Source organism: Xyrauchen texanus, chromosome 21 (genome assembly GCF_025860055.1).
Source record: "Xyrauchen texanus isolate HMW12.3.18 chromosome 21, RBS_HiC_50CHRs, whole genome shotgun sequence".
Classification (NCBI taxonomy): Eukaryota; Metazoa; Chordata; class Actinopteri; order Cypriniformes; family Catostomidae; genus Xyrauchen; species Xyrauchen texanus.
The window spans coordinates 3,691,010-3,743,064 of NC_068296.1; the positions used below are offsets into that span (position 1 = coordinate 3,691,010).

General features: G+C 37.5%; 2 protein-coding genes and 4 long non-coding RNA genes across 6 annotated transcripts in view; all 6 read right to left on the reverse strand.

Annotated features, from left to right (window-relative positions):
* The window catches only part of zgc:77752 (uncharacterized protein LOC393862 homolog), a 14,870-nt gene extending 8,136 nt beyond the window's left edge, over nucleotides 1–6,734 (reverse strand). Inside the window, 5 exon segments of the mRNA XM_052151871.1 lie at nucleotides 624–1,189; nucleotides 4,449–4,586; nucleotides 4,674–4,792; nucleotides 5,704–5,784; nucleotides 6,445–6,734. Coding sequence (XP_052007831.1) covers nucleotides 624–1,189; nucleotides 4,449–4,586; nucleotides 4,674–4,792; nucleotides 5,704–5,784; nucleotides 6,445–6,623 — 1,083 coding nt within the window. The 5' untranslated portion in view covers nucleotides 6,624–6,734.
* Nucleotides 6,735–8,159: 1,425 nt separating this feature from the next.
* LOC127661251 (uncharacterized) lies at nucleotides 8,160–12,862 on the reverse strand. Its single transcript, XR_007972749.1, has 3 exons — nucleotides 12,807–12,862; nucleotides 10,496–10,572; nucleotides 8,160–9,762 (listed from the first exon to the last, which is right to left on the reverse strand). It is a non-coding gene; the product is annotated as an uncharacterized LOC127661251 (long non-coding RNA).
* Nucleotides 12,863–17,599: 4,737 nt separating this feature from the next.
* Nucleotides 17,600–21,902, reverse strand: LOC127661250 (uncharacterized). Its single transcript, XR_007972748.1, has 2 exons — nucleotides 21,619–21,902; nucleotides 17,600–19,316 (listed from the first exon to the last, which is right to left on the reverse strand). It is a non-coding gene; the product is annotated as an uncharacterized LOC127661250 (long non-coding RNA).
* Nucleotides 21,903–22,635: 733 nt separating this feature from the next.
* On the reverse strand, nucleotides 22,636–23,802 carry LOC127661249 (uncharacterized). The gene is made up of 3 exons (XR_007972747.1): nucleotides 23,656–23,802; nucleotides 23,176–23,263; nucleotides 22,636–23,083 (listed from the first exon to the last, which is right to left on the reverse strand). It is a non-coding gene; the product is annotated as an uncharacterized LOC127661249 (long non-coding RNA).
* A 4,608-nt stretch (nucleotides 23,803–28,410) lies between these two features.
* LOC127661252 (uncharacterized) lies at nucleotides 28,411–29,560 on the reverse strand. Its single transcript, XR_007972750.1, has 3 exons — nucleotides 29,392–29,560; nucleotides 29,152–29,217; nucleotides 28,411–28,940 (listed from the first exon to the last, which is right to left on the reverse strand). It is a non-coding gene; the product is annotated as an uncharacterized LOC127661252 (long non-coding RNA).
* Nucleotides 29,561–35,008: 5,448 nt separating this feature from the next.
* Nucleotides 35,009–50,798, reverse strand: LOC127661244 (ADP-ribosylation factor 4-like). Its single transcript, XM_052151869.1, has 6 exons — nucleotides 50,614–50,798; nucleotides 43,157–43,237; nucleotides 42,760–42,869; nucleotides 38,783–38,854; nucleotides 38,506–38,631; nucleotides 35,009–36,274 (listed from the first exon to the last, which is right to left on the reverse strand). The coding sequence occupies exons 1-6, from the start codon at nucleotides 50,678–50,680 to the stop codon at nucleotides 36,188–36,190; spliced, it is 543 nt and encodes a 180-aa protein (XP_052007829.1). The 5' UTR covers nucleotides 50,681–50,798; the 3' UTR covers nucleotides 35,009–36,187.
* Nucleotides 50,799–52,055: the final 1,257 nt, after the last annotated feature.

The following is a 52,055-nucleotide window of genomic DNA, read 5'->3' on the forward strand; positions in this document are numbered from 1 at the left end:
ATTTTGGTCTAGTTTTCCAGTAAAAATATCTAAATATGAAAAAGGAAAAAAATCTGCCAATGTGGTAAGAAAAATTAACTTGTTTCCACTTTTTTAAATTAAGTAGATTTTTCTTTCCCCTTTTTACATTTTTTTTAAATTATTTTTATTAATATTTTTACTTTTAAGCATAAACATCACTATATATTTTTTATATCTATCTGTAAACAAGACAAAATATCTTGTGAAATTATGCATGTCAATTACATTTACCTTGTTTTAAGAATATTAAGATCAAAAAAGAGAAAATCAAATTAAGAAATCAAGACAAAAATCATTTTTTGCAGTGCATATACAGTATACTGTATTTATATGTAATCATTTTCTTAATGAGTATTTTTGTCTTGTTGTCAAGTATAAATATCTGAATATAAAAAAAAAATAGATCATAACTGACAAGCAAAATGGCATAAGATATTTAGTATATAAGATGCTTAAAAATAAAAACAAACACCCATAAACAAGTGACTAAGGGGGTCCGCATGTTCTCAATCTATATTTTATATAGTGAGACTGGTCTTTTGTCTCTAGACTTTATAGCAATCAAATATAAAGTATTGCTGTTAAAACTGATTGTCTCTCACCTCAGTGACGATAACTTTGCTGAGATCTGATTCGCTGTAGCTACGTTTATTTAGAAGGATTTCCCTTTTCCTTTCCAAGAACCCAAATGGCTCGTCCCAGGACTCGCAGGAGAACGTTCTGCAGGAGACTCTCCTCTCCCTCAATACTGGCAGGTTCCTCTTTGAAAGTGTGTCCCTCACGGTCTTCCTTACAGCCAAAATGGTCGCCCTCTTCTCCATTTCTCTCTGGACCTCTGGAGGACACGATGCCCCTTGAGTTAAAGCTATCAGCATTCTGCAGAGGACGTGTAGGATCTTGGGCGTGTGTGCGAGGGTGCGGGCCTCTTCCCCATGTAGCAGAAGAGCCTGGCGCTGGAGGTACTGCCCCAGACTGAAGGTGGAACCGTGTCGCAAGTTCAGGCATGGGAACTGGGCCAACTGGGAGCCCATAAGTCGGGCAAAATCAAACACCAGATTGATCTGTGACTGAGTCTGGATTGAGCGAGGTCGTTTGATCCGAACATAGTGGACTGCTTCACTGGCACTGATTCGACTCGTGTACACCAGAAAGCAGGCAATGAGAACACCTGTTCAGGAGGGCAAATATTAGGGAGTTCTAGAATCTAGAATGTGTTGTTCACATAGAACCTCAAACTGAATCTAGAATGTGTTGTTCACAAAGAACCTCAAACTGAATCTAGAATGTGTTGTTCACATAGAACCTCAAACTGAATCTAGAATGTGTTGTTCACAAAGAACCTCAAACTGAATCTAGAATGTGTTGTTCACATAGAACCTCAAACTGAATCTAGAATGTGTTGTTCACATAGAACCTCAAACTGAATCTAGAATGTGTTGTTCACATAGAACCTCAAACTGAATCTAGAATGTGTTGTTCACATAGAACCTCAAACTGAATCTAGAATGTGTTGTTCACATAGAACCTCAAACTGAATCTAGAATGTGTTGTTCACATAGAACCTCAAACTGAATCTAGAATGTGTTGTTCACATAGAACCTCAAACTGAATCTAGAATGTGTTGTTCACATAGAACCTCAAACTGAATCTAGAATGTGTTGTTCACATAGAACCTCAAACTGAATCTAGAATGTGTTGTTCACATAGAACCTCAACTGAATCTAGAATGTGTTGTTCACATAGAACCTCAAACTGAACCTAGAATGTGTTGTTCACATAGAACCTCAAACTGAACCTAGAATAAGTTGTTCACATAGAACCTCAAACTGAATCTAGAATGTGTTGTTCACATAGAACCTCAACTGAATCTAGAATGAAAGTGATGATGTATGTTAAAGGGATAATTCACCCAAAAATGACAATTCTGCTATTATTCACAACAGTTCATAGTGACCACATCATTCAAGCTTCAAAAGGACCATTAAAAAAACAAGTTAACCAAGTAGCATGAAATATGATTAATTTGCCATGTCATTTGAAGCCGTAAAATCGCTTTGTGTGAAATCTCATTCTCCAATATGTTTATTATAACTGTCACTTTGCGATCGGTCATGTGACATGCAAGAACCGATGGCTTTTAATATACATTTAATCAAACCTGGCGCAACATGCCATTGGCATATTGGCACGAATTTTCCTCTTTGGTGGAGGGGAGATTATCATTGAATAACTACTAAAACATCGGTCCTGTATGACTTAATATTTTTTAATAATTTATAATTTTCACACAGCTTTTTATTTTAGTCATAATTTCTGTCTTTTACGGAAAAGAAAATCCTTTACATTTCCGGTTGTCAATATTTCATCATGGCATATTTATTCATTTTAGTCCATTTTACTAAATTTGACCAAAGCGGCATGACATTTTCGTAAACAAAAATAACATTTTAGTTGATGATAATGTGCACAAAAAAAACACGTATTAACCCCTCTAACTTTGGTGCATTTGTGTTCAATTTTTCACACTCAAATTTAAAAACTCACTATTTACACAGACTGTGAACTAATACAATTTTTTAAAAAATTAAAAATTTGATCAGAAATCTCTCTAAATCGTATATATGTTTATAATCTTATGATACACAGAAATGTTTTGTTGTTGTTGTCCTAACTTTGTAAACATGTAATTCTGGTCCTGTTCACTCAACCTCACTTTGAAAACACTTATTTTATTACACTAGATGGCAGTAAGCTTTCACCTTACATCACAATATAGAGATCTGAAATGTAGGTGGCGCTCTAATGCATTTTATCCCTCACAGATGTACTCGTCCATAGACATTCAGTCTAATGTTCAGTTCATGCACCGCCATCATTGTTTCATCGAATATCTCAGCCTCTGAGTGGACTAGAAGCTCAATTTAAGTGTTATTAGAAAGCTGAGATCCTTCCCTTTATGATGTTTGTATCATCAATAGTCAATAACATATATGTCCGATGATTTGTTTAGTATTCATTTTCAGCGTGAATGTTTTGAGGCCTTGTTTTGTTATTTTAAGTAACATAACTTGGTTAACTTAAGATGGATATCTTCTAAGCTTTCAAATGATACCTCACATGCCTGACTTATATATACAGAAACGTTAAGATTTTTCGCGATATAACGCCCCCTTTTGGACCTGCAGGTCCAACAGAACCAAATATTCAAATACTTTGAAAAAATATATAAGCTATTTACAATTATGTAAACATGTATCAAACATATTATGTTTATTATGTAAAACTAAGCAACATGAGAAAACAGTCCTAAAAAACTTCTTTATAGATATTTCTTTAGTTAAAAAACATTTAAAAAATGTTCATGCATTGGTAATTTTTTGCTCTATCTTTTTTTTATTGGCATATTATCGTCAACGAAATAATAGCTGAAATAAAACTGAAATAAATTAATAAAACTGAAATAATAGCATATAATGAGTATACTTAAGTATTAGCTACTTTTTAGAAGTTACTCTGTTGTGAATTCTTGTAGCGTGTTTTTAAGGAATTGGACGGATGTTACACATTCTGACTAGCTCGTAACTTTGTTCAAGTTCACTTGTTCATTGGCTTCATTGTTTGTGCAGATGTAAGTTATAATATTACATTTATGTTGTGAATAAAGCTGATTAATGTCACTTATATAGGATGTTTGAGTGAGGTAATTAACCAGTTGGTAAACTTCATTGTACAGGTGTTCAGCTCTTTCAGAGAATCCCCAACATACTAAGACTGGATGATTTCTATAAATTCTTTATAGATATTTCTTTCGTAATAAATAAATAAATAAATAAATAAAAAAAAAACAATTTTCATGCATTGGTAATTTTTTGCTCTATTTTTTTTTTATTATTGGCATATTATCGTCAACAGTGTGTTTTAATTACAACCGTTTAATTATCGGCATTATAAGTCTTTTTCGTCTCGTCTTCGTTATTGTTGAGTAGAACAAAAAAACCTTTGTCAACAAACACTTTAATCAGTTATTTCATTTATGAGATTAACTCGCATTTCAATTTCATAACAAATTTCCATCAAATTGAAATGAGTAATCTTTAACAAAATTAAATAAATAAAAATATTTAAAATTGTATTCATTTAATTTTTTTTATGATTGCACAATTCAATTTATTGGAATTTTTTTTATAAAATTGCAAAGCGTAAATCTTAAAAAATTATATATATATATTATTATTATTATTATTATTATTATTATTAATGAGCTTAAAAGACACTTCAATAGAATAAAGAGCTGTGAAGATTCTTCAATTTTTCTCCTACTGGGTTCCACAGAAAACATAAAAGTATACGGGTTTGGAACGACATGAGGGTGAGTAAATAATAATAGACTTTCCATTTTTGGGTGAACTATTTCTTTAATTTGCAACCTGTCCTGCCGAGGCCTGCATGGCAATGTACAGCCACCTTCCCCTCCTGAACCGAGAACGCCAACACCTTCACAGCATCCAACATCCCCTCCAGAGTCGACACCCCATGATCAGTCATCCCAAAATTATAGAAGTAAACTACCAGAAGAATATAAGTCAAAAGCAATAGCTGTCATTCATATATTCATATAAGGTGATTGATGAATGTGTTTATCTGTGACTCACTTTGGCTGTCCATAAAGACTTGCGGTGAATATGTGAAGCCGCTGTCAGGCTCCAGTGCAGGGCCGCAGTGAGCATGCTCCCCGGGAAGCTGCATGTTAATGATGGATTTAATGTTCAACCTGTAAGAATGTACACAGACAGACTTAAAGACTTGTAAAAATGATATCCATTGAAAAAGACTCCACATCCCATCTTAAGAAGCATTTGGAAGTTCTGTTTTTTCTCTATATATAAAGTATTTAATGACAAACATTTCAGAGTGCATTCACATGCAACTTTGTTCTTTTGCAACATGTGAATGCACTTCTGAACCTTTTCATGAAGTACAAACCATGCATCTCTACATGATCTCAAGAGACATTCTCTCATCATTGCTTTCAAAGCTGGATGATAAAAAGTCCAATACCTATTCTTAATTTCCTAAAGAACCACTATTCTTTTAACAATCCTTGATAACATTATTTTTGTGATCCATCTCAATGACTGACTCATATCAGCTATCTGTTTGATTTTATGTTTACTAATGTTTAAAAGGAGTGTTGATTGGTTCTTAATACATTTAAAATTCATGTTAAGATTGTAACCAACATATGCAACGGGTAATCCAAAAGTAATCAGATTTATTACCCAAAAAGTATAATCTAAAAGATTAACAGATTACTATTTAAATTGGGTAATTTGTGCATGTTAAAAATGCCAAAAGGTGTTAATTAATATGTACAAAAAAATCAATAAAAATTGATGTCCATACAGCACCTAAAATATACATACACTTTCCCTATAAAAAATTTAAAAATACCAAAAAAAGTTCCAGTATCACCCATCAAAATAAAAGTCCTTTGCCAATTCAAAATACCATGTAATCCGCTACAAAATAAATCAATAAGGCCTATTTATTTAACATAAATTCATAAATATTTACTCAGCATGCCAACATAAAAATATCTGAATAAATTTGACTCTAACCCTAGTAAACCATAAAACCGGCTATATTTCACACTTTATTTAGATTCTGTTAAAAAGTGCTCACCTTTTGAACTGCTCTATGATGCTGTATCTTTCAATAAGATGTGTAGAAGGTCGTGCCATTGCAATAATATCATCAGTCACCCTGAATACAGTGATAAATAATATGCAGTAAAATTATGCATGGTTGTATTACGATATACTTGTGAGTCAAAGAAAGCTGGGATTATTTCACTATACGTCACAATACCATAAATGGATAGTTCACCCAAAACTCTCCCTCATGTTGCTCCAAAAACCATATGACTTTCTTTGAGATGGTATTGTGAGGCAGTAGTTAGCCTCAGTCACCATTCACTTTCACTGCACCTTTTTTTCCAAACATTGAAAGTGAATAGTGACTGAGACCTAACATCTCCTTTTGTGTTCCATGAAAGAAAACAAGTCAGAACAACAGGTTTGGAACAACATGAGGTTTAACGGAATAGTTCACCCAAAAAAACAATATTTGTGTTCAACTCAAATAAGGTAATTTTAGATGCATCACGCAATTTTGAGAAACATCTTACATTCAAAAATGCATTTCAGTGTTCAAATTCACACTTGAGTATTTGCATAATTGAAAGAGTGCCTTTTTGTTTTTCTTTATGATTTTTTCACTTTCCCAGTTTCTGTTCTGTTCTCTCGTTCTAAATGCTGACATCTTGTCAGTGTGCAAAAGATGTGCACCAATCCGAATGGCAAATTACGTAAACGTCAAAGAATGTGAGTAATATTTTTAAAATAGAAATGCTTTACGACTCACCAGCTTGAGAACACGCCCTTAATGGCCTGCTGGCTCGTACTCCAGCACGCCGGACCCTCATAGCGGCAGTCCCTCCCTCCACAAGCCAGGAGACAGATGATTTTTGGAGGGATTGCTTTCACCAGACTCTCCCTGGCCTGAGAGTATGAGGGCCTGGGGACTGGAACCTGTGGTGTCATGGAGGAGAGGAGAGGAGGAGAGGAGAGGAGAGGAGAGGAGAGGAGAAGAGGAGAATAGAGGAGAGGAGGAGGAGAGGAGAGGGGAGAGGAGAGGAGAGGAGATGGGAGGAGAGGAGAGGAGAGAGGAGGAGAAGAGAGGGGAGGAAATGAGAGAGGAGGAGAGGAGAGAGGAGGAGAGGAGGAGAGAGAGGAGGAGAGAGGAGGAGAGGAGATGGGAGGAGAGGAGAATAGAGGAGAGGAGAGAGGAGGAGAGAGAGGAGAGGAGATGAGGAGGAGGAGAGGAGAAGAGGAGAGGAGAGGAGAGGAGGAGGAGAGGAGAGGAGAGAGGAGGAGAAGAGAGGAGAGGAGAGAGGAGGAGAGGAGAAGAGGAGAGGAGAGGAGAGGAGGAGGAGAGTAGAGGAGAGGAGAGAGGAGGAGAGAGGAGGAGAGGAGGAGAGGAGGAGAGGAGAGGAGAGAGGAGAGGAGAGAGAGGAGAGAGAGGAGAGGAGAGAGGAGGAGAGGAGAGGAGAGGAGAGGAGGAGAGGAGAGGGAGAGGAGAGGAGAGGAGAAGAGGAGAATAGAGGAGAGGAGAGAGGAGGAGAGAGGAGGAGAGGAGAAGAGGAGAGGAGAGGAGAGGAGAGGAGAAGAGGAGAATAGAGGAGAGGAGGAGAGAGGAGAGAGGAGGAGAGGAGAGGAGAGGAGAGGAACTAAAAGCAAATGACTGTGTATATTTTAACTTATGGCTTATCCTTAGCAGGCTGCAGTTTAAATTGTGATATACTTTCAAAAATAAGCACAGGAAATCTACAGACCGGAAATAAGAGACAGTAAACATGCAAACAGTCAAAGACAGGATTGTGCTACATTATAAAAATATATATACCTTAGGTCATTTTTCTCATTGCACAATAAAATAAAACCTTAAGAAATTGTTTAGAAAATAGTATTTCAGAGCACTCAAGCTATACGTACAACAATTCATCACTGTGCCGCCACCACATTTGCTGACCTACATTTGAAGCTTTAGGCCTGATCTGCAGTTCTGTACTGTTCTCAGTCTATATTGATCATTCTAGTATACCAGCCAAAATACTGACTTACCCATTTGGATCCATCGCTAAAAAGATCATGTGTTTTAGTTATATGGATTATGTGTAGACAGCATAACATACATGTAGAGAGTACCCAACATGACTGCTGCATTCAGGCACATGTGCGCATCTTAAAGCTGACTCAGCTATTAGTTTCCAATCCGTATTAAGTGTCATAAATACTTAGTGGAATGACATTCATGGTTCATAGTAAGCCTAATTATATAACATGATCTGTCAAGGTGTAAAAGAACTACCTAACAATTACACACTTATTTAGACTGATTGATAAACAAGAGAGATGTTTAAAGGAATGTGCTGGATGAATGTTTACTTTGTGCCAGTCTTGGCTGATTCTGATGCTAAACGATGGCCTCATTCATCATGTTAGAAATGCATTACCAAAGTAGTTGTATTGGCATTTCGTTCAATGAAATTAGCAATTGGAGACACATTTTGATTTTGATTGATTTTATTTTTAAGCAGGGGTGTTACCTGTGTGGCCTGTTAGAAGATTGTAGAGATATTAATTATATCTACAACAACATTAACTAACAACACCCTTCCCACACTAACCTCATTTTCCGCTAGACAATTAAATTCAGTTAATGAATGACAATTAAATGTCATTCAGTAACAATATTTCTATACAATTCATTAAATGAATCAACACAAAAATTCATGACATTTATCGATACAAAATTCAGTAAATGAATTTATACCAAAATAATGCTGAAAAGATACCAGGCCCATTCTCAGGAAACAGAGTCCTTTGACATACTGCATATGATTTATTACTGACAATATTATTTTATTCAGTTATCATTCATTTATTCACATTAATTGAAAGCTTTGAATGTTTGAATTTGAATGAAGAAATGTCCAAATTAAACATCTCTTTTTTTTTATGTTAGTTTTATCTGAATACCAATTCGTTTATCCTATTTACTAATGCAACATTTTATAAAAACATGTCTTTTTATTGAAATTCAAATATAAATTCACTTCTTCTAAAAATACTGAATTTGGCATCTTATTTGAGGAAGTGAAATAATCAATGTCTTGTTGATCACATGGTTCAAACAGAAGTTACTTTATCTTACAGTATCTGAATTTCATTTCTTTCATATCCTTAAAAAAATTATCTCTGTTATGGGGAAAACCAAACATGGATTTTTCCAAAAACGAATTGTTCCCTGACATTTTCGGGCACAAATGGAATCGCTTCCTGAGAATGGGCCACCACATTCTATTAGAAATGAATGGATATCTATAGCATTGTAATGACTCTGCTATTTACAATCTTATGATTGTAAATAAATCATAATAAACATTTTTTTAGACCAGAGCTTGGACAAACACGCCGGGGCAGCTGTGGCTCAGTTGGTAGAGCGGGTCGGCCACTAATCGCAGGGTTGGTGGTTTGAATCCTGGCCCACACGACTCCACATGCCGAAGTGTCCTTGGGCAAGACACTGAACCCCAAGTTGCTCCCAATGGCAGGCTAGCATCTTGCATGCAGCTCTGCCATCATTTGTGTATGGGTGAATGAGTCACAGTGTAAAGCGCTTTGAATACCATTAAGGTTAAAAAGGCGCTATATAAGTACAGACCATTTACCATGATGCTATAGTTTCACAACAAAAACTACATAGGTAAGGGTAAATCCACTCCTAAAATGACTAACGTGCATCCAGTCATACAGCTGGTGTCCAAGATATTGAACCACGAGGCTGCACCGGATCTCCGTATGCTCCTTCTTGGTTTCTTCTGATCAGACAGACTTCAAAGCAGACTGCAACAATCCTGCTGCAGTAAACAGCAGAAGTAGTTCAAGTATCTCTGTGGATAATCCTCAGTGTGTGAAGCTTAAACACAGAAACAGTGTTTTTATAAACTCTTCATTTCCATAAAGGAAAAGAAAGTTCATGAATATTATCCAGCAGCTTTGCACTCTTCTCATCAATCAATGATGTAGACTAGTGGTCCACCCGAGGTGGCAGACATCCATTTATATGTGGACCAAAGTCATTCTTGTCTTCATCTTCACCCTCCATGTAGATCTGGATCTGTTTGTGGAGGACAACATTATTATATTACATTATTTATTTAAATATTGGACAATTGTTTTCTTCTACACAAAACAATGATTCATTTCCATTTATCAAAACTACGCATATAAATAATATTATACAGTCAATGAGCACTTTACAATTGTACAGAGCGGTTATCTGAGTTACTGTAGACTTTCTCAGTTTGAACTCAACAAGACATTTCCATCCACAGAACTGCCGCTCATTGGATATTTTTTGTTTTTGGCATCATTCGGAGTAAATTCTAGAGACTGTCCCAGTAATCATCTTACTTTCATTGTCATAAACTATCATTTTTATGATTTTCTATTATTTCTGTTTGTTAATATAGTAAATAAACTATATAGCTCACTGCTACATAGGACAGACTAACTAACAGTTGCTTGTTTCCATTAGGGAAAACACAAGGGTTGCACAAACAGACACAAAAGAAGAAAACCGATGTTACTGCCACTGTACAGCAGAGAAGTTGCGAGATCCATCGTTTCCATGGAGGAATGTTCCATTAAGGTCTACAGTCAGGTTTCGTCATTGATACGTATGGCGCGGGAGGTGTTTATGGATCGTGGCGGCATTGCCTTAGTCCCGACAGGAACTGTGTGTTTGGCTTCTGGTTTGTATCAACAAATAAACACAGTTCATGGATCCAGCGTGTCTATCTAGCCCTTTCTCAACACTGGCTGCATCTGGGTGTGGAGTGTTTGTATACCTTTGGCAGCAGACGCCTACTCCAGCACCTCCATCATCGTCATCGTTGTCGTCCTCTTCACTCCCCTCCAGTAAGATCTGTTGATGGAGGGCAAACATTGTGACTCAGTTAAATATTGAGCAGTTTATCACCAGATTGTACACTGGATATCAAGTGGGAGCCCAGCACAGTATTAGATTTGCTAATCATACAAAAGTAAACAAAGATGTTCTTAAATTCCAACCACGAACAGCATATGCATGGTTGGGACTAGTGATCATAAATGCAAAGAATGGATATGTCATAACCATATAATCTAGCACCAAAAACATCCCCAATATATTAGTTTAATCAAATCACATGTTTGTTATTACATCATATATCACCACTAATCATTATAACATGTAAAGGGAGACCGATATATCAGTTTTAACAATTAATCATTGATGGTTTTTGGAACTATCGATTATCTGCAAAAATTAATCTGCAATTCATTTCTGAATTTCAAAATAAAAGTCCCCGGTGTTTTTCTGACTTCTTTATACTTAAAAGTCCCGTGTCATGCACCAAATCTTTATTTTTTCTGGTTATTATTGGGATGTCACGTTTGCATGCAATCAGCATGCGCTACACGGACTGATTTAACCGTTGCGCACCTTCTCTGTGTTTACATCAGTGTCTCACGATGAACGAGTTTTCATGCGCGACTTCCCGAGAACGTCGATGGGGGAGAATATGGTGGAGGATGCAGCGACTGAACCAAATGAAAACAATAAAAGTTCTAGAAGACTCCACCTAAGACCTGAGATAGGAAAACCCCTGGCACGCTCTCAACTCTTTACAATGAGATGCAGGGTGAAAAAGAAATTATGTTCTGCACTTTGACGTGCATATTCACAAACAAAAGATTAATATTTCAAATAATGCATGCTTAATATGTGTGTGTGTGTGTGTGTGTGTGTGTGTGTGTGTGTGTGTGAGCGTGTATTTATCACTTTGTGGGGACCAAATGTCCCCATAAGGATAGTAAAACCCGAAATTTTTGACCTTGTGGGGACATTTTGTCGGTCCCCATGAGGAAAACAGCTTATAAATCATACTAAATTATGTTTTTTGAAAATGTACAAATGCAGAAAGTTTTCTGTGAGGGTTAGGTTTAGGGGTAGGGTTAGGTTTAGGGGATAGAATATAAAGTTTGTACAGTATAAAAACCATTATGTCTATGGAAAGTCCCCATAAAACATGGAAACACAACATGTGTGTGTGTGTGTGTGTGTGTGTGTGTGTGTGTGTGTGTGTGTGTGTGTGTGTGTGTGTGTGTGTGTGAGCGTGCATTTATCACTTTGTGGGGACCAAATGTCCCCATAAGGATAGTAAAACCCGAAATTTTTGACCTTGTGGGGACATTTTGTCGGTCCCCATGAGGAAAACAGCTTATAAATCATACTAAATTATGTTTTTGAAAATGTAAAAATGCAGAAAGTTTTCTGTGAGGGTTAGGTTTAGGGGTAGGGTTAGGTTTAGGGGATAGAATATAACGTTTGTACAGTATAAAAACCATTATGTCTATGGAAAGTCCCCATAAAACATGGAAACACAACTGTGTGTGTGTGTGTGTGTGTGTGTGTGTGTGTGTGTGTGTGTGTGTGTAGCGTGCATTTATCACTTTGTGGGGACCAAATGTCCCCATAAGGATAGTAAAACCCGAAATTTTTGACCTTGTGGGGACATTTTGTCGGTCCCCATGAGGAAAACAGCTTATAAATCATACTAAATTATGTTTTTTGAAAATGTAAAAATGCAGAAAGTTTTCTGTGAGGGTTAGGTTTAGGGGTAGGGTTAGGTTTAGGGGATAGAATATAACGTTTGTACAGTATAAAAACCATTATGTCTATGGAAAGTCCCCATAAAACATGGAAACACAACATGTGTGTGAGTGTGTGTGTGTGTGTGTGTGTGTGATTTTAACAATTATAACAGATTCTCTCATTAAGTTTTAATTTCATGCAATGTCATTAATATGTAATTGAAACTCATTTTAATACTTACAAAAAAAAGATCAAATACACAGTATAAGATTTTTAACAACAGAAGGAGAGGATGCATGAAAATTACTCAAAAGTGTTTACATTAGTTAGGCTATAAGAACTGATAGTTTTGGCATTTGTTGTTGTAACTGTTTGAAAATATAATAAGCAAGTTAACTGCTATACCTGCACTTTTTGTACTTATTTCAAAAAACATGTTTTGATTATGCTTTTAAGTAAAAACAAACGTAATATTATACGTAATAAACGCTTATATTTTCCTAATAAGAAGATAATTATCTTACCATGGTGATGATTTCTTTAAGGTTAAGAGCAGAATGGTTTTATGCAGTTTATAAATAATGCAGATATGCTGTGTCCTTTACTTATACTTTTCCTCTGCAGTTCACGCCCCTTTACAGTACAGTACAACATGAGGTGATCTGCACCGCCGGCCAATCCTGTAAAGTCACGTTAGATTCAGAGTTTGTTTAGTTTTTGGTTGGGGGATTTTCTTCACACAGAAATGAAAGTGAGAGAGAATTGTTGAGAGATATTTCAAAGCTCTGAATGATGTGAACTCTATCATAGCAAAACAACAAAACACACTGTTTAGCTTCTCAGTAACAATGCTATTTTATTGAATGAATACTAATGTTATGTTTCCATGACAACATTAAGTCAAAATAAGCTCAAACGTTGAACATAAGTTGTGAGTCTTATATATTTTGTCGGATGTTAAGAATCACAGCTGGTGACGTCCGATTCATGAATTAATTCCTCATTTGAGTCGGTTCTTTTCAATAAACCGTTCATAAGCCTTAGCACGATCTGAATCGGTTCCCAAATCGCGATTCAATCGGAATCATTCGGACTCGTTTGAAGGGGTTTTCCACTCAGTACAACAGTAACATGATACTTTCGGAGCATATTAAAAGGAATACTGGATGAAGTGGAATATTTACATGGAATCAATTGAAAGCAAACCTGCAAATGGATCCAACCATTCCCTAGTGATGAAGAAGCTCTTTGAGTACAATGGTACTCTTTGAAGCACCTTATCTCAAAGTGAAGGCCTCAATGTACAGGTGAAACTCGAAAAATTAGAATATCATGCAAAAGTTCATTAATTTCAGTAATTCAACTTAAAAGGTGAAACTAATATATTATATAGACTCATTACAAGCAAAGTAAGATATTTCAAGCCTTTATTTGATATAATTTTGATGATTATGACTTACAGCTTATGAAAACCCCAAATTCAGAATCTCAGAAAATTTGAATATTACATGAAATCAATAAAAAAAAAGGATTTTAAATACAGAAATGTCGGCCCTCTGAAAAGTATAATCATGCATATGTACTCAGTACTTGGTTTGGGCCCCTTTTGCATTAATTACTGCCTCAATGCGGCGTGGCATGGATGCTATCAGCCTGTGGCACTGCTGAGGTGTTATGGAAGACCAAGATGCTTCAATAGCTGCCTTCAGCTCTTCTGCATTGTTTGGTCTCATGCCTCTCATCTTTCTCTTGGCAATGCCCCATAGATTCTCTATGGGGTTCAGGTCAGGAGAGTTTGCTGGCCAATCAAGCACAGTAATACCATGGTCATTGAACCAGGTTTTGGTACTTTTGGCAGTGTGGGCAGGTGCCAAGTCCTGCTGGAAAATGAAGTCAGCATCTCCATAAAGCTTGTCTGCTGAAGGAAGCATGAAGTGCTCTAAAATGTCCCGGTAGACGGCTGCGTTGACTCTGGACTTAATAAAGCACAGTGGACCAACACCAGCCGATGACATGGCTCCCCAAACCAACACAGACTGTGGAAACTTCACACTGGACTTCAAGCATCTTGGATTGTGTGCCTCTCCATTCTTCCTCCAGACTCTGGGACCTTGGTTTCCAAATGAGATGCAAAATTTGCTCTCATCAGAAAAGAGGACTTTGGACCACTGAGCAACAGACCAGTTCTTTTTTTCTTTAGCCCAGGTAAGACGTTTGACATTTGAAGCCCATGTCCAGGACCCATCTGTGTGTGGTGGCTCTTGATGCAGTAACTCCAGCCTCAGTCCACTCCTTGTGAAGCTCCCCCACACATTTGAATGGCCTTTTCCTGACAATCCTCTCCAGGCTACGGTCATCCCTGCTGCTTGTGCACCTTTTTCTTCCACACTTTTCCCTTCCACTTAACTTTCTATTAATGTGCTTTGATACAGCACTTTGAGAACATCCAACTTCTTTTGCAATTACCTTTTGAGGCTTTCCCTCCTTGTGGAGGGTGTCAATGATGGTTTTCTGCACAACTGTCAGGTCAGCAGTCTTCCCCATGATTGTGAATTCAACTGAACCAGACTGAGAGACCATTTAAAGGCTCAGGAACCCTTTGCAGGTGTTTAGCTGATTAGAGTGTGACACTTTGAGCCTACAATACTGAACCTTTTCACAATATTCTAATTTTCTGAGATTCTGAATTTGGGGTTTTCATAAGCTGTAAGCCATAATCATCAAAATTATATCAAATAAAGGCTTGAAATATCTTACTTTGCTTTTAATGAGTCTATATAATATATTAGTTTCACCTTTTAAGTTGAATTACTGAAATTAATGAACTTTTGCACGATATTCTAATTTTTCGAGTTTCACCTGTATGTTTTTCTGTTGTAATACATCTTGGCATCTAGGCATACAAACCTCTGAGCAACAGACTGTCTCCCTAACATTGTGTTTAAAATGAATTGCTTGTGTTGTTGTTGTATTCCTCACTTATTCGTCGCTGTATAATCACTGGAGACAGCTGAAGACTCGTCTAAGAAGTAGCATGACATGTTAGATTAATGCACATAAACACGGTGATTATTGACACCTTGGATATTGAAAATCTCATGAAGACTTATTAGCAACACCTCTGAGCACAAGGCCACATTTGGGGTCTTTAAGTAACGGGTAGGACAATTCTTAGCTTACAGTATTTTCCAATTGCTAACACACTAAAATGACATGCACAGCACAATAATTTAAACTGACACACAGAGAGCAAAACCAAAAGTCTAAACACATTTTCTGCTTTACACACATTTTGCAATTCAAATGGCACTTTTTACATGTACTGCAGACGGTTCTTTGCATAAGACACAACAATCTGACATAAAGTCACATGTTTGCCATTTCAACATGTGCCACCTGGACAAACACGTCAATGGTTAATTGTTAGCACTTCAATCAGGAAGTAAGCACTATGAATAGACCACAGGTGAGCACCTTTTGTTTTACAACAACAATGGAAGATGTTACGATTCAGGGATGGATAAGGCACTCAAGGCGCTTCTTCCCTCAATGTCTGGTAAGGGAAGATATTGCCTGTGATGTGGACGAGGCGTTGTGGCCAGACCCAGCTGTGCGGCAAGATGCTGCCTAATTATTTTTGCCTCTTTTTTTTTTTCTATTTTTTTTTTCAGCACATTTTTTCTGCAATGTTCTTTTTCAGTTTACTGTTTTTTGTGAGCATATTTTTGTTGAGTCCAATGTAAATATATCTGCTGTGCATATGTTGCACTGACTTGTTTGGTGTGTGTGTGTGTGTGTGTGTGTGTGTGTGTGTGTGTGTGTGTGTGTGTGTGTGTGTGTGTGTGTGTGTGTGTGTGTGAGCGTGCATTTATCACTTTGTGGGGACCAAATGTCCCCATAAGGATAGTAAAACCTGAAATTTTTGACCATGTGGGGACATTTTGTCGGTCCCCATGAGGAAAACAGCTTATAAATCATACTAAATTATGTTTTTTGAAAATGTAAAAATGCAGAAAGTTTTCTGTGAGGGTTAGGTTTAGGGGTAGGGTTAGGTTTAGGGGATAGAATATAAAGTTTGTACAGTATAAAAACCATTATGTCTATGGAAAGTCCCCATAAAACATGGAAACACAACAGTGTGTGTGGCAATAGACATGATCCCCAGGGAGACATGGTTCTCTGATGCCCTCATTGCGTGTTCATGATGTGTATATCGTCCTAACCTGCAGCACCCCGTGCCAAAAAAACTTTCCGATGCCTGTGTCCTCTTGTATTTTATACTGGTAAACAGCCTCACCCTCACCTGGCAGGGATTGAGCTTCAGAAGGTCTGGAATCTGTGTGCCATACCTGAATCCTATTCACAGCCGTAAAGACAGGGAGTGTTTAACTGCACTGAGATCAGTACAGTCGTTTCTGCAACATCAGAATATGCTGGTACTTTCCATTCTGCCCTTTGTTTAATTATCTCAGCAAGTTCCTCATTGAGTTTGCACTGAAAAGGCCATTAGAAATATTTCTATTCTATTTCTGCAATTATATAGTGCTTTTTTAAAGTTAGCAGTATTCAAAGCACTTTACACTGTATCTCATTCACCCATTCACACACCAATGATGGCAGAGCTGCCATGTAAGGCACTAGCCTGCCATTGGGAGCAACTTGGTGTTCAGTGTCTTGCCCAAGGACACTTGGGCATGTGGAGTCGTGTGGGCTGGGAATCAAACCACCAACCCTGCGATTATCAGCCTACCCGCTCTACCAACTGAGCTACAGCCACCAGAGTAAACATTTTACTTATTATTTCTGTTTGTTAATATAGTAATTAAACTATATAGCTCACTGCTACATAGGACAGACTAACTTACAGTTGCTTGTTTCCATTAACACTCAATTGAACTGCTGCCATCTTGATGCTGATTTGTAGATTGTAAAACTTCTGATATTCATATTGTGTATATTGTGTATTATTATGGATGTATTGTGTCTATTATACAGTGTTGGTAAGTCTTAAATGTTGCACTAGTCTGGGAAATATATCTAGTCCCTTTGTATTGCATCTGTATTGGTTGAATGACTGTAAACTTGTGCACTGGCTTCAAAAAGTAAAAGACACTCGTTTTCACACAACATACTTTATTTATGGGGGGTTTCCGTGTAGCTCATTAGAAAGCGAGACGACATTCTGCAGTCATGACATTCTAACAATCCCCATGCCACATAACCAAGAACAAAAATGAGAGCTCAATAGGATATGAGGGCCTCCATATCAGGTGGCCTTCACTTTGTGCTAGTCCTAAGTCCTTTGATTCGGACCGTGTTCAGTATGAGTGTCAGTTCATCTGATTACATGCAAATTACATCTGTAACTTGTGTTCAACAGCACTGCAATAACAACCATGTATGGTCATTCAGCAGTGTGTGATGTTGGTGTAAGTGTGTGTTTGCAGGATATCAGAACCGGCGGATTCCACTATGTATGCACAACCTGCAGAAATGGCATCTGTTTCAAAACCTAGCATAGGAGACTCAACTTGTAATTGATTCTAATAGTTTGGCGCCTTAAAATGCGACAGCTCACTAGGTTTTGAAACAGAGTTGTACATGTAGATCCTGTCCCGGTGAGCATGTCATCTCGCTCTAAGCATGCTCTCTATGGCTGAGTGCCGTTATTGTGGCATCAAAGGTCTCAAGATAAAAGGAAAAACAGTGGTCTTTGACCTCTAACCCTGATCTCTGCTGCTCCAGCAACCTTCTGCTAGTTATACTGGAGAGTTTCATGGACCAGGCAACCATAGTCTTAAAATATCTTTACAACAAATACACCTGGGCTGGAATAGGGGCATTGACCTCCCTACATATATTCGAGCAAACGGCATCCATTAAATAAATTCAAGTAGAAATGCCCTTCCAGCCCATATCTGTTTGTTTGTCATTTAATGGACGCTTCTAAATTGACTTCAGTAGACCTTTTGCAGGAGCAGTCAATCCTGCTGAAATAACTTGGAGGTGTGTGCCTTGCTCAAGAGCACAATGGTGATTTTGGAAGATTATGAAATCACAATCTTCCCACCTTTGGACCAGCAGCTCCCTTCAGGTTATCACCACCCTACATGTATTTCTTATTAAGAAGAAAATTAAGATAAATTGTGAAAGGAGAAACAGAAAGGATATTATCCCTGGATCAATAAAAAAACATACCATAACTACCTTGCTAAATAAACAGGAAGTTTTAGGGTTTTAAGAAAAAGAAAAGAAAAGTAATGACGTGAAGAAGAAATATTTACGATTCTGCACTATTTCTGGGGCCACGTCCACATTAATACGCTTTAATTTGGAATGCATTAATTTTGATATACGGTTACGGTTCTCATCCACATTGAGTCGAAAACACATACTTTGGAAAACAATGACATTACGAAACAGCAAACTGATTCGTATGGACGTGGCCTCAAGGAGTTCACACAAGATGCTCCAAACTCCAAATGGTAAGAAATTCTGAAATGTATGTGCATTTTTCAATTCAACTTAGAAGATCTGGATGGTAGTCTAATGAAAAGGGCATTGCAGCAATCAAGACGAAATCAAGGTATCGATAACAGCATGGTTTTCTCTCCATGGTCTCTTCAGGGTTGCACAAACAGACTCAAAAGCAGAGCCATTCTGAAGAAAACCGATGTTACTGCCACTGTACAGCAGAGAAGTTGCGAGATCCATCGTTTCCATGGAGGAATGTTCCATTAAGGTCTACAGTCAGGTTTCGCCATTGATACGTATGGCGCGGGGAGGTTTTTTTGGGTCGCGACGGCATTGCCTTAGTCACGACAGGAACTGTGTGTTTGGCTACTGGTTTGTATCAACAAATCAACACAGTTCACGGATCCAGCGTGTCTATTGTGTCCTTTCTCAACACTGGCTGCATCTGGGTGTGGAGTGTTTGTCTACCCTTGGCAGCAGACGCCTACTCCAGCACCTCCATCATCATCATCATTGTCGTCATCGTCGTTGTCGTCCTCTTCACTCCCCTCCAGTAAGATCTGTTGATGGAGGGCAAACATTGTGACTCAGTTAAATATTGAGCAGGTTATCACCAGATTGTACACTGGACATCAAGTGGGAGCCCAGCACAGTATTAGATTTGCTAATCATACAAAAGTAAACAAAGATGTCCTTAAATTCCAACCACGAACAGCATATGCATATGCACGGCAAGTTGCAATTTTGATGACAGCTTCATAAATGCATAAACAAACAGCAGATGTTTGATTTACCAGCCGATTTATTTTGCTATCCTAACCACACTTATACATTATGTACTGTATAAAACTTCCAAATGAAAATTGCACTTACATACTGAATAATGTTGATCATCAGAGCACTGTCTGATGCTTTAAGCTTCTAATAAATGTGGTTGGGACTAGTGATCATAAATGCAAAGAATGGATATGTCATAACCATATAATCTAGCACCAAAAACATCCCCAATATATTAGTTTAATCAAATCACATGTTTGTTATTACATCATATATCACCACTAATCATTATAACATGTAAAGGCAAAAATGATGTCAGTAGTTGCGGATAGTTTTTTCTTATTTTCAAAATAAAAGTCCCCGGTGTTTTTCTGACTTCTTTATACTTAAAAGTCCCGTGTCAATCACCATGCGCTACACGGACTGATTTAACCATTGCGCACCTGCTCTGTGTTAACATCAGTGTCTCACGATGAACGAGTTTTCATGCGCGACTTCCCGAGAACGTCGACGGGGGAGAATATGGTGGAGGATGCAGCGACTGGGCCCCCCTGCTGTCGCGGGCCCCGGGGCTTAAGCCCCAGTAAGCCCGTGCATTAATAAGGCCCTGTCTGTGTCTATGAAACTATGAAAACCCTCACTAGCAACTGAACCAATTTGGTTGCTTAGGACACCTGGCTGGAGTCACTCAGCACCCCCTGGATTCAAACTCACGACTCCAGGTGTGATAGTCAGCATCAATACTCGCTGAGTTACCCAGGCCACCCATGACAGTGTAGTATAGATCATTTACATTAAGTAAGCCACTTTTTATTTATGATGTTTACAATTGTAGATTTAAAAATGCTTGCAAAGTTTAACAACAGTTAATAATGGAAAAAAATCCCATTTGATGATTTTGTAGCAAACTCCAATGAAAGTTACAGATCAATAAAACATGAAAAACATATTGAAAATTTGCAACCAGAAAGTACAGTTATTATAAGATGGGTCTCACACCAGCCGAATGAGGTATCTACATGTGTATATCTATGATCCAAACTGTGTGCAATTATATGGTTAGTTGCATTATAATATTTGCATTTAGCAATGTTTTTTCATGTTGTTCAAGATCATTACAGACCTGCGACCCACCAGTTGAGAACCACATATCAATAGAGACATTTTTAGTAGTTTATATATATTATGTAGGCCTGGTTTAACATAACACATATAGTTAGACACATTTCCTCTACAGAAAGCAGTGTTGTACCATGCATTCAGATAATTAGATTTATTTTCACACAGTATATCTACTATTGCATTGTAAGTATCAATTATTTTGTATTTTTTTATTTTGCACAACAACAAAAAATGCATCATTTTATTACATTAGCATTCTTTATATTATATCTTTGCACGGCAAATTCAGAATTCATACACATGAATTCCAAAACCTTACTTACCATCACGGACCGGTAAGAAAAATTCATGAAAGCTTGAAACTTTGATGCTCCAAATGAAACAATAAAAGTTCTAGAAGACTCCACCTAAGACCTGAGATAGGAAAACCCCTGGCACGCACTCAACTTGACTTGATAAACAACTCTTTACAATAAGGGTGGAAAAGAAATGATGTTCTGCACTTTGACGTGCATATGCACAAACAAAAGATGAATATTTTAAATAATGCATGCTTAGTGTGTGTGTGTGTGTGTGTGTGTGTATGTATGTATATGTATGTGTGTGTGTGTGTGTGTGTGTGTGTGTGTGTGTGTGTGTGTGTGTGTGTGTGTGTAATTTTAACAATTACACACACACATAACAGATTCTCTCATTAAGTTTTAATTTCATGCAATGTCATTAATATGTAATTGAAACTCATTTTAATACTTTAATACTTATTTAACAACAGAAGGAGAGGATGCATGAAAATAAGAACTGATAGTTTTGGCATTTGTTGTAATAAGCAAGTTAACTGCTATACCTGCACTTTTTGTACTTATTTCAAAAAACATGTTTTGATTATGCTTTTAAGTAAAAACAAACGTAATATTATACGTAATAAACGCTTATATTTTCCTAATAAGAAGATAATTATCTTACCATGGTGATGATTTCTTTAAGGTTAAGAGCAGAATGGTTTTATGCAGTTTATAAATAATGCAGATATGCTGTGTCCTTTATTTATACTTTTCCTCTGCAGTTCACGCCCCTTTACAGTACAGTACAACATGAGGTGATCTGCACCGCCGGCCAATCCTGTAAAGGTAGACCAACGTGTGTGTGTGTGTGTGTGTGTGTGGCAATAGACATGATCCCCAGGGAGACATGGTTCTCTGATGCCCTCATTGCGTGTTCATGATGTGTATATCGTCCTAACCTGAAGCACCCCGTGCCAAAAAAACTTTCCGATGCCTGTGTCCTCTTGTATTTTATACTGGTAAACAGCCCCACCCTCACCTGACATGGATTGAGCTTCAGAAGGTCTGGAATCTGTGTGCCATACCTGAATCCTATTCACAGCCGTAAAGACAGGGAGTGTTTAACTGCACTGAGATCAGTACAGTCGTTTCTGCAACATCAGAATATGCTGGTACTTTCCATTCTGCCCTTTGTTTAATTATCTCAGCAAGTTCCTCATTGAGTTTGCACGGAAAAGGCCGTTAGAAATATTTATTTGGCAATCTGCCCATCCCTCTCTAGGAAGGGTAACAGCAGCCTTTATTTGTGTTTCTCAGTGCATGAGAGAGCATTTTATCGTAGTTTACATAACAGCCCTAATATATAGGATACTTACAATACAATAGTAGATATACAGTGTGAAAAGACATATCAGAGGATCTTTTGGGAGATGTTGTCTTGGAGTCAGGGCACTTTATTCCTCTAAGATCAGCAGGGCGAGGTCTGTGGTTTTGTTTACAACTGTGACCTACTTTTGATGGTGCTCTCAGTTTTGGTTTCTTGGTAAAATAGTTCTTCAGTGCTTCCTCATTGCATACAGCACACTGAAGGGTTTTGAAACTTCGTTACATGCTTGATTATTTGGATATATTAGGTTAACCTACCCTTAATAGAGACTTGCATTATTTTACTCTAGAATAAAAGAAACACAGACATTAATTTCAGTTCATCATGTTTTTCCATTTTTATTGTTTGTTTTTTTATATATTATTTTTACTTTTGAAAATTTGCACACAGCCTTCGTAAAAAAAAAACAAAAAAAACACACAATTTATATTAAAAACAGGTTGTTTTACAGCAGATCATCCCCATAACCCGCCAACCAAGCAACAGACAACCAGAAGCCGACCAAGGGAAAAAGGTAATGGGGGATAGTTTTGTCGGCTTTTCGGTTTTCGGTTGCTTCTAGTTTTCTGGCGCTTCATTGGCAGGTCATTTTGGACCTGGCGCTGTCCACTGCAGGTCCACTGAACCCCGGCCAGAGACACATCGTAGCTCTCATCCTAACATCAGAATGAAAACAACACAGCATCCACTGGGACAGGGCAATGGACCCGAGTGCCCGAATCCCTTGGCAGTTGGGATCTCCTCCTCTCCTCCTTAAAATCTACAAAGAAAGTACCACATTGTTATATCTAAACTTCAAATAGAGCTCATCTCAGACAACACAAAAAAATTCAATTAAGGGCAGCGACTTACAAAAAGAACATGCAAGCATGTGACGCAATGTCAAAGAGATCCTTAGGCAGCGTAGAGTCTCAACTTGAATGCAGTCACCCGGTGGCAACTAAAAATGAAAAGAAAGATTCATTTTTGTGTAAATACTTCCTGCAAAGCTCTAAATCCATGACTTACATGTCTGATTTTACTCAGCAATGATTTGGCAGACAATCGCAAAGGGTGTGACTACATACGAGCATGCATTTGTCTATCAACCAGAACGTTTTTATCATTTAAAGCTATTTAATCAGATGAATAATGGATCTTTATGGAGTTCTGGACTGCAGTAAAGGTCTCTAAATCTCTTCATGAAATTTGATACTGTTCAATGCATTACACAAGCAAGACTTCCTCATTACGTAGCTCGTAAAGAGAAAACTAAAAGTTTAAAATACAAAATAAGGTTTGCCATTGTTACAACTTTTGGTTATAAATAACAGATATATAGAGATTACTCACCAGAATGTTGCAAACCAGATCACAGCATACAAGTGGGCCATCTCCGCTCCATTTCAGACAAGAACGTCTGCAGGATAGAAAGGACTGATTTCTGCTTCCTCTCTCTTTTAAACATACGAAATCCATCCCGTCAGCATCTCATGTTACACTCCTCCCTCTTCTCGCCTCCTTCCAGCTCTCAGTAAAGGGAAGGTTCCCTTGTGTTTTGTCTTATTGCAATCTGCCTTTATATGAGGAGTATTCTGTATAACTGCATCTCAATCGCTTTTAGCTGAGAGAACCGGCCTGAGAAAGATCAATCTAAATAACGTCTGTGTGTTCATATTCTTGTTGTTGGACAACATAATCTTCAGATAATCTAATAGATGCACACTTACTTGTTTGAAACACCTATAAAAAAAAGGATGTGTTGGATTCACAAAAAAGTATGTGAACCCTTTGGAATTAGCTGGTTTTCTGGATTCATTGGTTATACAATGTGATCTCATCTTCATCAACGTCACACGTATAGACAAACACAATGTGCTTAAGCTAACAACACACAAACCATTATAATCATTCATGTCTTTATTAAGCATTCACAGTGCTGTGGAAAAAGTAAGTGAACCCTTGGATGTAATAACTGGTCGATTACTCCTTTGGCAGCAATAACTCCAACCAAGTGTTTCCGGTAGATGCAGATAATAGATTAGACCTGCACAATGTTTAGAAGACATTCTTCCTTACAGAACTGCTTCAGCTCAGACATATTTTTAAGATATCTTGTGTGAACGTCTCTCTTGAGGTCATTCCTCAGTATCTCTATTGGGTTAATGTCTGGGCTCTGACTGGGACACTCCTTTTTCTGAATCATTCTGTAGTGGATTTACTTTGATGTTTAGGGTCATTGTCCTGCTGCATCTCCCAACTTCTACTGAGCTTTAGCCACCCTGACCTTATCCTGTAGGATATCTTAATAAAAATGGGAATGAATTTTTCCCCTCGATGCTGTGAAGCGGTCCAGGCCCTGAAGCAGCAAAGTAGCCCCAAATCAAGATGCTCCCTCCACTATACTCCGCCGTTGGGATGATGTTTTCATGTTGGCATGCGGTGCCCTTTTTATGCCATACGTAGTGCTGTGTGTTCTTCCCAAACAATTCAACATTAGTTTCATCAGTCCACAAAACATTTTCCCAGTAGTGTTGTGGAGTGTCAAAAGGGTCTGTGGCAAACTTCAGGTGTGCAGCAATGTTTTAGTTGGAAGACAGCAGCTTCCTTCATGATGTCCTGCCATGAACACCATACCTGTTTAATGTTTTCTGTATAGTAGACTCATGAACAGAGATGTTAACCAGTTCAATGATTCCTTCAAGTCTTCATCTGTCACTCTAGGGTTCTTGTTTACCTCATTGAGCATTCTGTGAATCATCTGCATTTATATACAATTTGTCTAACTGTGGACAGAGGAATAGCTCTTCTAGATAACTTAGTAACCCTTTTCAGCTGGATGCAAAGCAAAACTTCTTGTTCGTAGGTCTTCTGAGATCTCTTTTTTGCAAGGCATGGTTCACATCAGCAGATGCTTCTTGTGAATAGCAAACTCAAAATATTTTTGTGCTTTTTGTAAGTCAAAGTATCTCTAACCCACACCTCCAATCTCGTTTCATTAACTGGATGCCAGGTTTGCCAACTCCTGGCTGTCATTAGCTTAGGGCTTCAAATACATTTTCCAACCTACACTGTGAATTTTTGATGTATTCAACAATACAATAATTTGCATGTTATTAGTTAAAAACAGATTGTTATTCATTATTGTATTCTATGAATATAGAATTATGAAATAAATAAAATAATTACAAATATAAAATATACTAAATAATAATAAAAAGTACTTTTTAAACAGATATTATGATTCTATAGTCACTGAGTTTAATAGATTTATAGGGATAATTGAATCTGTAAAAAAAAAAGGACTGAACGTGTACTCCCAAAAACGAGTCTTGTGCTATAATAAGAATAATATTCTGAATGTTTTACAGTGGTTTCATGCCTCTTGGTCAAACGGTCATTGAGTTTAATGGAGTTATAATATTACAAACATTTACACTATATTTATTTGAACACATATAGATTGTAAATTCCACAAACAGAGTCTTGTGTCATGAAAGGGAAACAATTCATATTTGTTGTGATGTCATAATATCAAATGGTTAAATTGTTTAAATGATTTATAGGGCTAACAAAATTTATATCTATTTATTTATTTATTTATTTATTTTAATTCAGCTTTGTGCTATCAGCAAAGAAACTCTATTCATGCATGTCCAGGTTAGTTTGGCTTTAAAATGGGATTTGCATGGAGAGTTTGTCAAGAATGTCAAATATAAAACTAACTTTACCGCACTCACAAATACAGGGCATGTGATTTGGATTTGAAGCTTGAAGTTACTGTGTAACGCTCAGCCTAGATTTATAGGAGATGATACACAAAAATAATACGGTCTTGACCCTAAGTTTGTAAGGTGATGAAGTTTATATATAAAAAAAAGAAGGCTAGGAAGACAACAATTCAATTTAAACCCAAGGTGTATTTACAATAAGAAAAAACATCAAAGTGAATCCAGACATATATATATATATATATACATATAAATGTACAAAAGACAAACAAGAAAGCAAAAAATAAATAATAAATAATAAATGAAAAGTAGATGAAATGACTATGAGTCCCGTACAATGTCCTGTTTATTTGTTTGTGTGTGTGTGTGTGTGTGTGTGTGTGTGTGTGTGTGTGTGTGTGTGTGTGTGTGTGTGTGTGTGTGTGTGTGTGTGTGTGTGTGTGTGTGTGTGTGTGTGTGTGTGTGTGTTGAATCGGCCTCACCGGAGGTTGTGTTAAGTCCGTGAGCTCGATGTGAAGCAGCGCTGTTCTGTGACGAAATCCAAAGGTGAAAAATCAACAAAAAAGATAATCCCACAGTGTCTTTCTGTGCACAGTCTGTAACAGCCTTGGCGGAGGTTTTTCGCGCGATCGATCGCTTGAGCATCAACGTGTCGTCCTGAACGCCGGTTTCCCGGCTCCATTTAAAGGGAAGAAAAAGTCACCCAGCTGATTTGGAGTGACGTCACTGGGAATTCCTTGGAGCTACGCGACAGAACTCTCGCGTGAGTAAAACGGGATCTCAAACACTTATCTTGGCAGTAAACGCAGGAAGAATAGTTAGAACATAACAGGTGTCTTACAAGCATAATTAGGGTAATTAACAGCGATATAAATATTCATCCCTTATGTGGCTGCGCTACAACTGCAATGATCAAACTGTCAATATTAAAAAATAATGACAATGAACGTAAATGACAGCAACGGTAAGAAACCTGCACCGAGCGAGCACAAACCAACGAGTCAGAAAATGAGCACATTGGATGAGATGAGGTAAAGGCAGGACTGACGTCACAGATCCGGGAGATAATTTTGTTATTTCTTTGTAATGGAATTAGTTATATTGTTTCTTTCAACGGCACAAACCGGCACAAAATCGAGCACAAACGAATGACACCGGTTTGGAAAGATTTGGAGGACAAAGTTTGGAAAGTGACGTCACAGCCCCGATTCATATTTGTTATTTCTAAGGAATGGAAATAGATAAAGTGTTCATTTTAACGGCACAAACCATCACAAATCGAGTACAAACGAATGACACTGGTTTGGAGCGATTTAGATAACCTGGGATGACGTCACCACTCCCGAAAACCTTTTTGCTATATCTAAGGAAGGGAAATAGTTACAACGTTTGTTTTAACGGCACAAACCGAGCACAAACGACCAGCACCGGTTTGGATCGATTTGAGCGAGATGTGGTGGAGAGTGACGTCACACAGCCTTAAAAGAATGCTTAATATCTCAAACACCTAACTAGCACAAACACAGCACAAAAGAATGAAATAGTTTTGGTGATTATTTTATTATATGGTGTGCCAACTTCAAAGAGGTAAAATCTCTATTAATTCCTTAAATGCTCCAATAAGTTCCTTTTGGCCAAACAAATGTGCTTAAATTATTTAAGTGCATAGGGCTTATGTGTATTCCCACAACCTCGGTTCTGTACTTGATCGTAGTAGTAGTAGTACTTACAATCTTAATTTTTATGGATTTTTACGCCAAAGAAGTTCAAGGAACTCACAATTATTCATTGACTAATGCATCACTCTAAGTTCACCTTATAATTGATATTTTGTGTTGTTCACATTAATGCAAATGAAGTAAAGCTCAAAATGTTATAAAAAACATATGTAGTCTACGATTCTGAGTAGAAGCTATTTATTTTCTTAAGTTATGTTTGAGCTAATTAATCATTCTCAAGTGCAGTGGCAAGAGAACTGAGAGACACAAGTGTGCACACTTTGCTCCTGACATCATGAGAAGAGAAAAGGAGTAGCAGTTTCAGGATAAGAAAATTCCAGCAAACAACCTTGAACTTCACTGAGCTTGCAATTAACGCTCACTTATCTAGTTTGAGCAGAAGGGCCTCTAGAAATGTGGATGGGAGGATTTTTGTACAGTTTGTACAGCTCGACTTAGCACCAAAAATATAACATAGCTAAGATTATTTATCTCTAATGTGCATTTTAAGTTTATATGGTTCAGTGCTTTAAGATGTTCTAACTTTGTGTATCAATTGCGATCACTTAACTGTAGAAAATACAAGCTTGAACTTGTACAACTGAGAGACAACAAGTCTTAACATTTTTGTTTATTAATTAAAAAATAAATTGCAAGGAGAGAACAAGATAACGGGGTTAGGTTACATTGTTGTGCAATTTATGTTGTTTTATAGTCCAGATAGTCATTTACACTTAATACAATTGATCAGACACTAACCCAAAAGTCACTGTGTCATTTGCACCCTGGATACAATATTATATTAAGTTACAGATTTGCTTATTATTCTTCAATTTTAACATTTATTTATTTTTTAAATTTGATGGGGTATGTTTTAAACTATTGGTCCCCCAACCAAGTAAACCAAGTTACAGAAATGTTCCATTTCTACAACGTCACTTTTTTTGCACAACGTGCATCATACATCATCATATATTTCAAGAGCTTCTTCACACTTTCAAGACTTCAGCGCATTACAGCATTAGCATTACAGCATTAGCATTACAGCATTAGCATTACAGGAATAGGTTTCTGCTCATCTGGGCACCAGCGCAAAACAAAGGTGATGACTCCTATAAGTGCTGAGGTCATCCTTTGATTGGCACTTGGTCAGATGTCCTGCCCCTGGCAGCAGGAACTCCTTCGCCATCTATATAACAAAACAAACATTATCATCGGAGTTATAATACGACATTTTGTAAATTATGTAATGGGATAATGGATATGGAATTTAAATTATATTTACTCTAAAAAGTCAAAACACTGTAACTACGCCAACACTGAAAGATAGATGCATCACTTTGGCTTTGCAAGGCTAATTGGTGACTGGTGCTTATTGGGGATTATTCGATTATACTCACCCATTAGTACCAGCAGATCTGTTTTTCATGACGTCCTCACAGAGGCATCGCCACAGACCTGTGAAGCTACAGTCGTTTCGTGGTTTTTCAGGTTACACACACAGTGACAAGCAAAATTGACCATTCAAAGTCATTTAAGAGTGTGATGTTAGTTTAAAAAATAAAAACAATTGAGCAAAACTTCAAGCACAGATTAGATTAATTAGTCAAAATAGCAAAACTAAAAACCAAATTTCTTACCTTTTGTTATGTTGTTCTTTTATCAAAAGGCTTTGAAATGGCTTGAAGAGCTGCCTACTGTAATTTATACTGCAACACTCCTCCACGTGTTCTGGGGCAGAGGTTGTCCTGGAAAGTCTTGGAATCATCTCCACACCCAAATCTAATCATAGCTGATAAAGAGAGAAAATCAAACTCATCAGGCCAGTTTCTGTGATATCAGTCGATGAAGCAGTTTACTTTCCATTCTGCTATTAGTTTTGTTTTCTCAGTACATTTCTTAACTTATGCACACAGGTGCTTTATGACCTGTACTTTGCCCATCTCATGAAGGGTTTGTTTGCTTCAGAATAACTTTTATTTCGAGCGTCATATTACAAAGTGCATTAAAATGTATTTCAGCAATAAAAAATACATTTCTACAGCATCACACAGCTCAGCTGTTTCTCAAGAATTTAAAAGAGTATGAAAAGATCAAGTACCGGCTCAAATTTGGTTTGTATTGTTTAAAATAGATTGATATGTAAACTCATTTTAATTGCAGTGTTAAATTTACAGTTTTATATAAAAGGATTTCCAAAGTGTTGAAGCAATACAATATATTAGTTTATGCAGAATCATTTGGTGTTGCTAGCGCCATACAACCAGTTGAACTAAACAGGAATATATTTTGTGCATTCAAACATTTTACCACCATGTTAGCCTATTATGCCTCACTTTGCCACTATTTCACATCTTACAAGTGCTCAAACTGTTCTAGTCATGCAGTCATCTTTTAACCACACATGTAAACATGAATCTATAGATCACTGTCGACTCGACTTGGCTTAGCTTAGCTTTGTTGTTTTTAGTTCCAGGTGCCATTTGCTAGATGGTTACGTTAATGCAACTATGGTGATTGTTGACTAAATGAATGTAACACTTTACTAATAAGGTTTTCTGGCTGTATTAGATTTATTTAAATGTGCTTTTAGTCAAAGAAATGAGTTTAATGCCAAAGAAAATACACTTTATTTGCAATTTAAACATATGAATCGTGCTTGCTTAATTTTAAAGGTTCATAAAGTTCAATTAAAAACTTCACATTAGTCTTGATCACATATCATACATTAAATGCTGCGGTCCTATTTAAACATTCTATGGGCAGGACGCTGACAAGGAGACAAGAGGCTGTTCTGTTTGAATGGATGTCTGTGGAGCAGATGCTTTAGTGTGCTGAATAAACCGCTTTTTTCGTCACTTAATGTACTGACCACCTGTCCGCTAATCTTCTATATGTTTTACAGTAAAAATCATATTGGAGTGCACTATGTGTGGACTTTACTATGATAAAATTGCTGTTTTATAAGAGAAATCGCGGATAATTTCGCGACAGGTAGGTCTCAGTTTACGGATCTCCCCGTTCATTTGTATGGCATCCGCAAACGGTGACTTACTGTCGTAACACGCTTGTTGACCGTCACGTTCTCTCCAATGTAAAGCGCTGAGGTTATCTTAATAAATCTGGTAGCCTGTTCATGATTAATGTTTGCCTAGCATGCCTACACTTTAGCAGAGCATGTTTAAAGTGTGCATATTATTTTATCTTAGAATCATTGAAGTTGTGTCCTCCTGTCCATTGGGACATGTTACAGATATAGTATTGACGATTAGGGAGTAAAATGTGCTGTATTGTGTAGATCACAAATGTATATTATAATGTATATTATAAATATAAACTATGAAAGTTGAGGAATGTAAAATGTGTTACATCCTTATTAAGTACAAACATTGTCTTGCATGTGAATTTGGAAGAGTGAAATTCCAAAGTGTTGATGTGGAAGTGTGAGCTATGTGAGGTAGAGGTATCAAAGATGTATTAAATATTAAATATAATAAACCAAAAATCTTGGCCACGTAAATCAGTATCCTTGTATTTTTAGGGATTGTGTTAAGAATTATCATTATCTCTTTCCATTCCCTCCATCAGCCACCTGACTCTCAGGGTTCCCACGCATCCTGGAAAACCTGGAATTTTGCAATTCAGTTTTCCATGACATGTCATGTCATGTAAAATGAGAAAATTCCTATATGCCCTGGGAAACAATGATTTGTCCTGGGAAATATTTTAGTTTAATAGAACTGTGTGACTGTGTTGCTAACAGTGTTTTTGTTACACGTACCACAACATGGTACGATTTGGACTCGGAATAGGAGTCAAATACCCAAATTTGTATAATTTCATCACTTTGCATTGTGAAGCAACGTCAACGATTAACTGTCACACTAATCCCTGTCACATACTTTCTCTGCTCATGTGCTGTATCTCTGCCATGCTCTGACGAAACATTTTAAGTATTAATATAGTACGTGGTGATTTGGCCTTCACACCTCGAGATGTGAATTAATGGTCAATAATTTAAGGATATGAGTCTGCTTATACCACGGTTTCCACATGTACAGCAGTGGCCAAAAGTATTGGCAAAGACATAAATCTTGTGTTTTGCAAAGTTTTCTGCTTTAGTTGTTGTGGTGTTGATTCACATTGTTTCTAGATTATTGTGCAGAGTGATCAGCTGCATTTTAAATAATTGCAAAAAGCTCAATTGGCCAAAAAAATGAACTTTATCACAAAAACCCAAATTTCACTGTTTTTTGGCCCTGACACAAAATGACCAGCTAACATCATTTCACTAATATCAGTAGCACCTTGGAAAGTGTGAAAGAGCACTAGTCAGGTGAAATCAAAAATGATTATAAGAGCAGACTGATTGCTATAAAAGGAGGTAAGAAGTGCTTCCAATCATTGTGTTCTTGTTCGCAATGGTTACCTCTAAAGAAAGACGTGCTGACATCATCGCTTGGCATCAAAATGGCCTCACATGCAAGGAAATTGCTGCAAAGAATATTGCACCTGAAAGAACCATTTTCCGGATCATCAAGAACTTCAAGGAGAGAGATTAAACTGCAGTGAAGAAGGCTTCAGGACGTCCCAGAGTGTCCAGCAGCTGCCAGGACCATCTCCTCCTGAGGAGTCAGCAACGGATTTGTGTCATCACCAGTGCAGATCTTGCTCAATATTGGCAGCAGGTTAGTGTGAGTGCATTTGCATGCACAGTGAGGCGAAGACTTTTGGACAATGGCCTGGTGTCAAGAAGGGCAGCAAAGAAGCCACTTCTCTCCAAGAAAAACCATCAAGGACAGACTGAAATTCTGCAGGAAGTACAAGGATTGGACAGCAGAAGACTGGTGCAAAGATATTTTCTCTGATGAAGCCCCCTTCCGACTGTTTGGGACATCTGGAAAATCGATAGTCCGGAGAAGAAGAGGTGAACGCTACCTTGAGTCCTGTGTCGTGCAAACAGTGAAGCATCCTGAGACCATCCATGTGTGAGGTTGCGCTTCATCACAGGGAGTGGGCTCTCTCACAATTCTGCCCAAAAACACTGCCATGAATAAAGAATGACAAACAGAAACCTACAAATTGTGATCAACTCCGAGCACTAATAAGGCAAGAATGGATCATCAGTCAGGATTTGGCCCAGAAGCTGATATCCAGCATGCCAGAGTGAATTGCAGAGGTAATGAAGAATAAGGGTCAACACTGTAAATATTGACTCTTTGCATATATTGGAGTGGTGGTGGCGTAGTGGCTAAAGCACAGGCCTGTTAATCAGAAGGTCACATGTTCTAACCCCACGTCCACCACCATTGTGATCAACTCTGAGCAAGGCACTTAACGCCAGAGTTGATCATCAGTCAGGATTGTCCCTGTAAGCTGATATGCAGCATGCTAGAGTGAACTGCTGGATAATGAAGCAGTCTGCCAAATGCATAAATGTAAAATGTAAATATATTGAGTGTTTTTGCTAATAAAAGCCTTTAAAACTTATGAAACGCGTATCATAGTTTTCCAGTGCACCATAGAAACATGTGAAAAAATGATCTACAAATACTGACGCAGCAAACTTAGCAAAACACAAAATGTATGTCACTGCCAATACTTTTGGCCACGGCTGTAGTATGCCGAAAACACGGACTGAATCATGGAATCTACACATAAAAATGACATTAGCTGTAAAATGCAGAATGTCATGGAATACGACATATTTTGACAAAAAATAAATGTTTGGATGCACAATTAATCAAATTAAACCCACAATAATTGTGCATCCAAACATTCATTTTTATCAAAATGTCGTAAATATTCTTTAATATTACACTTGTTGGGTGCATAAAATTGTGCCTTGAAAAGAGTGTGAACCCTGACTCTCTCGGTCACCCACTCGTCCTCCTCCACTCTTAGTTCTTGCCATTTTCTGTCATTTTGAGATTCCTTTAGCATGTTTTTTTTTGTTTTTTTTTAACAATCCACTTTGATGGAAAATTACATTAAATTGTACTTATTTTAAATGTGTGTAGTTTAATGAATATATTTTACAAAAACCCTTATGTTATGGTGTAAAAGTTTACATTTAAAAAAAAATTATGAATACAAATCACAAACTACAAACGGTCCATTTTAGTTATTAGGATTTATATGAAACATTTTAACAACCTGTAGTTCTTTATTCATTTAAAATTCCTAATTCATATGTATAACATTTAAGGATTACTCATTTCAAATTATACAACTGAATTGTGTAAGTCTTAAAAATAAAAATAGGCTTAAATATTTTTTGAGCACAAGTATGGTATTAAAGTATACACATTTAAATCGTTAAAGGAATATTCTGGGTTCAATACAAGTTAAACTCAATCTATAGTGTTTGTGGCATAATGTTGATTACCACAGAAACTAATTTCTGGGTTACAGTGAAGCACTTACAATGGACGTCTATGAGGCCAATCTGTAAACAAAAGCATAGACACAATACATAAACATTATGTGTGTAAACATGATTTTAGTGAGATAAAATTGATTACTAACCTCTGTGTAAAGTGACTAAAATGACTGTAAAAATGACGATTTAAACAACTTTACAGCTCAAATAATACAGAATAATTAATGTAAGTGCTTCTATAAAATTATAAGCTTCACATTTCTGCCTTAAAACCCTCCAAAAATTGGCCCCAATGACTTCCATTGTAAGTGTCTCACTGTAACACTTGTTTTTACAAAAAAAATAAATGTTTTGTGGTCATCACAATGATGCCACAATTGCTGTCAATTTAGCTTAACTTGTATTGAACCCGGAATAACTTTGGATGAAAAGCATCTGCAAAATGCATAAATGTGAATATTCCTTTAATACAAAATCAAATGAACTGAAATGGTAAATTTTTTTTGTTATCAGGATTTATGAAAATTTGTATTAACCTACAGATCTTTAAAAATTCTTAATTCATAGCATGTATAATATTTACGGATTGCTCAGTTTCATTGAAATTCTGCAATTGAAATTTGTAAATCATAAACAACATTTAAGGCTTTTTTTTTTTTTTTATTTATTTATTTATTTATTTTGCAAATATGGTGTTAAAATGTATTAATACAAAATCAAATGAACTGAAATGGTCTGTTTTTTTAGGTATTAGGATTCATGTAACATTCGATTACCCTGTAGATATTTAAAAGTGTGTATATATATATAAATATTTAGGGATTACTTCATTTTATTTGTGTTGAAATTGAAATGTGAATCTTAAAAATAATAATATATTTTTTTTGGTGTTTAAACAGTGTTTGATCGGAAGGAAACAATCGATAAAAATATACTTACGTTTTTAGTAATAAATCGAAAGTTTTTAACAAGCGTTAATGAACATTATTGAGGAAAAAAGGCAGATTTTGACGTGCCGAGATAAATAACAATATAGCTAAATATATGCATTAATTTAACAATTCACATTACGAGCAGGCTTTCAGGAATTACTTAATTTCCAATAAGTGTTCACCATGAACACAATAAATTCACGATTATGTTTAATTCTAAACAATATGTTATTATACACCAACAGATTTGACATGATAATTAGGGTAAAATAGACTGTATCTGTTACACATCAGTTTAAGAAATCAAACCATTTCAGACCAGACCTGGAATTCATCAGTACATTAAATCAGCATTCAGGAGTCTGATTCAGTCACAAATAATCTCAACGATAAGCTCAAGCAACACACCTGAGCAAAAACTCATTTTCCCATGGCATGACAAATATAAAACATGTTTGAATTGCAATATTGTGGCTTAAGAACATCACGTTCCCTTTAAACATTTCAACATTTGCCACAAAACATCAATGGACTTCTATGATTATCATTAACCTTTTGATGAACTTCAAACAAGATCCAGACTGAATTAAATTCTAGAAGATTCATGCACAGTCAAAGAATCATAGGAGCTCCAAACCATTTTAGCTTAGTAACTTCAAATTCTGCATCTCTATACAAACTGATGGAGTAGGCATGACTTTGTTTCAATGAATGACCTCTACATTATAAATCCAGTTTTGAGTGTTTAACTCAATCTTTAACTGAAGATCTCAAATGGATATTAAAACCAATCAAACTGTAAGGATACTATAAACAAAACCAGAAACCCGGTACACTGATCAGGGTCTCCAGAGGCCATTCTAAGAAACTGAAAGAGTCGTAGTGAAGAAAGGTCCTTAGAAACAAAAGAAGTTGCGCTTCTGAAATGGAAAAACAAAAGATAATCTTGGGCATACGAATGCACTGTACAAAACAAAAATAAAAAAGGAAAGCTAAGACGGGCGCTGAGGGTTTGATGGTTCCTTCCCAGCTTCCAGTCGTGTTATACACTTAAAAATTTTATGAGGAGTCTCTAGCCTTCCCATTGGTTCAAACACACCGTTTCTCCCGTCAACAGGCGCACTAGTGTTTGGAGAGCTCGTTTGATAACCAGTCCAGTCCTTCATAGAGTCCAGTGCCTTGTGTAGCGCAAGTTGCTTGAACGTACCACTGTGGAGAAAAGACAGAGCGACATTTATTCAAACATAAAAATGACACTTATGAGCCAGTTGTTGTACATAAAACATAATGTATAGTAATTTGTGCTGAGCACAAAATTAGGTCAAGTAAGGGCAGGGTGGGGTATTGATACCGATTTTTCTATTTTATTCCTATTCACGAGCTCTCGGTTTGATTCATGTTGGTATATTCTAGTTATAACCTCCCTTTTACTGACATTCAAAAGAAATTTGCTCCAGCTAAATCTATTCATTATACAGGGGACCTTCTAACTAGGTACAAAATGAAAATATTAAAATGTAATTATATATATTGTTCATTTGTCATCATTTTGGTTACATTTTAGCTTTATAAAAATGGACAAATCAATGTATTTAATCAATAAATATGATATTATATTGCATATATTATATTTTGTTACATGTTTATTGTTTAATTGCATAATCTGTACTATTTACAAGTATTTACATTGATTTGTTGAACACGATCTAAAAACCGGTACTGTCTCTTTAAGAAAACCCGGCATTTCTGTAATGAGCGCATGTTAGGGGGTCTGGGTATCTCAGCCAGTATTGACGCTGACTATCACCCCTGGAGTCGTGAGTTCAAATCCAGGGCGTGCTGAGTGACTCCAGCCAAGTCTCCTAAGCAACCAAATTGGCCCGGTTGCTAGGGAAAGTATAGTCACCTCGTGGGCGAGATTAGCGGTTCTCGTTCTCAATGGGGCGTGTGGCGAGTTGTGCGTGGAGAGTAGAATGAGCCTCCACATGCTGGGAGTCTCCGCGGTGTCATGCACAGTGAGCCACATGATAAGAAGCGGATTGACTGTCTCAGAAGCGGAGGCAACTGAGACTTGTCCTCCGCCACCAAATTGAGGTGAGTAACCATGCCACCACGGGACCTACAAAGTAGTGGGAATTGGGCATTCCACATTGGGGAGAACATGGGATAATATTTTTTTTTTTTTTAAAAGAGCACATGTTAATGAGAGAGACTCGAATGGCTTTATCTCACCTGTGCTATGCCTGATAAGAATTAAATGTTTATTGTTTATTGTTTTTGATCAACAACTGACTGTAAGCAACAGAAAGGGTATTAAAAGAGACATTATTCAATGACAAATGGTTTACGTGGATTGTCCTTGGACACACATTAGGCTACACAGAACAAATAGAAAATAGGGATATATTATTTCCCTTTAAGGCTTTATAAACATACGAATGACATGAAAAATAACATTTTAAATACATACGTCTCTCTTTTTGCTCAACTTTAGTTTTGGTAAATTTTACATTTACACGGTTGCTTTTGGTACTCTTTTAAAATATCTATATATTATATTATTTAAAAATAATTTATAATATCTTTTTTTAATTATATTTATGTTATATAGTATTATTTGATTATATATTATGCAGTAGTAAAATATTTTTTCTGTCCCAATTTCATCTTTTTCAACATAATTTTTATCCTCGTTGATTAAACCCACAATCCCTCATTCCTCATGAAGCAAATCAGAAATAGAGCGTGCGCTGTGTCATGAACACTGCGTATATGAACCTGTTATGACCAGGAAGTGCAGGAGCGCTTTGCGTTCACTATCAAAGTTTAAATTTGTTTGTTTATATTTTCGTGGGAGTTTAACACGAGCCTCTGCTGATGGGGCACCCATTAGGGTGCCTAAAAACACTTCACGGACAGGACCTGATCTGGTTGACATTCGCGGTGCGGCTCAATGACGCTCTGAGTTCAACTGAATGACACACATATGCCCCGTTGTTGGCATTTATATGGTATATTCAATTAAAATGTCCTTATTTGGGCATTAAAATGTGAAGTGCACAATAATCATTTGCGCAAATAACCGTGATCAGACGATTATTTAACAGCACAACAGACCAAGGTGAGTGAAATATAAACAATTATCAGCCAGTTGCAAAATATATACATTTTTAGTCGCATAGCGTAACATTTAGTTGCGAATACGAGTGATTTCCTCTCATTGTGGTAGAGGGTTGCACACTGAGTAAAATATCGATCTTGGGATTTAAGAATCTATAGAGATATTTTGAAGATCGGGAAATCGATATTTTTACCCACCCCTATGTTAGAGAACTGTTACTGTAATCATTAAAGGAACAGGAGCTGGAATCAGAATGAGTAAATTTCCTTATGATTCCCATCCCTACAGGAATCATGTATGAATGCAAGTGTGCGTGTACCATTCTGCTGCGTAGACTCTGCAGACCCAGTTTGTCTGTGAGCTCACTGACAGCCATGGCGTTAGGCAGATCCTGTTTGTTAGCGAAAACCAGCAACACGGCGTCCTTCAGTTCATCTTCCTGTAACTGCAGATACACACACAGGAAGATACTGATGAGGTAACTTAACCACATTATGCAAACAATATCATTTTAAAACATAAAATTGCTTCCACAATTGACATTGCTAGTGTTCGAGGAGACCACGAAATCTGAATAACAACTTACAAGTGCTTACCATTTTAGCAAGCTCCTCTGCAGACTCTGCCACTCTCTCTCTGTCATTACTGTCCACCACAAAGATCAAACCCTGAAGATAAAGGAGTAAATAGAAAGAGACATCAGTCTATGCACAGACTAGAATATTTGCACTGGACATACACGGAAAGAGCAGCCGTCTTTATTTAGTTAGTATGAATGCAAGAAATAGACACACATTATATATATATATATATATATATATATATATGACTAGATATTCACTTCTCTTTAAAAGTGATGCATGTAGTTTTTAAATGTTAAAAAGTATTGATGTTAAAGTACTCTCTTCTAGTGGTCTGCTACCTGACTTGAGACTGACGGGACCCAACAAACCGACTGGTTTCAGGTTCGGATCGGATCAGTTTTTGAAAGAACGTGTATTTGCATGTGTCTGTGCTATTTTTCTATTGTTTTTCTATACAAGTGCGTTCTGGACGGATGTCTTTGACTGTTGCGCTGTGCTGTTTTCACAGTATCTCGTGCAGCGTCGCTGCATATCTATACGACCCAGTGTCAAATTAAAAAGAACAAATGTTTTAAACAAAATGCATGGAGTAACCTGTTCTTATTTAGTCATTGTGCTGCACAGACAAAAGAAAATGACTATAGAGCCAGTGGCTCCTAAACTAAAACATTTAGGAGCCAAATTACAGAATTGCTCGATTTAGATGGTTGATCGGATGCATGATAGAAAGTCGAAGACAGCTGATAACAAATATAAATATATATATATTTTTTTTTTTTTTACATATATAAAAAAAAAAAAATTACAAATAAATATATATATATATATGTGTATATGTGTGTGTGTGTGTGTGTGTGTATATATTTATATTAGGGCTGTCGATTTAACGCGCTAATTCGGTGCGATTAATTGTACAAAAAAAATTTAATTGCAATGCCCCCGGACTGTAATAAGGAAGATTCCTGAGAAATGCAAGCTTGTAGTACCACCCGTTTACTCCAGAGGGCAGTAAGTGAAACTTCAGCTGTGTGACCATCTCGCAGTTTATACAGTGAAGAAAACACTTCAGCAGAACAACACAAACTTGCGTTACGTTCTTGCATTCAAAACACTTGAGTATTAGAGTATTAAACTATATTTAACTTGACACAGTAACCTAAACATTTTATGTTTATGACACAACACAAGCATGTCTGATGCAGGTGTAAATTGACGGGTCCTTAAACAAGCCCTCATAATAAATCTCCAACTGATATACACACACACACACACACACACACACACACACACACACACACACACACACACACACACACACACACACACACACACACACACACACACACACACACACACACACACACACGTGGCAGAGCGGAGGGCGGGGCCGGGTTGTGATTATACACACCCAGTCCCTTATCAGGCTAATCAAGCCTCCGAGAGGGATAAAGGCCGACTGCGGAGGATTGTGCGGGAGACAGAGATCGTTTACGGACATGTCCATAATGTGTGTCTTTTCTAATGGCTCGACGAGATCCATTCCAATTCTGTCGAAGGGGATCTCGATCAACCACAGCGGGTGCAATGGCGCTTTTGGGGTGGCCGGTGAGCTCACCAACTGACCTTCCCGGGTTTAGGCACCAGTGTAAAGGGATTTCAATGGAAAGGAGGCAGCGAGAACCGGCTTGACAATATAAATAATATTTTTAATGAGAAACTTAAAAGACAAACACATGACGGACATGTCTGTAAACTATCTCTCTCTCCCGCAGACGGCCTTTATCCCTCTCGGAGGCTTTATTAGCCTGATAAGGGACCGGATGTGTATAATCACGACCCAACCCCGCCCTCCCACAACAATTTTTTTATATTTAAAGATAACTATGTATCACTATTTCATCATTATATATTGAATTATTGTTATATGAGGGGCTTTCTCAGCAAATATTTGTATATGCGATTAATTAATCGGGACACCAAGTAATTAATTCGATTAAAATATTATATAATATATATATATATATATATATATATATATATATATATATATATATAATATTTTTAAATTATGGGGCAATATTAATGTCCTTAAAAGCTAAAATAATGGGACTTTTCATTATAAACCAGCCCAAAATACACAGGGGACTGAAATGTCTAGTTAATTCACTGACGGCTGATTCAATGGCTCACCTGAGTTCAAACTAAAGGCGGGTGCACACTGTACGATTTTGGCCACGATTCTGCCGTCTGAGACAAACTGCTGGAATCCTAAAGGATTTCTCTCGTCAATCTTACAACGTTCAGTGTGACATGTTCACAGACGGCCGATTAACAGCCTTTGCGATGATCTTCAGCCTCCGAAGTTCTGGCAGTGTCTGAAATTAAGCATCTTAGCCGTATAGTGTGACTGCCATTACATTGGCCAGGTGAGATATTCCGCTCCTCTCTCGCACCCGAAAGAAACCTCCCCTGCGTTTGCACCATCGCAACATTTGTGCCCAGTTATCACTCTACTCAAGCACTTTCAATGTTTTCTTCTTTTCATTTAAAATAAAACGTTTGAATAAATCAGCAGAACAATACCACGTCAGCAATATGAAAGCATTATTCTCTGAATTAAATAAATACAGATCTTATTGCCATGGCAATATCAATGCATTCATATTGTAATATTAATATTTTGAGGATTATATTATACTTGTTTTGTAAAATAGCAATTACACATCATGATCCACCGGTCGAGGACACAGAACAGCACTTCACCTGTTCACACAGACCATGTATTTATTGAATTATTTAGCAGTTTAATAATCACATATGACAATACTGAGATTTTGATGTTGTGATCATTTAAGGAATCATTGAAATGAGTCACTCTTTAGGAAATGTGGCCAAAAACCCCCAAAAGGGACCTTCAATGATCATCATATTCACGATATTGCTTAATTGTATATCGCTGTTGTTGCGTGCAGCTCAACTCAACAGAAATAGCGAAGAGAGACGCAAGACACACTGGCGCACCACTATCGAGATTTATTACTTTTAGCTGTCGCATCAGAACTCTACGGAGCCTCTTGGAGGACAGGGCGGGAAGTTCCCTCACAATACATTTATCATGGTTTTACTACAGTAACCATATTTTAACTATGATATTCGTAGTGAAGCCATTGTGTTAATACAAGAAAACAAAAACTATGGAAATAAAAATCATAGTGTTGTGGTTATAATGGTTTTAATATACTAATACTATAGTAATATTGTAGACTGTAGTAACCATAGTTTTTGGCGGAAATCATTTTCCTATAGTAATACTGCAGTAACTATGAGTGTTGGACGGCTGTGGCTCAGGTGGTAGAGTGGGTCGGCCTCTAATCACAGGGTTGGCGGTTCGATTCCCGGCCCACGTGACTCCACATGCCGAAGTGTCCTTGGGCACTGAACCCCAAGTTTCTCCCATTGGCAGGCTAGCGCCTTGCATGGCAGCTCTACCGCTATTGGTGTGTGAGTGTGAGTGTGTGTGTGAGAATGGGTGAATGGGACACAGTGTAAAGCGCTTTGGTAACCTCTAAGGTTAAAAAGGCGCTATATAAGTCCAGACCATTTACCATTTGCAAGCTAACCATGTTCTGTTTTTGGGTGGAAAACATGGTTTAAATACTGCATATTGTATACATATAGTTTGGTTTTACTATAGATTAACCATGGTAATTCTAGTGATTACTATGGTATTAATATAAATATTTGTAATAAAACCATAATAACCACAAAATTATGATTTTTATTACCATAGTTTTCATTTTCTATGGTTTTACTACAAATATCAAGGTTAAAATATGGTTACTGTAGTAAAACCATGGTACCTTTACTAAAAACAAAAAAGATAAATCTCACCCTGTCCTCTTAGGGGCTCCGTAGTTCTCAGTGTTGTTTCCAAAGCAAGCATGTAGTGAAATAATATTACTTCACACAAATACACATCAAAATCCTACCTGGGTGTTCTGAAAATAGTGTCTCCAGAGAGGACGAATCTTGTCCTGGCCGCCGACATCCCACACGGTGAAGCAGATGTTCTTGTATTCAACGGTCTCTACATTAAAACCTGAACAATAGAAATACTGTAACCATCAGGCAATCATGAAGACCACACGGATGATGGCAAACAGTGGATGTTGACGCATAACAGATGGTGACCAAAGTGCCACTTCTAGAAATTTCTCCCCGGTGGAGTATGAGATACTCATGTGATGTGTTATACAAGGCAATGACCTCAAACTTAGCACGACTGCGTAAAACTGCAGTCATGCTAAGTTTTCAATGTCTGCATTAAGTCAAACATTGAAAAAACAGTGATATGACATCGTATTTAACACAGAACCATCTTCTCACCTATGGTAGGAATGGTGGTCACAATTTCTCCAAGTTTCAGTTTGTACAATATAGTGGTTTTACCCGCAGCATCCAGTCCCACTGTAAAACAGCAAATACACATGATTAAACTGAGGTGTCTACGCATTTAGAGAATATGGATACAATTATTCACCTCTCTTTAAAACTCTGAATAGTTCATGCCTTTGAATAGCCAAGAAAATGAACTACAAGTACACTAAAACTTAAATTATGCAAATAATGTGCAAGCAAATAAATAACACAATAGTATACTTGAATAGAAACGTGCACTATACTAAACTAGAATATGTGCTACAGCCAAAAGTATATTCATAATGTATTTATTATGTTATATAGAGTGCCTTGCCAAAGTATTCAGACCCCTGACCAATTATCTCATATTACTGAATTACAAATGGTGCAATGATTTAATTCTGTTTGATATTGTATTTTAAAACACTGGAACTCAAAATCAATTATTGTTAGGTGACATTGGTTTTATGTTGGGAAATCAAAAAAATAAATAAATAAATGTTATATATTGCTTGCATAAGTATTCAACCCCTGTGCTGTGGATGCTGCCAGGTTACACCGATGAAAGAAATTGCCCTAACGAGGACACAATTATTTTACCATTGGCATCCACCTGTCAATCATTAAAGTTGCAATCACATTTTCTAGATAAAATACCCATTGTTGAAGGATCATTGGTCAGGCTGTGAATCTGAAGGAAAATGAAGGCCAAAGAGCATTCCACAGAAGTTGGAGATAAAGTAATAAAAATGCATAGATTAGGGAAAGGGTACAAAATAATACAGGGTACAATAATCAGGAAGTGGAAGCTGCACCACACAACCCAGGCACTGCCAAGAAAAGGCCGTCCCTCAAAACTCAGTGCTCTAACAAAAAGGAGACATGTGAGAGAAGCTGCAGAGAGGCCAACAATCACTTTGAAGGAGCTCCAGAGTTCAGTGGCTGAGAGTGAATTAATGGTGCACCAGTCAACCATATCAAGAGCACTGCATAACGCTGACCTGTATGGGAGGGTGGCAAGAAAGAAGCCGTTACTCAAAAAGTACCATCTGAAAGCACATCTGGAGTTTGCCAGAAAGCATGCGAGTGACCCAGCTGCGATGTGGGAGAAGGTTTTGGGGTCAGATGAGCTTTTTTGGCCAAACCTAACACTTCCTATGCCTCAAGACACACCATCCCTACAGTGAAGTATGGTGGTGGCAGCATCATGCTGTGGGGATGCTTCTCATCAGCAGGGAATGGGCATCTTGTTAGAACTGAAGGGAGCAAAATATAGAGAAATACTGCAAGCAGGGCTCCAAACAAAAAAATCAATTAAGGAGCCATTGGCTCCTATAGGGGGAAAAAAAACTAAAAAAATAATTTTTTTAAGAGCCACATAACAATGCACTTTTATTCACCCTGTTGTATGCATGTCTCTCCTCTTCTTACAGTTTCAGCATTTTCATCTTGTGAATGTTCTGGGAACTGAAGCTTATTTGGGAACTGAATGTCACTTCCAACTTATGAACTATATACAGTCAAATGAAATTTTTTACGCAGAATCTGAGCCAGTGTCACTGCCACTGACCATGATTATGTCCATATCACTTGGCCACTGAGTGTAGTTTGGCCGTCTCCTCTTCTTTTTGCAGAAAGCCAGCGTTTGACACATGGTTCAGGATCAAACTGTTCAAGTGATGGGCCTTCAGTGCTGATCCTGATCAAATCTTCCAAGGTTGACACATGGAGTGAATTGCGTACTTTAGATTTTATCCTGTTTTGAGCTGAAAAGCCACGTTCACACTGAGCAGCCGAAATTGGTAGGACAAGCATTATCTCAACTAGATGCAAAACATTCTGGAAATCTGTGCAGTAGGGCTCTTTTGTTAGTAGGACTTCCCACAAGCTGCAATAGGATTTATCTGAAAACTGTCCTTTAACAAGGGTTTTCAACAATCTCCATTCTGCCTGTACAGCAGTGATGTCACATCCATTTTTCAGCAAGATGTCTTGATACCATTTCAGCAGTGTGTCAATTTTTTTTTTTTTTCTGGCGCGGAAAGGTGACATTCGCTTTACCCGTTCATATTTTGGCGCTTTCACTCAGTGACGTTCACACAAAGCATCTCATTTCATGACGTTAACAAAACAAATGAAGCGATAGGCTACTGGTTATAAAACATGCACGTAGGATGCAAATTTTACAATCAAAGGGAGTAAATTTGTATTGTCGCCAATGGCGACCTTGACAGAAATTTCACTCGCAAATAAATATATTTGGTCGCAAATGCGACCATTTTAGTCGCAGTTTGGAGCCCTGGCAAGAGAACCTACTTCAGCCCGCTAAAATAACTCAAGCTTTGGAGGAAATTCACCTTTCAGCATGATGATGATCCCAAGCACAAGGCGAAAGCAACATTGGAGTGGCTCAACAACAAAAAGATCAATGTCCTACAGTGGCCCAGTCGAAGTCATGATCTCAGTCCTATTGAGAATCTGTGGGACTATTTGAAAACTGCAGTCCACAAGCATCAACCAACCAACCGGAACAACCTGGAGCAAATCTGCCGAGAAGAATTTGCTCCAAAAACACTTTGTCACTGTGTGCAAAGCTGGTACATATGTGCCCCAAAAGACTTAAAGCAGTTATTGCAGCAAAAGGTGGCTTTAAAAGCAGGAGAGTCTAGTAAAATATGCTTAATAGTTGAAAACTAGAATTGTAATGTAGAGGTAGACCGATATATCATTTTTACCGATTAATCAGCACCTATAGTTGCTTTTTGGAACTATCGGTTATCTGCTAAACCGATAGCTGGAGATAGTTTTTATTTATTTACTTTTTATCCTCTCTTTTTCCCCCCAATTTGGAATGGCCAATTCCCACTACTTGGTAGGACCTCGTGGTGGTGTGGTTACTCGCCTCAATCCAGGTGGTGGAGAACAAGTCACAGTTGCCTCAGCTTCTGAGACCGTCAATCTGCGCATCTTATCATGTGACTCGTTGTGCATGACACCGCAGAGACTCACAGCATGTGGAGGCTCATGCTACTCTCCACGATCCACACACAACTCACCACACGCCCCATTGAGAGCGACAACCACTAATCACCACCACGAGGAGGTTACCCCATGTGACTCTACCCTCCCTTGCAACCAGGCCAATTTGGTTGCTTAGGAGACCTGGCTGGAGTCACTCAGCACACCCTGGATTTGAATTCGTGATTCGAGGGGTGATACTCAGCGTCAATACTCCCTGAGCTACCCAGACCCTGCTGGAGATAGTTTTTATTATTATTATTCCTCCAAGTTTCTCCCCCGGAGGATTCTACAGTTAGAACGACTTGTTTCTACAGTATAACAGCAATCACTAGAGGTGAAATAAAATGATTACTGACACCTCGTGGGTCTTAATCTTTCATCATAGACAAAATTCATCCTTATTTTTAACATCACTTCAATGCATAATTGTGTTATTTTGATTAGACTAGTCAAGTGTTCTAAATCGAAGTGAGGGCACGCAAAGAAAAATTTGACTACACGGAAACATATACAGTATCTAAAATAAGGGAAAATCCTTCATATGGTGAATATATAGACTTAAAAATGCTTAATTTGATAAATACTTTAATAAAAAGCATTGTAAAAGAGTCGTTTAAAAATAATATTCCCAAAATAAATAAGTACTTTCCAGGCTTTTTATAGATTAATCTCAGTATTTCTGGTTTTTAATTGGATATTGGTTATGGGATATCGGTTCATTTCGGTTCATTTTGGGCTCTTGTTGCGTCCATGTCTGTGCCTGTTATTTTTTTTTTAATTTTACATTCTATAAATTGCTTTTAAAACTATCGATTAATCAGTTATCGGCCTTTTCCACCACCTAATTTATTGGTATCGGGAAAATCCACTATCTGTCGACCTCTAATGAAGTTATTCTATAGTAGGCCTACACTAGAATTTAAACCGTATTTTAATGTTATACAAATTGACACTAATCTGTACTAGGATAGAAACCTGCACTATACTAAACTAATATAGTAAATATATGCTGTATAATATTCATTTTCACCATCTAGTTTTTAACCTAGAGCATAAACTATAATTCTATAATAGAAATGTATACTATACAATTCTAAAATCTATCCTACACTATAATAAAATCTAAACTAGATGGGTACATTTCCTGAAGAAAATGTGAGTGGTGCTTGCCGTGGCAAAACTCGTCAAACAGCATGTTGTAACTGGAAAAGAAAAAAAATTATGGTCATAAATAAATCAGCCCAGAAGTCTGTACGATTTTCTGGTGCAGAAATATGTGATTTTTTACTCGGTTGCTAGGATAAGCCCATGTGGTTGCTATGCAGTTACCAAGGTAATACAATACATGGCTCCTTTCCATCCTGAGTGAAATAAGTCAACCCGAAGTCTGTAGTGTTTTCTGGTGCAGAGATATGTGATTTGTTACTCGGTTGCTAGGGTAACCCCATCTGGTTGCTAGGCAGTTACCATATTGATACTAATGAAGTGTCCTTGCCATCCTGGTTGAAATAAATCAACCCAGAAGTCTGTACTGTTTTCTGGTGCCGAGATATGTGATTTGTTTCTCGGTTGCTAGGGTAACCCCATCTGGTTGCTAGGCAGTTACCATAGTGATAGTAATCAAGTGTCCTTGCGATGCTGAGTGAAATAAATCAACCCGGAAGTCTGTACTCTTTTCTGGTGCCGAGATATGTGATTTGTTTCTCGGTTGCTAGGGTAACCCCATCTGGTTGCTAGGCAGTTACCATAGTGATAGTAATCAAGTGTCCTTGCGATCCTGAGTGAAATAAATCAACCCGGAAGTCAGTACTATTTTGTGGTGCAGAGATATGTGATTTGTTACTCGGTTGCTAGGGTAACCCCATCTGGTTGCTAGGCAGTTACCATAGTGATAGTAATCAAGTGTCCTTGCGATGCTGAGTGAAATAAATCAACCCGGAAGTCTGTACTCTTTTCTGGTGCCGAGATATGTGATTTGTTTCTCGGTTGCTAGGGTAACCCCATCTGGTTGCTAGGCAGTTACCATAGTGATAGTAATCAAGTGTCCTTGCCATCCTGATTGAAATAAATCAACCCGGAAGTCTGTACTCTTTTCTGGTGCCGAGATATGTGATTTGTTTCTCGGTTGCTAGGGTAACCCCATCTGGTTGCTAGGCAGTTAACATAGTGATAGTAATCAAGTGTCCTTGCCATCCTGATTGAAATAAATCAACCCGGAAGTCTGTACTCTTTTCTGGTGCCGAGATATGTGATTTGTTTCTCGGTTGCTAGGGTAACCCCATCTGGTTGCTAGGCAGTTACCATAGTGATAGTAATCAAGTGTCCTTGCCATCCTGATTGAAATAAATCAACCCGGAAGTCTGTACTCTTTTCTGGTGCCGAGATATGTGATTTGTTTCTCGGTTGCTAGGGTAACCCCATCTGGTTGCTAGGCAGTTAACATAGTGATACTTATCAAGTGTCCTTGCCATCCTGATTGAAATAAGTCAACCCGGATGTCTCTATGTTTTTGTGATGCAGAGATATGTGATTTGTTACTCGGTTGCTAGGGTAAGCCCATGTGGTTGCTAGGCAGATACCATAGTGATACTAATCAAGTGTCCTTGCCATCCTGATTGAAATAAGTCAACCCGGAAGTCTCTACGTTTTTCTGATGCAGAGATATGTGATTTGTCACTCGGTTGCTAGGGTAAGCTCATCTGGTTGCTAGGCAGTTACCATAGTGATACTAATGAAGTGTCCTTGCCATCCTGATTGAAATAAGTCAACCCGGAAGTCTCTATGTTTTTGTGATGCAGAGATATGTGATTTGTTACTCGGTTGCTAGGGTAAGCCCATCTGGTTGCTAGGCAGTTACCATAGTGATACTAATGAAGTGTCCTTTCCATCCTGATTGAAATAAGTCAACCCGGAAGTCTCTACGTTGTTCTGATGCAGAGATATGTGATTTGTTACTCGGTTGCTAGGGTAACCCCATGTGGTTGCTAGGCAGTTACCATAGTGATACTAATCAAGTCTCCTTGCCATCCTGATTGAAATAAATCAACCCAGAAGTCTCTCTGATTTTGTGGTGCAGAGATATAGTTACTGCTAAACGGTTGCTAGGGTACTCTGTTTAGTTGCTAGGGAGTGGCTTGGCAGCTGCCAATGATGAATCTCCAAAGGCTGCTTGTCAGTATGAATGATATAAACCAACTCCCATGCCTCTGTGACATTCAGAATGGAACATATCCCTCTATGGATTTTGGTTGTTAAGGTGCTCGACAATGGTTGCTAGGGAGGGGCTAGAAAGTGTTGATTTGATGCATGATTGGCTGTTTGCTGTCCCGAGTCAAACGAGACCACCCTTGTGTTTCTATGACACTTCTATCCGGAGATATCCCTTTGATCTGTTTCAATAGAAGTCTATGGGACTTGTTGCTAAGGTGCTCTTAATGGTTGCTAGGGCGTGGCTTGATAGCTTCACAATGATCCTGAGAGACTGATTGGTCGTCTGAGTAAAATGAGCCCACCCCCTCGTCTGTATGACACTGTGATCCAGAGCTATGTTCAATACAAATCCCTATGCCTTTTCATGTCATGGGCCGTCCTACACCATTATAAGTCAATTGGGGCATTTTTGGGCAGCTCCTGCCCCCCCAGGGGTGCAACTTTTACCCCATATTGAGGTATGCTCTTACAGAGCCTGCCAGCCTCTTCAAATGTGGCAAATCACACGTTTCTGTGAAATCCTCGCTCGGAGCTGTGACGCCTCAAAGTTTGTCACAATGTTAAGTCTATGGGATTTTTCGGCCGCTTTTTTGCCCCTGGGGCAAATACCGTACCCCCGATCGCTTATAAAAGTCATAGCACACGTGTCCTCAATAGGCCGTTCGATTTGACACCTCATTTGTGGGTCTACGCCAAACGGTGCGGGACGAGTTAGGTGCCGAAGTTTTGTACGGAGATAGAATAATAATAAAAAGAAGAAAAATAAAAATAAGTATGTGAGATTACAATAGTGATGCTTTGCAAGCACCACTAATTATATTGTGTAATAGTATAAAATGAACTAGGAAATGCCATCCTACTTAATTACACTGTACTAAAATATATGGACCATTTTATTGGATTATAATGTAAAAAGGCATGAAGCTATATGCTACAATGCTACACTATACTAGAATATATGATACCAAATTATATTGTATAGTTTCCTAGAATATCAACTTTAAATTAAAATGTCGTACATTCATTAATTCATACATTACACAACTTCATTCATTCAGAGCTTGAGGGAAATGCTCACTTGATTGTATTCTGTGTCTACAATTGAAAAAAATGCTTCAATAGAAAGCGGGTCATTAATTCGTTTCTAATGAAATGGGAGTGTTGTGAAAGCATGAGATTCGGCAATCACTCACCCATGAGAATTCTCATCTGTTTCTTTCCGAACAGCCTGCTGAAAATCGACGAGATGGTCAGTCCCATGATGAAGCAGTAAAATCACCTAAAAATGCGCAATTACTAAAAGGGTTTAAAGTTTGTGTCGGTGTGATATTCGTCGGAGTGTCAGGAAACAGTAACGATTCTGCGCTTGCGCAACGCCACGTCCGCCATGGAATATATGACGTCACTTCTGGTGACGGGCTTTTAACGCACAGATTTTTATTAAAACATCACTAGCAAACTGTTTTTAACCCTTTGGCGTCAATTTAAAAAAGTTACTCAGAGGTCGTTAGAGGACAAAAATGTCCTCGTCAAAAAACTGCCATGATAATATTATATAGACCTATTAATTTTATTTTACTTTTTCAATTTGAATGTTTTTTTAACCAACATCAGTCCTGATAATAACTACCAAATTGTGATTCATTTTCAGGATTTTAACCCTTTAAATGCAAGTTTGTTTATATAGTGCCACTGTTGTTTTTTATTATTAAAAAAGCAAACACAAAATATATATATATTTTCCAGATACTAAATGCTAAGAGGAATTTATTATTATTATTTGTATTATTATTATGAGATTATCACAGTCTGTGATGTGTCAATGATAGAAACAACATTGATTTTGATGAATGTTTTTTTGTGCTGTCCGAGATAAAAAATAAATAAAAAATACTCACTCTGAGGACATTAGAAGACAAAAATGTCCACGTCTATGAACTGCCATAAAAATATTTTTTTAAACAACATCTGTCCTGATCATTAATACCAAGTATTCATTCATTTTCAGGATTTTAACCCTTTAAATGCCAGTTTGTTTACATAATGCTGCTGTTGTTTTTTACACACACACACACACACACACACACACACAAATCAAGCACATTCTGACATCCATACCAACACACCCACACAATTTTATCTGCATCATTTATTAAATTGGCCTGCAGTGTCCTATAATACAGCAAACAGAAAATAGGGGAAAAGAATGTATTTGCTCCATAGGCTAAACATGAGAAAAATGGCGCCATCTGGTGGAAAATATTAAACATTTTAAAGCCAGGGATCCAGAACGAAAGCGTAATATCATAGAATTCATGAATTTATGCTTTAATGGCACTGGGATCCAATATTGCCGTTTTAATGGGTTTCAATGGGGACATTTTTGTCCTGAAGGTCCCGAGTGTAACTATTTTGTGTACAAAGTGTATTATAGACGTATTAAAGGAACTGAGGTTGAAATATAAAAATTCCTCCCAAAATACACACATTTGTGTATTTATTTTGGGAGTAAAACTTTTTTAGTGAGGAAAAAAAAGTGTGTGCCGTTAATTAAAATAAAGCAACACAATTCTAGATCAATTTGTCACTTGACTTCATTCCGTTCTATCCATTTAAATTCGTAAAATGGAAGTTT

Coding starts and splice junctions, on each gene's coding strand:
- LOC127661244 (XM_052151869.1), bottom strand. CDS start 50,680: ATGGGACTGACCATCTCGTCGATTTTCAGCAGGCTGTTCGGAAAGAAA. Junction 42,870..43,156: donor GACCACCATTCCTACCATAG/GTGAGAAGATGG, acceptor TCTATTGTTCAG/GTTTTAATGTAGAGACCGTT. Junction 38,632..38,782: donor CAGAGGAGCTTGCTAAAATG/GTAAGCACTTGT, acceptor GTGTATCTGCAG/TTACAGGAAGATGAACTGAA.